The sequence below is a fragment of the Callorhinchus milii genome, unplaced genomic scaffold, assembly GCF_018977255.1.
Source record: "Callorhinchus milii isolate IMCB2004 unplaced genomic scaffold, IMCB_Cmil_1.0 Scaffold31, whole genome shotgun sequence".
Taxonomy (NCBI): Eukaryota; Metazoa; Chordata; class Chondrichthyes; order Chimaeriformes; family Callorhinchidae; genus Callorhinchus; species Callorhinchus milii.
Genome location: NW_024704772.1, coordinates 1,147,471 through 1,206,920, shown reverse-complemented (window position 1 = coordinate 1,206,920; position 59,450 = coordinate 1,147,471). Strand labels below are relative to the sequence as shown.

General features: G+C 49.8%; 5 protein-coding genes across 10 annotated transcripts; 4 read left to right on the top strand and 1 right to left on the bottom strand.

Annotated features, from left to right (window-relative positions):
• Positions 1–7,076: 7,076 nt before the first annotated feature.
• LOC103189421 (retinal rod rhodopsin-sensitive cGMP 3',5'-cyclic phosphodiesterase subunit gamma) lies at positions 7,077–42,872 on the bottom strand. Of its 5 annotated transcripts, none has more exons than XR_006085869.1 (8): positions 42,819–42,872; positions 34,942–35,123; positions 34,429–34,469; positions 34,006–34,132; positions 24,268–24,361; positions 11,878–12,009; positions 10,443–10,694; positions 7,077–7,187 (listed from the first exon to the last, which is right to left on the bottom strand). XR_006085869.1 is itself a non-coding variant. In XM_007909811.2 (4 exons), exons 2-4 carry the CDS (start codon positions 35,067–35,069, stop codon positions 34,056–34,058), a joined length of 246 nt encoding a protein of 81 aa, XP_007908002.1. In that variant the 5' UTR covers positions 35,070–35,123; positions 37,537–37,703; the 3' UTR covers positions 33,885–34,055. The 5 variants fall into 5 exon arrangements, 1 of the variants encoding a protein (XP_007908002.1); XR_006085868.1 differs by lacking the exon at positions 42,819–42,872 and adding an exon at positions 37,537–37,703; XR_006085870.1 differs by lacking the exon at positions 42,819–42,872 and having other exon boundaries at positions 34,942–35,363.
• Positions 7,944–14,291, top strand: LOC103189542. The gene is made up of 8 exons (XM_007909974.2): positions 7,944–8,138; positions 9,536–9,571; positions 10,225–10,512; positions 11,924–12,019; positions 12,308–12,332; positions 12,759–12,805; positions 13,367–13,402; positions 13,662–14,291. The coding sequence occupies exons 1-8, from the start codon at positions 8,087–8,089 to the stop codon at positions 13,688–13,690; spliced, it is 609 nt and encodes a 202-aa protein (XP_007908165.2). The 5' UTR covers positions 7,944–8,086; the 3' UTR covers positions 13,691–14,291.
• Positions 15,663–23,909, top strand: LOC103189549 (WW domain-binding protein 11). The gene is made up of 11 exons (XM_042344967.1): positions 15,663–15,891; positions 17,662–17,693; positions 18,705–18,798; positions 19,255–19,451; positions 19,900–20,033; positions 20,513–20,712; positions 20,983–21,186; positions 21,672–21,770; positions 22,286–22,552; positions 22,850–23,032; positions 23,281–23,909. The coding sequence occupies exons 1-11, from the start codon at positions 15,828–15,830 to the stop codon at positions 23,685–23,687; spliced, it is 1,881 nt and encodes a 626-aa protein (XP_042200901.1). The 5' UTR covers positions 15,663–15,827; the 3' UTR covers positions 23,688–23,909.
• ccdc96 (coiled-coil domain containing 96) lies at positions 26,057–32,544 on the top strand. The gene is made up of 10 exons (XM_042344924.1): positions 26,057–26,351; positions 27,013–27,150; positions 27,815–27,855; positions 28,314–28,479; positions 29,110–29,183; positions 29,434–29,587; positions 30,139–30,332; positions 30,777–30,989; positions 31,610–31,747; positions 32,237–32,544. The coding sequence occupies exons 1-10, from the start codon at positions 26,057–26,059 to the stop codon at positions 32,480–32,482; spliced, it is 1,659 nt and encodes a 552-aa protein (XP_042200858.1). The 3' UTR covers positions 32,483–32,544.
• On the top strand, positions 40,965–48,207 carry LOC103189422 (endoplasmic reticulum resident protein 27). 2 transcript variants are annotated; one of them, XM_042344968.1, is made up of 7 exons: positions 40,965–41,153; positions 42,979–43,070; positions 44,333–44,470; positions 45,141–45,257; positions 45,413–45,538; positions 46,375–46,572; positions 48,073–48,207. In XM_042344968.1, exons 1-7 carry the CDS (start codon positions 40,997–40,999, stop codon positions 48,106–48,108), a joined length of 864 nt encoding a protein of 287 aa, XP_042200902.1. In that variant the 5' UTR covers positions 40,965–40,996; the 3' UTR covers positions 48,109–48,207. The 2 variants fall into 2 exon arrangements, with proteins under 2 accessions (XP_042200902.1, XP_007908004.2); XM_007909813.2 differs by having other exon boundaries at positions 48,070–48,207.
• The last annotated feature ends 11,243 nt before the right edge of the window (positions 48,208–59,450 follow it).

The window sequence follows — 59,450 nt, the reverse complement described above, 5'->3', positions numbered from 1 at the left end:
GTCCCAGTCTCTTCCCGGCTGTGAGCACCTTCTCCTCCTCCTCTCGTTGCCAGGTGTGGGAATGGGGATGACGGCTCCGGTCACCATCCGTGCCCACCGCGGTGACCAGGGCGGCCTACAGCCCGGGTCCTCGTGCAGATCCGCATCCCCAGCAAATACCAGAGGAGCCGCCCCGGCCCACGGACCAGAGCATCACCGTCCAGCACCAGGAGGGCTTCACCGTCTACTCCACGTGAGTGTCACCGCGCTCAGTCGAGATACAGATCAAGGAGCCGGAGCGGACACAATGGGCTGAATGGCCTCCTCCTGTTCCTGTGTTCCTTTATATATATTTCGCCTTCAAAATACACAGTCACTACACTTTACAGTCTGTCCTGTGAGGCTCTTTGAGACGTCTCGATGACGTGATCAGGCGCAGTACCAAATGCAAGGATTATTATTATAGTGTATGGGCGAGGGGCGGGGGTGGGGGGTGGGGGGGGGGTGGGGCAGGGATCTGACGGGTGAGGTGAGACACACAGACGCGGTGGCGTGTTTGAGGCGTGTCGCTGATGTGCCCTTGGCTCCCGCAGGCATTCGGAGGCTACGCTAAAGAAGCGGACTGGTGGAACACGCCGGCAATCTGTGCGCGGCGCTGGGGGGAGCAGGCGGCCTTATCACCGGAACACTTCCTGTGCGCCGGCTACGACCCCCCATGAAGCCTCTGGGAGGAGGAACGAGGTCTGGCTGGTCAGGCAGGAGCCCCGGAGTGACCGCACACACCGTTGAGACCCCCACCTGCCCGGTTTGCAGCGAGGCCGGAGCTGGTGGGGGCGGGTGTTGATTGGTGGTGGGGGTGGTGGGGGTGAGGGTGAGGGTGAGAAGCTGCCGGGGTGGTGGGGGGGGGAGAGGAAGCTGTCTGGCGGGGTGGAGGGGGAGAGAATGGGGAGACGTCAGCAGTGTGGTATGTAACCAGAGGCTCCTCAGCTCCGGGCTCCAGATGGGTGATAAATCAGCCCGAGTCTGGTTAACATCTGTAACAGGTGGAGCCAACCAGGGAGGGGTCAGCGTCCCCCGCGGTCTCGCACTCACACGCAAGATTAACTCTTCACTGGCCAGGAGCATCTCGTTCACATAGGTATGCCTGCTGGAGCCTGATTGTGGGGGGGAGGGAGGGAGGGGGAGAGGGAGTGGGAGAGAAAGAGGGAGGGAGGGAGAGAGGGAGAGAAAGTGACACTTTTTCTATTCGGATTAAAAACGTTTAATGAAAGATGGAAAAAAACAAGCTCACAACTGGTGTTTTCTCTGGTCACCATCGTGGTGGTGACGCACTGCACCTCGGATGGATGGGGTGGGGGTGGGGGGGGTGGGGGGTGGGGGGTGGGAGGAGCGCGTGTGAAACTCGCTCCCACAAACAAGAGGCCCTGAATTCCGCCTAGTCTTAGCCGTTCGACCGTTTCTCTTTCCTACCATTTTAAGATCCGCCGTCTAAGTATAGGTGGAATTTGGCGTGGCACGATCCTCTCCCGTGTGCCTGGGAGGCCCTGGGGCTGGCGCTGGGAGGTGCGATATGCCCCCCGCCCCCTCTGTCTGGGTTGGAGTCTCATTCTCCTGGACAGAATCCTGCCCCCGGCTCTCTGTGGGACCCTCCTCATCACCACCCGCTTCCACCTTCAGGGGTTTGCCGAAGCCCACCGGAGGTCAGGTCACTCTCGAGACCCCCCAACGCTCGTTCAGCAACAACAGGTGTTTTTTCAGGGTCTTCACCTCCCGGAACAAATCATCCAGGGCTTCAGAGAGTGGCCTGATCCTGCGTTGAGAGAGAGAGAGAGAGCGTGGGGAGGGGGAGAGGAAAGGAGATATAGGGAGAGAGAAGGGGGATGGAGGAGAGAGGGAGAGGGAGGGAAATGGACGGAGAGAGAGTGAGAGGGTGCACAGCTCATTCTCTGACTGACAATCCCCCAGACAATCAAATCACTTGCTAGCTTGCTCAGTCACTTCACGGCAGTTTGCGTTCCCGCACAAACACACAGTCACTCCACTGTACAGTCATGTCCCGTGAACCGCTGTGAGATGTCCTCCCGACGTGAAAGGTGCTGTGTCAAATGTCAGGATTATTATTGTAGTGCAGAGAGGGAAACACTGGCTGTTACATTCTCTTAAGTGCATTACACTCCTCCCGTATCTGGAATAGTACACGAGCGTATAGGGGTGCAGAGCGGGTGTGTACCTGGAGTAGTCGGGCAGCACGTCCTGGGGGTGGTTGATGATGGTGTCCCTCATTGTGTTGAAGATCCTGTTCCCCCAGTGGTCGAGGACACGGGAAACACTCCGCACTCCCTGGATATTCACCCGGTCAACTGTGAAAACAGCCATTACTGTCCACGGAGCTCCAAACAGAGCCTAACCCTCGCTCCGTGTCAGAGAGAGAGTGACTCCGCACTCACCTCTCTGCTCCTCGCTCATCCCTTCCTCTCGCTCCCTTCCTCACTCACGGTCAGAGAGAGTGCAGCTGCACTCCTCTCTCTGCCCCTCACTCTTTCCCTCGATCCCTCTCTCGCACCCTCCCTCCCTGGCTCACTCACTCACTCACTCACTCGCTCGCTCGCTCGCTCCCTGGCTCGCTCGCTCGCTCCCTGGCTCGCTCTTAAATGTTAAGACGATAATGACGGTGCAAGAGGCTGAGACTGGATGGGATTTCAGCCGTGACACCAATCGCCCTCCATTACCTCCTTCTCTGTAGTTCCATTTCCAGTTGTCTGTCACCCGTTGCTCTTTACACTGTGCCGTTTCGAGACTTAAAGCAAGTGCCAGAGCCAGAGCCAGAGCCAGAGCCGGCAGAGCAGCACACTTCATCCTCACCCACTGAGCAATCCTGTGTAAGAGACACAATACATTAAAGCCATCCTGTTTGAACGTTCCTGGTGTTGCTCTGGGAACTCCATCCCACAGTCCCTTCACCTCGCGCCCCCTCCCTCCCTCCCTTGGCTCCTTCAAGGGCCTGTCTCAAGACCCTTCTTTTCGACTGCACCTTCAGTCACCCACACCCCCACACCCCCTTACCCCCACCGTCCCTGCCCTTCACCCCCCCCTCCTGATCCCAACCTCCAGCCCGGAGCTGCAGGACTCCACAGACAGTAATACAGTGAATCAGTAAGATTTAAACTAAATTGAGAATCAAGACACCCACACACAGCACACACACAATACAAAATTATATCTGCGTAGCGCCTTTCATGTCGGGAGGACGTCCCAACTCCGTGTCAGAGAGAGAGAGTGACTCCGCACTCCTGTACATACAGACACACACACAGACAGACAGACAGACACACCACAGACACCCACACACAAAAAAATACTTAAGACACAAGTCTCCCAAATGTCCAATTCAGTCAAAGTCCAAATCCCCCGTTAAACCCGATGTTTGATCTGCCAGAGTTTGATTTTTAAACCGGCAAACAATTACTTTCAAATTCAACGTTGGATCACTTTAAGCGAACAGCCTCCCAAGTTAATCGGAATCACTGGAATCGCTTCACTGTTTTAACCCAACTTCAAGCGACTCTTTGGAGACTTTCTTTCCACTTAAAAAGGATAGTAATAACAATATTGATAATAAAAAAACCACCTGTAATTCTGTTTCCCAATCGATCGCGGGCAAAATTTCCCCTCGCTCTCTGTCTGTGATTCTCTCTGTCTCTAACTCAATCTCTGTCTCTCACTGTCGGTCTCTCTCGCGCTCTCACTCTACCTGAGTATCTGACTCTCTTACTGTCTGAACCTCTCTAATTTTCTCTCTCTCTCTCTCTCTCACTCACTCACTGTCTGTGTCTCTCACTGACTCTATCGCAATCTCTGACTCTCTCGGTGTCTCTCTCAATTTGCCTCGGACTCTCTGGCTCTCACTCTCTCTCTCACTGTCAATCTCCTCTCTCTCTGCCACTCCCCCTCTCACTGCCACTCTCCTCTCTGTCACTCCCCCTCTCTTTCTGGCTCTCTCACTCCCTTTTTGTCACTCTCCTCTCCGTCACTCTCTCTCTCTCTCTTTCTCCCTCTGTCACTCTCTCTCTCTCACACTGTCTCTTTCTGTCTCTCTCACTGTCTATATCTATCACTGTCACTCTCCCACTCTCTGCATCACCTCCTTTTTTCATCTACCAATGTTCCAAGAGACGTGGAGAGGTTTTTTTGTTGCTGCTGTTTACCAATGCCATTCTGTGACAATGAAGCCCAGATGGTAACCATGTGCACTCCAGGTTGCTAAACGTGTGATTTGAGCAGACACTTTTACACACTGCAAACCCAGTCCATAAAGGAAACTGTAAACTCTCTCACGGAACGTTATTCAGCTAAACCTTCACCACACGCTTCACTCAACATGTTTGTGGGACACGACTGTTTGTGGGATACTGCTGTGCCCAACTGACTGCCTCATTTCACCCACAGTCACTCCACACACACTCCTCTCTCACAGTAAGTAGGAACCTGGTTGTTAGTTCAGTAAGTCACAACTTCATCCACCAAACACACAGTCACCACACTTTACAGTGTATCCTGTGAAAGGCTTTGAGACGTCTCAACGACCTGATGAGGGGCTATATCAAATGCAATGTACATAATTTTTACTGCTACATAATGTATAAATGAAGTGTATTACTATTACATCCCACTCCGTCAATCACCATTATTATATCCCACTCCGTCAATCCTCTGAGCAGATCAGTGAACTCGGTTCACACTGAGAGGGACAATTTATAATGACGATAATAATGATCCTTACATCTGACCCAGCGCCTTGCACGGCGGGAGGACGTCTCAAAGCGCTTCACAGGATTCACCGTAAAGTGTGACTGAGTGATTGCTGGGTGAGTTTGTGACTTGCTGGACTAACAACCGGGTTCCTACTTACTGCGAGATGTGTGTGGCGAAAGGAAACTTGCCCAACATTTCACCTGCCCGGGAATCGAACCTGCGTCCTGTCACTTGCGAGGCGAGTGTTCTAACCACTGAGCCACAGGACTCTACGAATGTAAAAATGTGGCAGTCGCTGGTGCTTTCGTTGCGACAACACACATTGTCTTAAACATTACCAGATGGGCTGGGAGTCAGATGGAGCCCATCACATCAGACATTACATTCCTGGCTTCGCACTGTATACATGAGTTATACACTGACAGAATGTTTATCACATGTGCCCACAACGGCTTGTGCTGTGCATCAGATGAGAAGCAGATCTGTGTGTGTAACGCAGGCCTGAGGTCAGGACTAGGGGAAACGGGGAGATGGCTTGATCCTGCTTAAGCCAGGGAGCACTTCATTCTGTGTTTCCAACGGAGTTTATAATCCCACCCCCGCCACACACACACCCCTTTGGCTCAGTCACTCTCTTTCTCTCTCTCTCTCCTCTGGATCAGCGGATTGTAGATTTAGACCCTCACTGGCAGTTGAGTTCAGTCTCAGTTCCAATGCATTATCACAAAAAGTATATATAATAATAATTTGGTCACTCAATCCAGGACTGTTTGTGGGACCACTGCTGTTTGTGCAATTGGCTGCCACTTTTCGCCCAGAAAATATATAGTCAATTCACTTTACAATATACTCTGTGAAGCACTTTGAGACGTTTCAAAGACATAATCAAATGCAAGGATTATTCTTATGAGCCTGGCTCAGTTGGTAGCACTCTCGTCTCTTGAGTCAGAAGGTTTTGGGTTCAAGCCCTCCACTCCCTCCAACCTGTTTTGTAGGCCAGACCAATCCTGGAGGCAATTTGGACACAGCTGGAAGCATTGTATGATCAAAGGGCAGCTGTGAGGCACATTGGGCTGGATAGGGAAGAAGAGAGCTTCAATCCACTTAATGTATATTTGTGCTGCGGTTTCTAAGGCCAGTTTTCAGCCTTGGCAATGCTTGACAGAGGTCCCAAGGAAAACCAGACCATCGCAGGATTCACTGTCAAGTGTCTATTTTGTAGGGGAAAACGACAGCCAATATCTCATTCAAAGGCCTGACTGGCCTCCTCCTGTTCCTATATTCTCAGAGGCTTGAGTGCAACCGTCTGAGGCACAGGCTAATAATAATAATAATACTAGTAAAAATCCTTGCATTTGATACAGCGTCTTTTCGAGACGTCTCAAAGCGCCTCAGAGAATACAGTGCAAATGAATTGACTGTACATTTAGTGGGCGAAACGCGGCAGCCAAAGGCTGAGACAAATAGGGAGCTACAGAATGCAATGCCATTTCCACTATGTCATTCCCCGACCAGTGGTCACGCTCAGCTCTCTCTGCCACCTCAGCCACAAGATTGAGGAAAAGGTAAAACAGAGCAAGTTCCCCCGTTTTATCAAAGGGTCCATTAGGGCCCATCCGTCAGCACACGCAAGGTCTCACAATTTTCCACCCTGTCGTTGTGCAACGCAGACATACACACACCTAATATTTAATAAAACAACTGCGAGAATCCGCACAGCAGTGTCTCTGACAACGTAGACTACCCCCCCACCACCCCCACACACCGTCACATAACCACCCCACCACACCCACCAACCCCCCTGCAATCCCTACACCCCCACACATACACACAGGCAGACACTGCCTGGACGGATGGGGCAAAGCGTCCCGGGATGCAATAATTATCACCGGTGACGAACATCACATCACAAGTTTGACCACACACTACACCCCCACCCCCTCCTCCGGCCTCCCCTATAATAAACCATCCTGACACCGTTCCCCCTGCTGCCCATTCTCCCCATCCCGTCCCCCGCAATTCAGCGGTTTGGTGATGAAATTCCTGGGGATGTGTGTCACTTCCTGGAGTTGCAAAATACTGATCACCCATCCTGGTCAGGTCTAAACCTGGATGTTTCTCATAGGTTTGAGCTCAACCACTGGCTCGGGTTCTGGCTCTATCACCTTTGAGTCAGAAGGTTGTAGGTTCTGAGCCCCAACTTTGGGGGGACTTTGAGCTAACGCTGCAGCGCAGTACTGGAAGGAGAGACAGCAGCATTGCCTTCGGAGGAGACTTTAAAATCAACCTACCCTGTGCGTGGCTGGAGGTTTGCTGAAATACATTGATCGATCATTTTGGGGGCCGCTTTTGGAAAGTTAGACACATTCAGCCGTCAACTCCCCTCACACTCGAAGGACGATGTCGCTGTTTATCATCCTTTCTGCGGTCGGTGAGTGTTGTCTTTCTGAAGTCTCCTGCGGATTACAATAATGTTTGATGCAGCACCTTTCAAATCGGGAGGACGTCCCAGAGAGCTACAGAGGATTCACTGTAAAGTGCAGTGACTGTGTTTTTTGTAGGTGAACACGGCAGCCAATTTGCACACAGTGACAAAGCTGCAAACAGCCATGAATTGAATGAGTGATTTTATTTGGGGGATTGTTGACCCAGACACCAGGAGAGTGAGGAAACTCCCTTCTCTTTTCAAGTAGCGCTGTGGGATCTTTAATGTCCTTAACGACAGAAAATGACATTTCTCTTGTGCCTTTCAAACCCAACAATACAACTCTCCTCCCCAACAATGCTCTGGAGTGTCAGTCTGGATGATGTGGGTTGAAATCCCAATGTGGGGCTTGAACCCACAACCTTCTGACCCAGAAGCTGAGGGACCGTGTGGTTAAAGACACTGAACCTCATCCCCACACACCTCATAATATTTGTCTCACAATTTACACTGATCCTTGTTGATGGTATTTTAATCATTAAAATTTAATCACGAAGCTCTTTGAGATGCCTCGACGACATGATAAGGCGCTATATCAAATGCAAGGATCATTATTATTATTGTTGTTATTATAGATGGAGAAAAGGGTGAATGGAGCTGAGGTACTGATCGGCCATGGTTTCATAGAATGGGGGAGCAGGTGGGTTTGAGAGGCTGGTCCAGCGTAAGGTATAAGGCGATTTCACACCAAGATATTTCCTGCTGATTGTCTGAATTTGCAGTTGGTTGTGAAACGCCTGATTTAAGAGGAAGCAGGGTCCGTTTCCAGAATCACAGAAGGAGCCCGTCATCGGGGGAGAGTAAACAATAGGGTATTTCACAAGAGCAAGGGAACCGCCATCTCACTTTGTCGTGTGCGCCTCAAGTTTCATGCCAGCATCAGACCTGACGATGCTTTTCTTTGCTGTTATTCTGGTAGCCGGTGAGTGAGTGGTTTATATCCTCTTTTATACTGTCGCTGAAAAAAAAATTAGACTGAAACTGAGAGAGACTGAAGGCTTAAAAACTGATGGTGGTCCCTTTATCCTTCAAATTCAGGTCTTTTGAAAGACATGACGAGACACCCACAAGGAATTCTGAGAGCTGAAATTTTTCTTTGGTCATGTAGGTGTCTGTCTGACATATGCGAAAACCCATTTCCATACTTAATAATAATAATATAAAAGAGTCTCCAAACCAGGCTGAGAATTCCACGCGTCCCACCTACACATCGAGACCCCAGAGATAGATTGTTGGAATGGAATGCGCTCTTCTCTCTCTCTCCCTGGAAGGACTCTTCCTAGTTACCTAATTCCGGAGAGTATTAGGCGCAGGTTGGCGAGAGCCAAGGCTGGGGGCGGAGTGGGGGGGGGAGAGCCCAGAGTGTGCATTGGGGGAAACTGCTGGAGTCTAACCAGCTAAAACCACACAGCTTGCCACTGTTTTGAAGGGGAGTATTACAAAGACGTAGAGGAAATTGGGGTAGGACTGGATGGTTGCAGTGGAAGGACTGGCCTGACTGCAAGGGGCTGTTGTTAAATCAAATTTTTTATTGGAAGCAATTTTTTCATGCAAAGGGGAGTGGATATCTGGAACTCTGTACCACCCCCAAAAGGCTGTGGATGCTGGATCCTTTCAAACTGACTGAGGTGGATAGATGTTTGTTAGGTATCTCCCCTGTGTGCAGAGTGCTATATAAATGCAATTTGTGGTTTTGTGTGTAAGAGTATTAAGGGATATGGGGCAAAGGCGGCCAATTGGAGTTGAGGTATAGATCAGAGGTGTTCTCTGTATCTGACATTCATCCTGCCACAGTGTACCTTCTCTCCCACCTACAATAGTAATAATAACTCTTGCATTTGATATAGCGTCTTATCACGTCTTTGAGACATCTCAAAGCTTCACAGAATAATTTGTGAAGTGGATTTTGTGGGCGAAACGCAACAGCCAAATGCTCACAGCAGTGTCCCACAAACAATCGTGGATTGAGTGATCAAATTTTGTTTTTGGAAGGATTATTACTGACCCAGAAAGTGATCTGCCAATTGACTAAGTGAAGCATGTGTATGGAAGGAAACTTGACTAACTTTTCATCCTACCCAGGATAACCCGGGTCCTCTCGCTTGCAAGGCAAGTGCACTAACCACTGGGCTACAGGACTCCACAAGCCCTTCGTTCCCAGTCCCAGCTCTTTTCTCTCTCCCATGGTAAGGCCAGCTTTACTGTCCAAAGCCGCAGAGCCAGGCTGTGGCTCCTGCACAACATGGTTGTGATCTGTAATTGTCTAATTTGTCTGTAATTCTTCTCATTGTAATCGTGATGTTTTATTTTCTCTTCCAGTTCAAATAATGGGTGTAAAACAATTGGCCGCAGAAGGTTAGTGTGTGTGAAACAAACCCAGGAACTGCAATCTTTTAGTGTTGCAACCACAGTAAGGGGTTGGGCAGGGAAATGGGATTAAAAGATCTGACAGAATAGGCTCAGTGACAGCGAGTTGAATGGCCTCTTCCTGTGCCTGTTTGCCAAGGTTCCTTTGAGGCAACAGAGGCCTGATGTTGTACGCCCGGCACTTACAAAACACACAGTCACTACACATGACAGTAAAAGCCTGCGAAGCGCTGTGAGACATTTTGACAAACTGTGCAGAAATTGCAAATTTGGACACGGTGGAAACAGGGCCCTGGGCCAAACAACAACAACAACTTGCATTTGGATAGCGCCCCTCACACAGCGTAGAGTCCGACAATGCTTCAAGTGCGGAATCGCTGGCTGTGAGCCATTTCAATCACAGCCTGAGTGATAACAACTCAAATCTGCTGAAAGAAATGGTCAAAAAGAGCGATGTCTTCAGTCGTGATCTGAGGACAGAAGGTAGTGAAGGAGAGGGGTGGGGGAGTGGGATTCAGGCAGAGAGTTCCAGAGTTACGGAGTGCTGTGGCTGGAAGCACAGCCGCCGATGGTGGAACAGAGGGGATGAGGGAGGTGTTGAGGAGTAAATGCACATGATTTCTTCAATCATCTTGTTTCAGAACAGCCCTCACAGCCCATCCTGTCTACCAGGCCCTCGCCAGACTCTGCAACACCAGGGGACACCGTTCAATTCACCTGCAAAGCTCCCGCACAGACACAACGTGTAATGCAATTTCGTTTATACAAAGACGGGAAGGTGAAGCATAGTGTAGACAGCAAAGAAAAACAACTCGTTTTCACCATCAAACAAATCAACATGTCAGATGAAGGGACTTACCATTGCCTGTACGAGGTTGAAGGATCCATACTGTCTGAATCCAGTGCCAAGGTGGACATCATCCTGAAAGGTCAGTGAGCCCTTGGCTTCTCTTCCACTGCTCTCCATGTTTATGCCCACACTTCTCTCGTTCGCACACTGCTGTCTGCAAATTCAGTTCACAAGACGGCTGGTTGAACCTTTAACATCCGTGTCCCTTTGCTCTGCCTTGTGAGCGCGCTGGTCACCACGAGAGATGGGTTCTGCTGTGGCCTGGAAACAACAGCTGGGGAGATGGTTAGTTATACTGAGGCAGTAATAAGTAATCATAGCTACTTTGCACTCAGGGCTCAGTACCAGAATGTTACACGATCTCACCCTTTAGAAATCGAACAGCTTAGGGAAGTCTGGAGTGTGTTACTGTTACTGCAAACTGTATCATCCACAATTAATCCTGCAAAGTTTTGAGATGTCTCGAAGACGTGATAAGGCGCTATATCAAATGCAAGGATTATTATCATTATTACTGTTACTCCATTTTGTTACTGAATGTTGTTGCCGCTGCTACATACTACACAATTTATACTTGTACAGCGTCTCTCATGTTGGGAGGGCATCCCAAAGCGCTTCAAAGGATTTATGTGGAGTCCCATAGTGTGGTGGTTAGTACGCTCGCCTTGCAAGCGAGAGGACCTGAGTTTGATTCCTGGGCGGGGTGAAACCTTAGGCAAGTTTCTTTTCTCCACACTCCTCTGTCTTGCTCCCCCCTACCTTTCTGACCTCCTAACCCCCTACCACCCTGTTCGCTCCCTCCGCTCAGCGGGCTCCGGCCTGCTTCACGTCCCCCGCCTCGCTCGCCCCACTATCGGCGGGTGGGTCTTCCACCACTCTGCACACACCCTCTCGAACTCCTTCCCGCAGTCCCTCCATCTCGCCCCCTCCCTCGCCATCTTCAAGATCCACCTCAAGACCCTCCTCTTCGACGGTGCTTTCTATCTCCAAGCTTCCCCCACTCCTCCACCCCGACCCTCAGCTCGGGTCCGTAACTCTTGTCTGTCCAGCGCCTTGGGACGTCCTCCCGACGTGAAAGGCGCTTTACAAGTCTGATTTTGTTGTTGTTGTTGTTGTTTACCTAGCAGTAAGTAGGAACCCAGTTGTTAGTTGATTAGAGGATAGCTTTTCTGGGGGTTATAATCCCTCCCGAAAAAATTCTAATTTGGTCACTCAATCCACCATTTGTAGGACACTGCTGTGTGCAATTGGCCGCCGCGTTTCGCCCACAATCATACGGTTAATTCACTTTACAGCATATTCTGTGAAGTACTTTGAGACGTCGAGAAGACATGAAAAGCGCTGTATCAAATGCAAGGATTATTATTATGATGATAAGGCGCAAATTAAATGCAAAGTTTACTGTAAAGTGAAGCGACTGCAGGCAAAACAGGCCAACACTCACTGAGTAATCCCGATCATTAATCTCTCTCTCTCTCTCTCTTCAACAGCTTCTCATGTCCCGCTAGCAGCTGGCATAGCCTCTGCTGGAGTAATACTCCTCCTCCTCCTTATTGGAATGGCGTGGCTGTGCCTGCTGAAGAAAGGTAGGTGAACGGAATAGGCAAGTTGTACAAAAATTCATTAGCCACGTGATGTACGCCCTCATTGATGCTGGGTTGAATCGTTCAGCGTCAGTCGGCAGCAAGGCCAGGGGTAATTAGTGAGAGTTGAAGCATCTTTGTATTCGATCTCGTGGTTTATCACATCATCAAACCATCTCAAAATGCACCGCAGGATTTTGACTGTCAGGGATACTGACTTGATGGGAGGAGGTGGGAGGTGGGCATAAACACATTTAAAGAGTACTTTAAACTATTGTTGTTTCTTTGCAGTTAAAGCAAGCAGACAAGATGGCAGGTAAATATTAGTCTAAATATTCCATTCTGGAGACAGCTCAAAGCGCATCACAGAATAAACTGTAAAGTGAATTGACTGTGTATTTTGTGGCGAAATCTGTATGTTTTCCTCCACTCGGGTTTATTTTATTTATTTAAAACTCCTCAATGACAGCTCGCGTGGGATTGAAATAACTTGTAAAAAAAACTCATATTGGACATTGAGCCTTGTTACCCAGTTAAAACATCTAAAAGTGTTGTGAAGAGTAGTGACTGCGTGTTTTGTGGGCAAACAACCAGTTGATTTGCGCACAGCAAAGCCCCGAAAACAGCTGTGAAGTGAACGACCAATTTTACCTGTGGGGTTGTGGGCCAGGACACCGGGAGACAGAAACTACCTTAGTAAACTAGTGTAATGCTTAATATTAAGACAATTTCTTTCTTGTAGGTCCGACTCTGGAGGACAACAATATAGAACCAACAGTATCCCAATGTGTGAGTTAAATGAAGAATTTTTTCAATTCACATTAACAATCACATGCCCTTCCTCTAGTCTTCATCTTCCTTGCTTGGATATCATAAAATATCGCGGTGCAACCTGGAGAAAGCCCCTTCGGCCCATCTGATCTCATCCCTCCAGAACTCCTTCTCTGCCGTCTCCACCATCCCAGCGTCCAGCTGTGTTTTTAAACAGCCTCAACTACCCTTTCTGGCCAACCCGTTAATTCCCCTCTGCGTAAAGACAACCTTTCTGTTGTCCGTCCTGAAATTTCCCCTCTTGCAGCTTCTTAACCTGCTCTCTTGTTCTGCTGTCTCGTGTGTGTCCCTAAAGTATTGTTCCAGGTTCTCAATCTCGATTAGGATCTTGGCTCCTCGATAAGGTGCCCTCTGAGACTACAGGAAGCAGACCAGACGAGGCTGTGTTACCAAGCTGTGGGAAGAGCAGATTCAACCCAGCAAATGACAAATTTAGGAATCGTTCTGACGTCACACTTTCTTTTCCGATGTGCACTGTGGAAACACCTAACTGCTGCTCTGTTTTTTTGGTTTGTTTAGATGACACACAGGACCGTCCCTCTCCCACCACAGAGGGTATGTATCACTTTACAGCAAAGGTATTTCTGAAAGTATGTCAACAAAGGCTATATCTGGGCTTACTGCAGAGGCTAATATATCACAAGTACTAACTAAAGTCAAAATAAACTCAAGAACTAATGTGTTGTGAAGAAGTCTAAACAGCATAATGGCTGAAAGCGTGGCCACCAATGGACATGCAGGAAGCTGGAGCCAGTCCAGTGGATGTTAATTATTTTGTTTATTTTGCTAATGATCTTGTTTTCATACATTTCAGGAATCGAATACTTTAATGCCAGATGCTGACGGTGGTATGACTTATGCGATCGTCGGTTCGCACAGTGTGATCGCACAGCCAGGCCAAACAGCACCCCAGTATGAACCTACTCTACTCTGAACGTCGCTGTGACAGATTAGTCTGAGCGTCGTGGCTCAGTGACATCATGAACACTGAAGCCAGCTTAAGCATTTTACAAACACCATCCCACACCTTACAATATTTAAGGCTTAAATACCCTCCAGTGTCGCTGTGTTTTTTTTCTCCCTATGAGCTAAGGACAGAGGTGTATACCTATAACGACCACATTGAAACGGTGAGGCACTGTCCGTGTGTGACTGTCTGGAATGGTGGATGCCACCATATTCCACTTGTTGATCCCAAATCTTTTCATAAAGGTCAAAACAAAACAAGCACAAGTGACGTTTGCATATACCTGTGTGTCAGGGTGGGATCAGTGGCCTCTACGAGGGACAAAGAGAGAATTTGAGACGGGGGGAGGGGGGGGGGGAAGACCAGAGACTTACATAGGAACATAAGAAATGCTCGACGAACAAAAAAGGCCGAGTGACTGCGGATACTTTTAACAAATGTGGAAACAAAGACAACAACTCGCGCTTATGTAGCGCCCTCCGCGCAGCGTAGGGTCTCAGAGCGCTTAACAGTGGCAGCGCCTGACTCCGAGGGGAGGTGGGAGGTGGTCGAAAGACCTGTGTGAAGCTATTAAGGGGTTAGTAGGATATGGTTCAAGCTGCAAGTGGCTTATGTTCCAACTCTGAGAACTGGATACAGCGCCTTATCACATCTCAAAGCTCTTCGCGGGGCTTTACTATCAAGTGTAGTGACTGTTGAGTTTCGTGGGTGAAGCGAAGGGCTGAAAAGTCTAGGGTGCTGTTGGCTTCCCAATGGAGGCCGTCTGCTGTGGGGGTGAGATGCTGGGATTGTGTATGAATTATTGCCGCTGAGAGAAGAGCGGACCATGAGAAACCCCCCCCCGCCCCAGCCCACACCTCACAACTTCCTCACCCGCCCCCCCCCACACACACACAACCCCCCCCACAACTTCCTCACACGCCCCCCCCCACACAACACCCCACCTCACAACTTCCTCACAACCCCCCCCCACACACACAGCTGAAAACCTCTGCCCAGTTCCGCACATCTCACAAACTCCCTCAAACCCCCCCCACAGCCCCGAAACCTCCTCCCCAACCCCACACCCTAAACCCAACCAACTCCCAAACACCACCCCCACACCCAACCCCCCACACACACAACTCCCCCCCACACACAACCCCCCACACACACACAACCCCCCCCCACACACAACCCCCCCCACACACACACACACCCCCACACACACACACACAACCCCCCCACACACAACCCCCCCCACACACACAACCGCCCCCCACACACAACCCCCCCCACACACAACCCCCCCCCCACACACAACCCCCCCCACACACAACCCCCCCCACATACACAACCCCCCCACACACAACCCCCCCCCACACACAACCCCCCACACACAACCCCCCCCACACACACACACCCCCACACACACAACCCCCCCACACAACCCCCCCACACACAACCCCCCACACACAACCCCCCCCCCACACACAACCCCCCCCCACACACACAACCCCCCCCCACACACACAACCCCCCCCACACACACAACCCCCCCCCACACACACACCCCCCACACACACAACCCACCACACACACACCCCCCCACACACAACCCCCCCCACACACACAACCCCCCCCACACACAACCCCCCCCCACACACACAACCCCCACACACACAACCCCCTCACACACACAACCCCCACACACACAACCCCCACACACACAACCCCCACACACACAACCCCCCCACCACACACAACCCCCCCCCCACACAACCCCCCCACACGCACACCCCCCCACACACACAACCCCACACCCCCCCCTACACAGACACAACTGCCATTGGAAGGAGCGGAAGTGGAGCAGCGGAAGTGGGGGGTCAGAGGTCGTTGCTAAGGGCTGAAGATGGCGGCGCTGAAGTGAGAGACTCGGAGACAGAGACACAGAGAGAGAGAGACTCGGCCCCGAGTCTGAGCCCGAGCCTGTGTTTGGGAGCCCGGGGGCGGGAGGGCGGGAGGCGGCCACAGGATGGGGCGGCGATCCACCAGCTCCACCAAGAGCGGGAAGTTCATGAACCCGACAGACCAGGCCCGTGAGTGACCGCGCGGCCGCCCTGACCCCCCTCTACCCCCCCTCACCCCCTCTACCCCCAACCGAACCCCCCTCACCCCCTCCACCCCCCCTCACCCCCTCTACCCCCAACCGAACCCCCCTCACCCCCTCCACCCCCCCTCACCCCCTCTACCCCCAACCGAACCCCCCTCACCCCCCTCACCCCCTCTACCCCCCTCACCCCCTCCACCCCCCTCACCCCCTCCACCCCCCCTCACCCCCTCCACCCCCCCCTCACCCCCTCTACCCCCCTCACCCCCTCTACCCCCCTCACCCCCTCCACCCCCCCTCACCCCCTCCACCCCCCCTCACCCCCTCTACCCCCCTCACCCCCTCTACCCCCCCTCACCCCCTCCACCCCCCCTCACCCCCTCCACCCCCCCTCACCCCCTCTACCCCCCATGAGATACACACATAGACAATGCACCCCCTACCCACCCCCTTGCAATACACACCACATAACCCCCCCCACCTCACAGCCCCATATACACACACAGACATCGTCACCGACCCCCCCCCCACAACCAACACCGATATACGCACAGACACCCCAATACACACCCCATAACCCCCCCTCCCGCCCCCCAAACACGGACAGACACAAGCAACCCCCCCCCCCCCCCCCCATACACTGCCTCACACACAGACAGCCATCTCCAAAAACACAGGCACATGGATACCCCCATTACACCCCTCCACAGAGTTCCCCCACTCCCCACAGAGATATCTCCAGAGACACACAGCCCTATCCCTCCACATCCCCAAACATAGACGCCCCCCCCCCTCCATTCCACACCCACACACAGTCCCCCATCCCCTGCCCTCCTTTGGTTGAAATCAATTTTAAAACTTTATTTCCTTTATAAAGTTGCATCGTTTCCAGTCCTCGGCTCTCGTTACACTGAGCAGATAAACTGGGGGGGGGGAAGCCATCAGAGGTCACTGCTGACGACAGTCACTGGTTCAGATAGAATGTTACCGTCTGGGACACGGGGACGTGGGTTCAAGCCCCGCGTCAGGGCAGAGATCACAGGCCAAGAAAATGTGATGCATTTAGTTTTACAATAAGCATTTGAGGTGTGGGAAACCAGTGAGGGTTAGTACAGAAGTTGCTGTTTTAGCTGCTTCAACTCCGGCAGCACCTGAACACGGATTCTGGGACTCCTCCGAGCCTCAGGTCTCACCAACCTGTGCCTGACAGTCCTCAGAATTAAGTAAACAGAATACATCCCTCTCATCCTGGGATGTGTGTGGAGCCCTGTGGGTAGAGCACTCGCCTCGCAAGCGAGAGGACCTCTGTTTACCCAGCAGTTAGTAGGAACCTGTTTTCACTTTTCCGGGGGTAATAACCCCTGCAAAATAAAATTTAAAAATCAATAGTAATTTGGGATTCAATGCACGACTGGTTGTGGGACGCTGCTGAGAGCAATTGGCTGCCGCTTTTCGCCTACAAAATATATAGTCAATTCACTTTACAGTATATTCTGTGAAACGCTTTGAGATGTCTCAAAGACGTGATAAGGCGCTGCATCAAATGCAAGGATTATTATTATTGTAGGGAAAGTGTGTGTGCCATTCCAGACCCGATTATACTGTCCATGTGCAGATGGCGTACATAGGTGGAACTCTGACCAAAATGAGGATGCTTGTATTCTCAGTAGACTTTCCTAAAGGTGTGAGTGCAGCTTTGTGCCATTGAGGGTTTTGAGGTCCAAGTTTCTGAGCTTGATATTGATTTCTTTTACAACAGGAAAGGAGGCCAGGAAACGGGAGCTGAAGAAGGTGAGGACAGTCGCAGCATGCTCCGTGGTGTAAAGAGTGACTTTGTGTGCACGGCGTTTCCGGCGCTTTCTTGTGCAGGGTCTCTGATAGTCCTGCGAGTTGTTAAAGATGTGCATGATATGTGGGCATGGCTCAGGAACTCTTTTAAATCAGAACCAGAGCGATGTGTGTAGACTTGGCTCCGACCAGTAGAGGTTTGCTATAGATTTGTTCCAGCAGACTGCTGTCTCGGAGTCTGCCACTTCTCCAGACCTAAAGCCAGAACTGCTGGAAGGATTCCGTAATGAGCACCAGAGACCAAGGTGATATATAGGCCACCGTTCAGACAGGCGGAGATGTGCTTGCACAGACTGCCAGCACCAAAGAGGAGAGAATAATTGCAGAACCAGTCAGCTTAGTTCAGTAACTCCGGTTGTAAACTGTTTGAGATGCCTTCTGATGGGAAAGCGCTGTATAGATTGTATGGTTCAGAAGATGAGAGATCGACTGAGTGCTGAGAGGAGGGGAGAAGCCAAATACAAACTTATTTAACACCTCATTTGTCGTGGGGACAACTTTTCCAAGTAGTTTTGTTTTGCATCTAAACTAAAGAATATTTTCTTTCTTCACACCTTCCTCCATCCACTCGCTGTGTCAGATGTGATGGGGTGTCATATCATGCACTTCACCACAAGTGACCCGAAACTCCTGAGCCTTGCACATATCTCATGTACATCTTTTAACAACTCCACATAGAAATACTGTGCAGCAGAGATGAATCCGGAGGGTTTTAATATCATCCGGCCTTTTATTTGGTGGTTTGTTGGGGCTGATTCTCTGATGTTAAACAAAAACTGCCTACAGACAGTAGACAGTGTGACCAGCCTGGTTGCAAACGAGTGACTTTGGCAGCCGCACAGATACGGACGATGCAATGCGATGGGTGAGGGTCTCTAACACCGGGACGTCCTGGGAAGGGAGGGCTCGGGCGGAAGCGGCTGCTGAGTTGTTCTGTCTCCCACCGTTTTCCAGAACAAGAAGCAGCGAATGATGGTGCGGGCCGCGGTGCTGAAGATGAAGGATCCCAAACAGATCATCAAAGACATGGAGAAGCTGGATGAGATGGGTAATGAGTGGGAATTTTCCCGGACAAACCTTCGTAGCGGCTTTCTAAAGAGACACATCAGAAGCTTGTAACCCCCAGAGGGATACACATGACCATGATCTGACTGTCCCAGAGTTGGTGTTGTCCATCTTGTGATGTATACAGAAAGTCTGAGTGCCCCCACCCTTTGGAACTCCATCCCACGGTCCCTTTGCCTCGCTCCCTCCCTTGCTTTCTTCAAGGCCATCTCAAGTCCCTCTTTAACTGCACCTTCGGTCACCCTCCTACCCCTTACTCTCCCTGTCCCCCACCCCTCCTGATCCCAACCCCCCAGCTCGGGTCCAAATCCCTGACTGTCCATCGCTTTGGGATGTGGAAGGGCACTGTAAATGTAATGCGTTGTTGTTGAGTGCTTCCAGTGCTCTTCACCGTGCCTTTGATCCTAGTTATGAGCTTGTGTTTACTGTCCTCGCACAGAGTTTAATCCCGTGCAGCAGCCCCAGCTGAACGAGAAGGTGCTGAAGGACAAGCGGAAAAAACTGCGCGAGACGTTTGAGCGGATCCTGCGGCTGTACGAGAAGGAAAACCCGGATTTCTACAAGGAGTTGAGGAAACTCGAGACGGAATACGAGCAGAAACGATCCCAACTCTGCCAGTTTTTTGACGCTGTCAAGGTGAGCAGTCAATCGTGTCGGTCCTGCTTCATTTAACTCCTCCCCGAAGGTGGTGAGTTTTGGTCATGGAATCCTGTAGCTCAGTGGTTAGATCACTCACCTTGCAAGTGAGAGGACCTGGGTTCAATTCCCAGGCAAGTTTCCTTACTCCACACACACGTCTCTGTTTACAGAGGAATAAGTAGGAACCCGGTTGTTAGTCGATTGGCTTTTCTGAGGGTAAAAATCCCTTCCAAAAAAATGTGTGGTCACTCAATCCACGACTGTTTGTGGGATCCTGCTGTGCGCAATCAGCTGCCGCGTTTCACCCATAAAAATATACAGTCAATTCACTTCACGGTATATTCTGTGAAGCGCTTTGAGACGTCTCGAAGACGTGATAAGATGCTATATCACATGCAAGTTTTTGTCAGTGTAGTAGTAACTTTCCCTCCTGTCCTGTGTGTAGAACGCCCAGCACGTGGAGGTGGAGAGCATTCCTCTGCCTGACATGCCTCACGCACCATCCAACATCATGATCCAGGACATCCCTCTCCCAGGAGCTCAGCCTCCGTCTATACTGAAGAAGACTTCAGCGTACGGGTGAGCAGCGGCCGTTTGAGATGGATTTTGTGTGGTTGAGGTGTGCTTGTTGGTTCTGTGGCTGTCGTGGGTCTTTTGGGGTTGGGTTCCGCTCGGTTTCGGTGCTTATTTTGTCGACCATATCAATCTGTCCGCTCCCTCCGGTCAGCAGGATCCGGCCTGCTCCACGTCCCCCGCCTGCCCCGCCACACCCTCGGTGGTCCTTCAGTTTCTCTGCTCCCACTCTTTGGAACTCCATCCCACATTTCCTTGGCCTCGCTCCCTCCCTCGCCTCCTTCAGCCACCCTCCTATCCCCATCCCCCCTCACTGCCCTCCTGATCCCAACCACCAGCTCGGGTTCAAACTTGTGCAGCAAACTTGGGACGTCCTCCCGACGTGAAAGGCACCGCGTACATGTAATTTGTTGTTTGTTGTTGCTGTCGACAAGCCATAGAGTTTTTAATATATATTCCTAATGATTGTTATCTTTCTCTTGCAGCCCCGCCTCAAAACCGGTCATGCTCATGCCCCCCCCTTTCCATGGAGTCCCACGGTTACCCCCCGGCAAGAAGCCGCCCGGCCCACCCCCTGGGCCCCCCCCACCCCAGGTGTTGGCCATGTATGCCCGGCGCCTGGGACCCCCGCCCGGCATGTGTCTGAGGGGCCTGGACGAAGACAACGTTTACGATCCTGAAACGGGTAAGAGGGCACGTAAAGAGACAGAGAGACATAACAACATAAGAGTTTGCCCCCTGCTAGGATAAAACGCTCTCTCTCTCTCTATGCCCCCTCTATGCCAAGCTGACTCTCTCTCTATGCCTCCTCCATCCAGCCTAATGGTCTATCTCTCTATGCCAGGCTAACCCTCTCTCTTTCCATATCAGGCTGATGCTCTCTCTCTCTCTGTGCCAGATTAACACCCTCGCTCTCTATGCCAGGCTGATAACCCCCACCTTTCTCTGCCCACAGCTATCCAGGACATGCAGCAGGACGAGGAGGAGGAGCTGAGTGGGGACGAGGATTATCCTGAGGACATGGAGCAGGGCGGGGAGGAGGAGCGGGACGATGACAGTGAGGACGGGAAGGACAGAGACAGCGAGGATGACGACGAGGATGATTTCCGACACCGCGATGAAGATGATGACAGCATCAGGAAGGAAGATGATAAGCCAGGTGTGTGGTACAGACACTGTACACTTGTCCCAGGGTAAGGGCAGCTTTACAGCCAGTACAGTAGTTTGCAGTGAAACACCAACATTGTTTGCTATCAGGGCACAGCATGGATGGAGTAATGTGGAATCATGTCCACAGCTGCCCTGACCTTATAAGCAACATAGTCCCGTGTGAACGACTGTCAGCAACGCAAGTTGGACGCAAATCACACCCTCAACACTCCCCATATTCTGTCTCAGCAGCCAGAACTCGCGTCTGTAGCTCAGAAGGTTATGGATTCAAATACTGTGAGCGCCGTTAGTGGGTGGAGTAATTAGATAAATTCTTCCTGACCTGCAAAACAAAGCGTTCTCCCAGCTGAGAGGTGACAGGAGAGCGTGGTCGAGGTGTGTTCGTCTTTGCTGGTGGCTTGTTGCCTGTGGTTTGTTGCCTGTGTCGGTTTGCCTGATGCCTGTGTTGTGATCGATATTGTGGTCCTTCCCCAGGGCGGATAGTGCGGTTCGCAGACATGCAGGACAAGTACAGGAAGAAGAAAAACCTCAAGGAGATAACGCCACTGCAAGCCATGATGCTCCGGATGGCGGGTGAGTGATGGATGCTGTGAGACTTCACACGGTATAGAACTGGTGACAAGTGACCGAGGGGATCTGAAGGACATTGGCTAAGGTGTCGGCCTGTGGCTCAGTCGGTCAGAGGATTGTTGGGACTTTGAACTCACAGCCCAGACTGATGCTCCAATACAGCGCAAGCACCAAGTTCCTGTCTGTACTGTTCGGGGGACATTAAAAGATCCCATTAAAAGGCGCTGTTGGTAAAGAGAAGGCAGTTCTCTCCTGCTTCCTGTCTGCACAACACAATCCCACCGATACAATCACTCATTCCCTCTGCAGCTGTTTGTGGGGATGCGGCTGTGTGCAAACTCCCTGCCCAGCTCGCCCACAAAATACACAGTCACTACACATTCCAATAAATCCTTTGAAGCACTGTGAGATGTCTCGATGACGTGGTAAAGCACTGTATTAAATGCAAGGATAATTATTCTTATTATTAAGGACATCCTGTGTTAGGGAATAACACAAACCGACTTGTCTCCCTACAGGACAGGAGATCCCTGAGGAGGAGGAGGATGAGGAGGAAGATGGCAATCAAGAGGGGGATGATGGAAAGATGGACGGGGACGAAATGAAACGGCGGGGGGAGGAGTCGCGGCCGGATGGCATCCTGATGCCCCCGCCAACCCAGATGCCACCTCGGGGCCCGATGCAAGTACCACCGATGTCCGGCCCCCCACCACTGGGACCCCCACCCGCTCCTCCACTGAGACCTCCAGGACCCCCGTCCGGTCTGCCCCCCGGACCACCACCAGGTTAGCAACTCCGAACAGAATACTGTGTAGGTTCCACCATCAGACCCAGATCCTTCCCCCCCACCCCCCCATACACACACCATAACATTAATTTATACAGTGCCCTTCACGCGTGATATCTTCTGTGACGTGTATCCTGTGAAGCTCTTTGAGACGTCTCGAAGACAGGATACGGCGCTGTATCAAATGTGAGGATTATTATTCTGTCGCCTGTGGTGTTGGTTGTATTATGTGATGTTTGCTTCTCTCTAAACTGATGTAACTGTGTGTGTGTGTGTGTGTGTGTGTGTGTTACAGGTGCTCCTCCCTTCATCCGGCCACCAGGAATGCCTGGGATCAGGGGGCCAATGCCCCGGCTCCTCCCTCCCGGCCCCCCACCTGGCCGCCCCCCCGGACCCCCACCCGGACCCCCACCAGGCCTTCCCCCAGGCCCCCCACCTCGCGGCCCACCACCCAGGCTCCCACCCCCAGCACCCCCAGGTAAGATCCCAGCTCTGCTATCAGGCTTATTGGTTGTCAGTCTCTTCCTTTATCCTGTCTATCGGTTTCTCTTTCTTTTTCTTTCCTCTCTTCTCTCTGTCTCCATCTCCCGTCGGTCTGTCTGTCTCTATGTGTGTCTCTCTCTCTCTGTGACTGCGTGTGTGTGTGTGTGTCTCTCTCTCTCTCTCCCACCCGATCAGTGTTCTACAATCCCCCTTCTCTGAAATGACCCTTCTCTCTCCCTGTAGGTATCCCCCCACCTCGGCCTGGTATGATGCGGCCGCCACCTCCGTTGGGCCCGGCCCCCCCGGGGCTGTTCCCCCCCGCCCCCATACCAAACCCGGGCGTGCTCAGTGCGCCCCCCAGTCTGATCCAGCGGCCAAAGCTGGACGAGCACGTGGCCACCATCGAGAAGAAAGCCACGGCCACCATCAGCGCCAAGCCCCAGATCACCAACCCCAAAGCCGAGATCACCCGCTTTGTGCCCACCGCCCTGAGGGTCAAGCGGGAGAGCAAGGGACAGGCACCGGTCAAGAAGGGAGAAGAGGAGATGGTCGTCCCCCTGAAACCCGTGTCCAAACCTCCCCCCGTCTCCATCCAAACCAAGGACGATATTTACGAGAGTTTTATGAAGGAGATGGAGGGGCTCTTGTAACCGGCCCACTGCTCGTCTCTGACCTCCCGCTGTGGCTCGGTGTTCTGAGATTTACACACTTGTCCGCTCCTGTGTTTGTCCCGTGTTCCTTTCAAACCCAGTTCTCAGTACACAGTGGACTGACCCGCACTCGGGTGGCAGCACTTGTGCACTGAGCTGGCGTGGACAAAAAGTGTATCTGAGACCAGACCAATCCTTCCCCTCCTTTCCCCCCCCCTCCCCCACCCTCCCTCCCCCCCTCCTGCTGCACTCTCTCTTCATCTTCGAGTTTCCACAACCTTGGACACGTTCGTTGGGAGTTGCACACTATATAGCCCTCTTTATTTTAAAACAAAGTCGTCATTTTGTGGAGAAAGAGAGAGGGAAAAGTGTTCGGGATTTGAGTAATATTCTGCATCAATCAATAGATCCATTGGCCTCAACAGACTGGATCAGTAACTAGTAAATTTTAGTACCGGTCTTATAATCATTTGAAAACCCGTTATAATGATTTGCATTGTCCATGTTAATAAAATACTGTTGTGCTTTTTACATGCGTTTGTGTCTTGTAATTAATTCCCATGATTGTAAGTTAGTTTACCTTCATTGTTGACCTTTGCCGGGTGAGATGAGAAAATCTTGCGATCAATGTTTGCTGAGGTCTGTTTGTAGCAACGAAACCACATAAATGGATTCTGTAAAAAAAAATTGGAGAAAATTTATGTAATGTAAATGTAAATGAACCCTCACTTCGCTCCAAGTCAAACGTAACTGTCACAGGGCACACACTCCACGTGCCTCTGTTTACCTAATAATAAGTAGGTACCCGGTTGTTAATAATAATAATAATAATAATAATCCTGGCATTTGATAAGAGCGCCTTATCACATCTTTGCGACGTCTCAAAATGTTTCACAGACTATACTGTAAAGTGAATCAACTGTATTTTGTGGGTGAAACGCGGCAGCCCATTGCGCACAGCAGCGTTCCCCACAAACAGCCGTGGATTTGAGTGACCGGATTATTAATTTGGAGGGATTACCCCTGGAAAGCGATCATTTAATTAGTAATAATAAATAATAAATTCAAAGTACCTGCCTGCAGTAAGGTGGGGGCGCGGGGAGGGGTGGGGGGGGGGGTGAGGGGGACTTTAAATACAAAGGTAACCCGACTGCCGTGAGGAGGGGAGGGGGGAGGTTGTCTGCAGAAAGGGGAATGGCCCTTTAACTGGAGTGGTGGAACACGGTGACGGGAGCAGCACAGACTCCATGGTAACGAGGACAACAAGATGGCGAAGAAGAAGAAGGTGAATGTCCCAACTTCTGTCTCACTGTCTGTCTCTGTCTGTCTGTGACACACACGCACTCTACGGGGGGAGAGGGAGGAAATGATGACTGAGGGTCAGACGGGGATAAGTCTTAAAGGGGCTGTGATAGTGGGGGGAGCGGAGGGGGGGGGGGGGGGGGGGGGGAGTCGGAGGGACTCTGGGATGGAGCTCCAGAGCCCGGGTTGGGATGGCTGACAGGCTGCCCCGCCGGTGGTGGGGCGGATGGGGAGGGGGACGTGAAGCAGGACGGTGCGTGGCGGAGGGAGCGGTCAGTGTCATTCTGCCTTTATGTCTTATTAGGTGTCGCAGTCCGGTCTTTCCAAACCCTCCGAGAATCGTGAGTGACCGTCTGCGTCTGTTTTTTTTGGGGGGGGGGGGGGTTGGGGTCAGCCGCAGCCGCGCGGAAACCCATCGCTGATGCCTCAAGAGTCTCCAAACCAGGCTGAGAATTCCCGGCCTCCCACCTACACGCGGAAATCCCAGAGACAGATTGTTGGAATGGAATACGCTCTCTCTCTCCGGAGGAACCCCCCCCCCCCACCACCACCACCCGCTCACCTAATTCCTGAAAGTATTAGGCGCAGGTTGACGAGAGCCGAGGCTTGGGTGGGGGGGAGCCCGGAGTGTGCGTTGGGGGTACCTGCTGGAGTCTAACCGGCTAAAGCCACACCACACAGCTCGGCCATTGAGAGCGCTGTCCGGTAAAAATTCCCGGTGTTCGTCCGGCTCGGACATTCCAGCCGTGAGTTTGTGGCGCCACCCTGTGGCAACCGCGGGCCATTACACCTCACCGGACATTGTTATCAACAACAACTTGCATTTATACAGTGCCCTCACGCAGGGCAGAGGCTCGGAGAGCTTAACGGGGGTGGGGCGGAGACTGACGGCGAGCCGGTGGTAGGGAGGAGGTGACCGTACGCCCGGTCGATGAGAAAGGTCTTCAGTCGTGATCTAAATGAGGGGAAGGAGAGAGTGCCAAAGCTTCGGGCGTGGAGAGGAGGGCGGGAGGGATAAGCAGGAGCTTTGTGCAACTGTAAACTGGCGATAACTGGCGCAGTAAAACATGGCGTGTGGTGTCCAGAAAGGCCTTTGCATCGAGAGGGGAGCACAGCCTGGAGGGGCTTGTTCTCCATGTGGCCCTCTGACCAGTGCCCGAGGGGAGGGGAGATTAACAAAGACATTTTTCTTCACAGCAGACAGCACTGAACCAAATGTGACCCAAGATGCTGATGAGGGAATACCAAAGTCTCCCGAGGAGGCCTCCGAACAGCCGAGGGAGGAAGAGGTGGAGGCGGAAGTGAAGGTGGAGGCGGAAGTGAAGGTGGAGGCGGAGGGAGCAGCTGTGCCGGACGAACAAGGTGATGGGAGGAAGGAGAGGAATGTGTGAATGTAGCAATGTATCTCAGAGAGGAGAGGAAAGTCTGGAAGTGAGGCACAGGGGATTCCTAACTTTCAGACCGTTGGCCATTTTGACTCTGGACTGCACTTCACAAAGGTTCACACAGACAACAAAAACTTGCATTTACACAGTGCCCCTCACGCACGATGCTGAGAGTCAGCCCAGACTGTGAGCTCAAAGTCCCCAAACATGGGGGCTTAAACCCACAAATGTCTGCCCCAGAGGCGAGAGTGCTAGTGACTGAGCCTTGACAATGGTGTGACCAGATGGCAGTGTTTGACCCACACGGTGGCAGAGGTATTCAGGTAGTTGTGAGCCCCACACGAGAGAAAGTAACTGCTCCATTTGTCTGCCTAGCTCCAGTGACAGTTGGATCTCCAGAAACAACCGGAGAGGAACAGGACGGAGTCCAGGCTGAAGGGAAACAGGAGCAACCTGAATCCCCTCAAGAAACTTTGCAAGAATCTGCTCCTCAAGAGGCTCCTCAAGAGGCACCTCAAGAGGCTCCTCAGGATATTGCTGAAGAACCTGCTCAGGATATTGCTCAAGAAACTCCTCAGGATGTTGCTCTAGAACCGCTCAGGGTGAACCTCAAGAAGTCCCTCACGATGTCCCTGAAGATACCGGGACAGAACCTCCCCCAACCGATGCTCAAGAAGTACCCGAAGAAGCGAAGGAGAAGAAGGAAGTCGACGAGATCGACGCAGAAATGAGCAAATTGTCACCCAAGGAGTCGGCCCCTTCAGTCACAATCACAGGTAATAATAATAACAATTTTCCCACCTCTCTTCCAAAAAAAGAACTTCTAGTTTAAGGTCAACTACTTTTCAATATTTCTGCAGGACCTTATCACTCAATGATAATGACCATTGCATTTGCTACAGCGCCTTATCACGCTGTCGAGGGGTCGCAAAGCGCTTCACAATATGTAAAGTGATTTGACTGGATATTTTGTGGGAGACACGTGGCAGTCAATTGCGCACAAGCAGCGCCCCCACAAACAGTCATGACCATTTTCGAGTGGGGAGATGTTATAACCCCTGTGGAGTAAGGAAACTTGCCTAAGGTTTTGCTCTGCCTGGGAATCCTCCCCAAGAAAAAACAATGGCCACTTGTTTGAGTGAGTGTATGTGACTGTTTCTGTGTGAGAGCGAGTGTGTAAAAGCCAGTGTGTGTGTCTGTGTGTAGGGTGGGAGTGTGGGGGTTTGGGGGGGAAGTGTCTGGGTACTGAGCTGGAAGGGAAGTGGGGGGAGGAGGATTTTTTGTTCCCCCCAACCCTCCCCCCCACCCCCCCCCACAAACACAAAAAACTGTAGTTTATCTTTTTCTTGTCTCTCTAATCGAATCTAACATTGCAAACATGAAGTTAAGTTGAGGTTTAAAGCTCAGTAACACTGACTTTTTTTCTCTTTCAAACCAAAGGAGCGGTGGAAGAGGCACAGACGGCTGAGACCGGGGATGAAGTGAGTACAGCAGATTGTGACTTTTTGAGTGATTTGTGGAGAGAACTCTTGTGTGTCTCTGACCAACCCAGACTTGACACAGGGAATAATTTGGGGTCTTTATCCCCCACCACACCTGATGACTCTAACTCACGCTGGGGGTATGGACCACTGTTCACTTCTCCCCTCAGCTCCTCTCCCAGGAGACAACATCAATGACACTTAAGAGATGGAGGAGCAGAAAGGTGGGATAGGGAGAGGGGATGAGGAGGGGTCTGTTTTGGTGCTGTGTTTGTCTAGTAGGCGAGTCTCTGTTATCACATGTACCACATATTTGCCTTTGTTACCCCCTTCTCTCTCTCTCTGTTCCTCTCTGCCTCTCTCTGTCTGTCCCCCTATCTGTCTGTTTCCCTCTTGGTCTATGTCTGTGCCCCTCCCTTCCTCTCTCTCTCTCTCTCTCTGTGTTTCTGTCCCATTAGCCTTCTCACACTGACCAGGAAGAGATGCTATCGATGCCAACGTTTGAAACATTTGATGTGGGGAGTATGGAAGCACTCATTCTGATTGGGGAGGACCTGAAGGTGGACGAGATGGAGGGCATCATGGAAGAGATTCCCATGCTGGTTCCAGGAACCCCAGACAAAGGTATCAGTGACGTGATAGTGACATCGAAAGGACTGGGCCATCGAACTCACAGTGGGCACATCTGCAATCATGTATGTGTGGGGGCGTGTAACGTTCAGAACTATGTCAACATATCCCCAGTATTAGATTAATATAACATAATAATAACAATCCGCGCATTTGATATAGCGCTTTTCACGTCTTCTTGACGTCTCAAAGCGCTTCACAGAATATGCTGTAAAGTGAATTGACTGTATATTTGTGGGCGAAACCTTTAATGTTCAGAGTGCGGCCAGTGACACAGGACAGCCCCTCATCCCTCCGTCTTGCCTTCCCCCTCATCGCTCTTTCTCGCCACCCTATTCCTCCTCCTCTTCCTCTATCCCTCCGATTGGCTCCCCTCCCCCGCCTCCCATGTTCCTTTCCAGCACACTCTCTATCTGTCATTAAATTCCACCTTAAAATCCCTTGGTGTTCGACCAGCCTAGGGTCACCCCACCACCACCACCTCCCTGCAGCGCTCCAAGGCGCTGTCTCTCATGTTGGGACAGACTATGTAAGTAAACCCACGCGGTTGCTCTCGTCAGGAACAGCAGGTCGCTGGGGAGATGATGGTACAATGTCTGTAAAACTATTGTTATGTTGCTTTAGGAAGCCTAGTCGATATGGTTGAGGATGAGGCAGCTAAAGAAATCCGTCACGCCAACCTGCTCGCGGAATATCAGGTAATTATTATCATTCTTTAAAATCTTCCTTCGTCTAAACGTGCCTGAGATATTCCCAGCGCTCCCTCCGCTCCTTCCCAGCGCACTGCTGCTTTTCCTGCTGCGGCACAAAACACACAGCCACAGCACGTCACAGCACGCGTTGCAAACGCTTTGCTTGAGACGTCCTCCTGCCGTGAAAGGCGCTGCGTCAAACAGGAGTACTTGTTACAGTGGACAAGCTTGACAACGCTGGTGTTCTGCGATTCAGGTGTTAGTTGAAGAGAGGGAAAAGTTGAGAAACCAAAATAACAAACTGCAGAGCAAGCTGAGCGAATATTACCGCAGGAGGAAGGGTGACGAAACCCGGATTGACTTAGAGAAAGTTCTCTCAGACCAGCAGGAGCGCTACATGAAATATATGAGTAAGTGTGGACCCCTGAGATCGCAACTGCTTATCACCTCCACCACAACAACAACTTGCGTTTATACAGCGCCCTTCATGCGGGGTAGCGCCCCGGAATGCTTCGTCGGGGTGTCTCAAAGCGCGTCTTGTACATCTTACTGTCTCACTTCTGGAGCCCCGCAGCGCAGCGGTTAGAGCATTCGTCTCGCCAGTGAGAGGATCCGGGTTCCATTCCTGGACGGATCTGGGCACAACCTTCAGGCAAGTTTCCTTACGCCTGTTTACCCAGCGGCAAGTAGGAATCCAGTTGTTAGTTGACTGGTGGATCACTTTCCATGGATAATAATCTATCCAGAAAAAAAATCTGGTCACTCAATCCACGACTGTTTGAGGGACACCGCTGTGCGCAATTGGCTGCCGCGTTTCACCAACAAAATATACAGTCAATTTACTTTACAGTGTAACCTGTGAAGCGCTTTGAGTCATCTCAGCGACGTGATAAGGCGCTGTATCAAATGCAAGGATTATTATTACTGTTGTTATTACTATCTGTGTGTTGCCTATTGCCAGGCTCGCTGGGGGATATCCAGAAAAAGTTTCAAGCTGAGTCTGAAGATTACCAGACACAGATTAAGGAACTGAAGACAGATTGCCTGCAGAAACAGGAGTTAGCCAATCAGGCCTGGCAGGCCTTCATGTCCAAGAAGAAGTTAGTGATTGTGCATTCAATCCACAAACAGCTGGGAAAGAAGAACACCCTCGGGGTAACGTGCATGTTGCTAATTGATACCCTCCCTTTTTTTTCGCAACTGGAATTTTTTTCTCCCATCCACTTCTCTACCTTTCTGCGGGTCCCCCTGACCCCTTCCGCTCCACCATTGTCAGTTGTGCCATCAGCCACCACGCCCCGAAACTCCCTGCCTCATTCCCACAGCACCCGAGAACAACAGTTTGCACTTATATAGTCCCCTCCACGCAGGGTAGTGTATCAGAGCGCTTAGGGTTAGGAATCTCACCCCGTCTCAATCTCTCCAGCTGCACGTCAACCTGGACTGTATGAGTTCCAAGTCCCGATGTGGGGGCTGGCGGAGTGGGGGGGGGGGGGGTTTGGGGGGAGCTTGAACCCACAACCTTCTGACTTGGAGGCGAGAGGGTGAGCGACGGGGCCCCACGGGCTGTGGCTTGAGTCTCTGATTGTGTCTGTGCAGGAACTGGACACGCTTCAGAGAATCGAGGAGCGGAAGGAACACGAGTTGCGGCTGGTACGGTTGAAGACCATCAAGCTGAAGAACAAGGTCAAGGCCTACGAGGATTTGCTGAAGACCAAGGAGGAGTTGGCAGACGGACTGAACCTCATCGACTTTGAGCAGCAGAAAATCGAGAACAAGACGTGCAGCGCGAAGATCGAGGAGCGCAACGAGGTCTGACTGATGGCGATCTAAACTCACACAGCGACTGACGTTCATGTCGGGAGGACGTCTCAAAGCGCTTCCCTCAGCTCACTGGTAGCCCGAGCTTTTGAGGTGGGGGGGTGGGGGCGGAAGGGGGGGCGGGGGCGGTTACGGGTAGAGGAAGGAAGGAGAGTGAAAATGCTGTTGAAAAGATCTTGAAGGCTGTGAGATCACAAGAGGATGGGATAAATGGGACAAGAAACTTGTCCCGAATTTCTTTCTCTCTCTCTCACAGTGACCCTGGCCGACAATCCCCCCCCCCCGGATACAATCCGTCACTGCTGTTCGTGGGCAAATTGGCAGCAGCGTTCGCCCACAAAATACACAGTCACTGCATTTCACAGTGAATCTGTGAGACTTGAAAGGCGCCACGTCAAATACAAGTGTTATCTTTCAATCTCATGCCTCCCAATCGATGGTGGAAGGTTTGTGCTGCAGTACCATTGACTTGAGAGAAGGTGGCGACAGGGCACTGTGTGTAAATAATAATAATAATCCTTGCTCTTGATATAGCGCCTTATCGCGTCTTCGAGACGTCTCAAAGCGCTTCACAGGATCCACCGCTGACCTCCCGCTCGCTGCTGTTTCAGGAGATGCAGAAGCTGATAAGTAAGGTCACTGACACGGTTCTGATCATCACCCACCTGAAGGAGAAGCTGGAGTGGGTGCAGGGCGAGAATGCTGCCATGAAAGCTCAGCTCATGGACATCGAAAGCATCGTTGCCCAGGTACGGGAGGTGTGGGGGGGGAGGGGTGGGGGGGGGGGTGTTAGGTATCAGCTTGTGGATGTTGCTCTTGCCTCTGAGACTGAAAGATCAAGCCCCCCCACACTGGTTCTGTGAACCCACTAGTCTAGGCTGACTGACGCATTGTCTTCGTCGGAGGCACCGTCCTTCAGCCTCTCTGCCCCCACCCTCTGAAACTCCATCCCACAGTCCCTCCGACTTGCCCCCTCCCTCCCTTGCCTCCTTCACAGCCCGGATCAAGACCCTCCTCTTTGATTGCGCCTTCGGTCAGCCTCCTAACCCCCCACCCTCCCTGCCCTGCCCTCCACAACCTCCTGATCCCAACCCCCAGCTCGGGTCCGAATCCCTGACAGTGCAACGAATGTTGGACGCCCTCCTGCTGTGAAAGGCGCCGTGTAACTGTAACGTGCTGTTATTTATGGTTGCGTTATCGTCGTCGTCCTTGTTGTTTGTTGTTGTTGAATCGCACAGAAACGTGACGTGTTGACCAAGATCAAACATGTGAAGGACGGGCTGCGGGCCGACAATATCAAGCTGAAGCAGAAGTGTGGGCTGCTGTGTAACAGGGTGCTACTGCGCGACTTTGAGAACAATGTGGACATTGTGGAGGAGCTGTGCTACAGCCTGGAGGCACTGAAGCGCAAACACGCACAGCTGACGCTGGACTGTGGTGCCATCAAGAAGAAGATCAACTGGGTGAAGATGGGGCACGTGTGAGATCACCCTCCCAACACCACCCTCCCTCCCTGTCCCTCTCTCTCTCTCTCTCTCTCCATCTCCCTCTCACTCTCTCCCTCCCTCTCTACATCCCTCCATCGCCCTCCCTTTCTCCCTCCCTCCTTCTGCCTCCATCCACAAAGTTAATCCTTAGTTTATTACTGTAACTGTTCCAATAAATTTCCTATCTGACAGCCTGAGAGTCTATCTCTGTGGCAGAACAACGCAGGGAACGAACTGGGCACTTTGCAGAGCACATTAATAATAAAATAAGCCTTGCATTTGATACAGTGCTTTATCTCGTGGTTTTGACGTCTCAAAGCGCTTCACAGGATACTCTATAAAGTGGTGCGACTGTGTATTCTGTGGGCAAAACACGGCAGCCGATTACGCACAAAATAATAATAATAATGATAGCAGTAACGTGTCTTATCACCAAGTAAACAATAACTCGATGGGAGTCACAGATCATCTCGATTTTTAATACTCGCTAATCCCATGAGCACAGGATTAGCCAGAGAGCGCGACCGGAGACAAGAGCTGTTACTGCTAACAAGCCGGGAGGCGGGGAAATATACAACTAGTCTCAATGAGACCAACAGCTACATTTCTCTAGTGCACCGACCAGGCAGACCGGTCACAACACAGCAGTAGCCGGCCTGGTACTCGGTGGTTTGTGTCTGCGGCGATCTCACTGAGAACAAGCAATCCGTAGAGAGAAGGTGATTTGATGAAGAGATTTCTTGCAAGGATTCGAGGAGGCAGATAGACCACAACAACGAATGACATTTACACAGTTAAATAAAACAACAATAACACATGACAGTTACACAGCGTCTCTCACGTCGGGAGAACGTCCCAAGGCGCTGGACAGACGGGGATTTGGACCTGAGCTGGGGGTTGGGATCAGGAGGGGCGGAGGGTAGGGGTAGGAGGGTGACCGAAGGAACAGTTGTACAGGAGGGTCTTGAGACGGGCTTTGAAGGAGGCGAGGGAGGGAGCGAGGATGGTGAAAGGGAAGAGTTTAAAATGTGATACGCAGGTTTCAAAAATAATAAGTTTTTGTCTTGCACGGAGACACAAATGGGGGAGTGAGAGCAGAAGAGATTGAAGAGGGAAAGAGGGACGATGAGGTCCGAAAAGCGACGTGAAGAGAGTGTGAGAGAGAGAGAGAAAGCGAGGAGGCATACGTTAAGAAAAACGTAAACAGCAACAGTCAGAGAGGAATAAAAACAATCGAGACAAGGAAGGAAGATGTAAACCAGGATAATGAGAAGTAAAAGTAATTTGTAGTGATGGGGGGAAAAGGGACAAAGATAAAAGACCGCAAACAACCACAAATAAAACATTCTTTAAGGATGTTAAATGTGAAAGGATGTTACAATATTTAGTTTCTAGAATTAAGTTAACAGTGGAGAGGCTCCTGTCTTGTTGAAAGCTGATACACTATCACTGTGACCCAGTGGTGACTGAAACGTAACAGCACAAGTGGTTTTACCAGTAATCGAGCCCTAGTCGCTTACACTATGGTAGATGCCAGTTGCTGAGATACAGGCCTGTGTCTCGGGCTGTCTCAGACTATTCCGTACTGAGCCAGTTCATGTAGTTCCAGGTGGTTGAATGCCTCCCAGGGGCAGATAACAGTGATATCTGCACAGCAAAAAAGAGATGGAGAATTAGGTTTACAGTGCCCGCTCTGCTTCCAAACTTTTATCAGCCATCAGCTACTTTGTAGAACTCTCAGGAGAGAAGTTAAACCTCTCTCCCTCCCTCCCTCCTTCTCTCCCTCCCTCCCTCCTTCCCTCTTTCCCTCCCTCCTTCCCTCTCTCCCGTGCTCACTCGCTCAATCACCCACTCACTCACTTCATAGCTGTTGGCAACAGTCAGTTTGCTGTCAAACAGACAGTCAGTTCTTCACTTGAGAGCTGTGAATATCTGTTACCTACCTGTGCCAAGCCCCTCCATTCCAGGAATATCATCTCCAAACCTGGGGGGTGGGGAGGGAGGGGGTAACATAAGAGTGAATTAGTTTACAGGGTGACCACAACCATAATACAATCAGAATATAACCGAGTCAGAAATATAACTATGCCCCCTCTCTCGTCACTCTCCACTACCAGTGGCAATAGCTATATACTTCACACACATAAATCATCTCAGCCACTCAAATAAATATATAAATAAAAAAGCACTCGCTCGCTTCACCCGAGTTGTTTTCAGGGACGACGCTGTGCGAAAATGAGCTTCCGCGTTCCCCCACAAAACGCAAGGTCACTGCACTTTCCAGTAAAATCCTGTGAAGCGCTTTGAGACAACTCGGTGACGTGATAAGCCACTGTGTCCAAATGCAAGGATCATTACTGTTATAATGATGTCACGACAACTTCTATTTCCCCAGAGCCTTTCTTGCTGGGTGTAGTGTCTCTAACTGCTGAAAGGGGTGAATCGTGGGTCCTTACCCCTTAACGCCTGCCTTTGGGGGTTTGCTCTTGAACTGACGTGTGGCCCTTTGCTTGAACTTTGGGGGTCCCTTCCTGGGTGAGGTGGCCCCACCAGATACTTTGGTTGGTGTGAGTGTTGTGTTCATCTTGACCCTGGAGAGGTGGTCAGGTCAGGGCTGGGAATCTTCCACCAGAAGCCACTGAAAGAGGAACATTCATAGTTACAAACAGCTAATCAACACATCTACCAATACGGTTGTGACCGTGCACAGAATTGGTCTGCCTTGTCTGCCTACGAAACCCGCAGTCATTACACTCCAGCGCTTTGGGAGAGGTGGGGGGCCGCATTGTCAGAGACACTGCCCTTTGAATAAGACGTTAAAATGAGCTCCCTGTCTGCGTCCTGATCAGCCAGACATTAAAGATCCTCTCTGAGGGTTTAGGCCACAATCCCCCCAAATAAAATCGGTCACTCACTTCACGGCTGTTGGTAGGGACGTCGCTGTGAACAATTAAGCTGCAGTGTTTGCCCACAAAGCACAGTCAGTACACTTTATAGTATATCCTGTGAAGTGCTTTGAGATGTCCTCCCGAGAGGGAAAGGCTCTGCATGAAATGTAAGGATTATTATTATTTATGTGAACTGAATCACTGTGAGTCCTGTGCTTAACTCTGCTTCACTGGACTCCCTATGTACAACTTAAATCACATGTGTAAGTGGGATACATGGAAGTTCCAATCCTGTTTAGATAGTTAAGCAAGGGATAGGGTTTCTGTGTATGTCAGACACACGGCTGATTACGGTGATGGGTTTTTGCATGTGTCAGACACCAGGCTGACCAAAACAAACATGTACAACAGTGCTTAAAGATCAGGACATACAAATCTGTCTCAAGTAAGCAGCTTCCCTGTAAGCTGACAGGGAACATCTGGGAAAGGACTAATACTGTAACGAGATTTTCTCTGCTAAAGCCTGCCATCTATTAAATTACAATTAAACCCGCACATGGACAACAGTCCAAGGGATATACTTTGTACATCTCAGATTGATGTCCTCACTGGGTTACAGGATTCACGTCTGGAACGTGTAGTTATTGTGTCCCACTTGCTTGAAATCTGTTCATTTCCCTCCACCCCTCCTGATCCCAACCTCCAGATTGGGTGCAAATCTTTGACTGTCCAGCATCTTGGGACGTCCTCCCGGCGTGAAAGGCGCCGTGTAAATGTCATTTGTTTTTGAAGTTCAGTTTAGTACTCTGCAGTTTAGTTCACAACACGACGCAGCACAGTACAAATGAACATTTACTTAGCGCTTTTCACATCGGGAGGATGTCGCCCAAGGAGCTCATCAGAGTTGCTTCATTTAGTGTCCTTTCTAAAATCAACTGCGGTAAATCGGATTGAATTAATCTGACGCAGTTCTCTCTGAGCTCCCTTCAGCTCCCCTCTGGGCTGCCTCAGAGTCACAGGTTTATCCTATCTCTTCCCGACTTCCTGATTATCCTGAACGCCAGCAGAAAATCCACAACTACTGGCCTGGCCACGGGACAAAAGCCACAAGAATTCTTTCATTTGGTGAACAGGAAATGTAACCAAGAGGACTAAATGTCTCCGGAAGCTTTGCGGCTGAACGGTCACTGTCATCTCTCATTCTGTTCAGAAAATAATACTTGTTTTTAATTTAAAATTCACCCACAAAATACCACAGTGTATCCTGTGAAGAGCTTTGAGACGTCTCGGAGATGTGATGAGGCGCTGTATCAAATGCCACAGGGATAGGGATAGGCATAGGGATCGTTATTATAATGGATGATTCCTGTATCCCTCCACTCCCCACGTCGAGATGCCCCGAAGCACTTTGAACGCCGGTGGCGGTGACTGTGTAATTGGTGGGCAAACACTTATATAGCGCCCTCCACGCAGGGTAGTGGCTTAGAGCAGCCAATTTGCGCACGTTGACGTCCCCGCAAACAGCGTGAATTGAAGGGATTTACAGTGAGACCCTGTGAAATGGTTTCAGATATCCTCCTGACGTGAAAGGCGCTGTATCAATTGTAAAGATTATTATGATACAAGATCTGCATGAGCCAGTGAGACACTTAGATATACAGTCTACAGGATAGACATTTAGCCCAAAAGATATACAGTCAATTCACTTTACAGTGTATTCTGTGAAGAGCTTTGAGACGCCTCAACGATCTGATAAGGCACTACATCAAAGGCAAGGATTACTATTGTTATTTACTGATAGACTAATAATCTGTCTGTGGCATTCTTTCGGACAAGAGTGCTACAACAGACAAGCCTCAGTATTTGTCTCACACAAACGATCACTCAAACACAATCTACATTTATAGAGCGTCTTTCACGTTGGGAGGATATCTCAAAATGCTGGATTGGCACCTGAGCTGGGGAGGTGGGAGCCAGGAGGGTGGAGATGACCAAAGGTCCTTGACCCAGACCTTGAATCTTATATTTCTTTAGGATTTTTCTCACTGTGGGAGTCATTGTTGTGTGGGTCACAGATACCCAGAACATCACATCATGATTTGGGGAAGAAACCCTGCGACTCTCTGACACAGGACAGTAAATACAGGCATCGGTCTTACTTACAATAAAGTGAGGCAGATCAGACGGACTCCTCTTTCAGGCTGGTTTCGATCAAAGATTTGTCAGATGTCCTGCTCCTTCTTCTTTTATACTCAAAGACAGTTAATCCCATTCAGTCACCTGCTCCCCCCCCCCACCCCCTCCCACGCTCATGTCATTTGAAGTCCAATTGCCTGCGCTGTGATCTTTACACATTTAGCCAGACTTTGCCTTTAACCAGCTTTTAAAGGTCCAATTTAGGGCATTTGCTGCTCAGACAATCCTTGTGCTCTTGGCTCTCTGAATCTTTGAGAGAATTACTCAGCTCCACTTAACCTCCTCGCCTAACCTGAGAAATACATCTGGACAATTTATAAACCCGTGACCGAGATGCCACTGAGGTGGCCGGTTAGCGGGAAGATTATTGAGGTGATAATCACCTTTTGGGTTCAGCCGTGTTTCTGCAATAAACTCCTTCAAGACACTCAGAACAGCTCTCTCTCTCTCTCTCTCTCTCTGTGTCACTCAGTGGGTCAAAAAAGAGCAAAGCATATGTTCATCTCCCTTGATCCAAAGAGTTTTTAGTTCCCATTCAGCCATTTCTAGAACAGATCCAAAGGTATTGTTGTGGGTTTACTTTTTTAATCCTATTTAAAAATGGTGCACATCTCTATACGGTCCATTCCCCCACCCTTGTTAATCACAGTGATGCTGTTCTACAGGTGTTGAAGGCCTTTGCTGCCTTGCTCTTATTCCGCTGTGGTCAAGCATGTTCCCTTCTAACAGGCTGATAAGATCATGGCATTAATTCGGGAATCTCTATAGTGGTGACATCTCTATTCTGGACTTAATCTCAGGTTATGTAAACCAGTCACTCCTTGCTGGACATTTTATCCAGCAGGGCTTGCGATCAGCACGTTGGGGACACGATGCTGAACTCTACCTGTGCCTACATTTCTCCCGGGGCGGGGTTGGTGTTGGGGCTGGGGGTGGGAGGGGGAATCTCAATCTCTACTTCTTTTCCAAACAGTCCTTTCTTCTCTCCCCCAACCCTTCACTGAAATCTGCAGGATCGTTAATGCTCGCCTGAACAGGGCACAGACGGGGGAGCTCAGTTAAAGTCTCGTCCCAAGGATGGCGCCTCTGACAATGTGGCACTTGCCCCAATGCTGCGCTGCAACGTCAGCCTGGACTGTGGGGCTTGAACCCACAACCTTCTGACTCTAAGGACAAGAGAGCTAGCGACTGAGCCAGGCCAGGCTGACACCTGTACCGTTGGCGTACACATGCCTCCTCCTTGTCCCCCGAGTCCTCTGCTCCATCCTCGGCGGCGGTGCCTTCAGCCACTACGCCCCGAGGCTCCGGAACTGCCTTTCTCACTCCCTTCGTCTCGCTCCCTCCCTTCCCATTTGCAGGTCTCTGCTGAAGACCTTTCTTTTCAACCGCACCTTTGGTCACCTTCCCACCCACCCCAACCCCCCCCCCAGCTCGATTCCGGGATCCATTACTGTGAAGCTCTGAGACGCCGTCCGGCATGGAGGGCGTTATATAAATCCAAGTTGTTGTTGTTGTTGATACGGTTGCACATTCTGACAAGCATCAGTGACTCTATCTCCTGATTCTCGGTCCCGGTATATATAACTCGAATGACTCTGTTCTGTGTCTGAGACACGGCCCGTGGACCTCACTGTTCCTAACTGATGGAGAGAGAACTGCACAGCTTAGAGCAGAAGGTTGTGTTCATCAGGATGTTGGTGTGCTCTCCATACGATCGCGGGAGACCTCCCTGTGCCAACAGGATACGGCCATAGATGTGTGGGATAGCTCACCAAGCCAACATAACCTTGGCACAGATAGACTCCTACACATTCAAAGGTTCCAATGCCTCTCCTTCTCCTTCCTCGCCTTCACCCTACTTCCCCTGTCTCGGTCACACACTAATCAGGAATGGGAGATCACAGGCTTGAACCTGCATTCAATGCAAGATACCTCTTGTGCTTTTAGCTGGTTAAACTCCAGCAGTTACCTCACTCCCCCAAGCCTTGGCTCTCGGCAGCAAAGTTCCACACAAACAGCCATGGAGTGAGTGACCAGCTTTAATCCGGGAGATTTGTCAGTCAGGATACCGGGGGAGAGAGAGAAACTCTTTTCTCTTCTGAAACAGTGTCGCAGGGAATCTTTTAATATCCACAAGAACAGCCAGACAGGTGTATGTAAGAGGCTTGAAGAAAGTACAGTATAGGGATAAGGCAGGAGAGTGGGACTGAATGGACACTTGCTCTCAGAGTCAGGCCAGACTTGATGGGTCAATTTTATGATTCTATGAAGGGGTCAGCATTGCAGGAACCATTAGGAAAGCAAACTGAAGGTTGTATCACCATGTTGTCAATTCTGGTTTGTGCACGTTGTATAGATGCCATGCAGACTGATCTGTGAATGAGGGAGAGAGAGAGAGAAAAAGAGAGAGAGTCAAGCAAGCCCTGTGCCTTTGATATTGTGGTGCTGATAAGATCTCACACAGTGACTGCTTTTTTTGTGAAACGGCTCGAGACGACCTGCTAATACCATACAATTGCACAGGGATTAACTCTTGGATCGGTTGATGTTATCAATGAATCTTTTTTTACTGAAACTATTTGCTTCTTTGGAAAAACCTACAACACTCAGTTTGCTCTCTGAGGAAACCTTTCTCACGGCTACTAACCCAACATGAGGTGGGAATATCCATATCTTCATTCATTCAGGCTGCCTCAATGAATGACCTCAAGATCCTAGTTCTATCTTTCAAACCTTCAAGCCGCAGTGCCCTACCACCCCCCGACCCCACCCCACCCTCACTTCTCGTTGGATTCCTGTAGTTCAGTGGTTAGAGCACTCGCCTCACAAGCGAAAGACCTGGATTTGATTCCCGGTAGGGCGAAAAGTTGGTCAAGTTTCCTTACTCCACACGCCTCTGTTTACTTAGCAGTAAGTAGTTAGTGTTAGTATAATACTACTAAGTTGTTAGTATAATACTACTACTACTAATAAATTGGTCATTCAACCCATGCTGTTTGTGGGACACTGCTGTGTGCTATTGGTTGTCGCGGTTCGCCCACAAAATACACAGTCAATCGATTTTCCAGTGTATACCGGGAAGCGCTTTGGGACACCTCAAAGACATGATAAGGTGCTATACCAAATGCACAGATTATTATTATTATTACAAAGAGCCAGGAGGGGGTGGAGCATCGCTTTGAGGTGAGTGTGACGGCCACCTGCCTCATTCTCACAGACTCTCACGGTGACTTGAGGGAAAGGGAGGTCACCTGGTGCCTTCCCGAAGGTCGAAGGTTAGTCAACGTCTTATTCTGGTTCAGCATAGGGGGCGGGTGGGGTGTGACAGCTCCACCTGTGCCAGCAATGCCGTGTCCCAGCTCAGTCACACAGCACTCCCAGCACAGGAGCACACAGGGGCAGCAATCCTCCCAACAAGAGGCTGACAATGCTGAGCTGTCGAGTACTCCTCTACCTCCTGCTCCACCTCACCCTCAGCCTTGTGCAAGCCCAGGAAGAAGTTGAGGTGCAAGACGTGGACGAAAACGGAGAGGTAAACACGAGAATGAAGAACCCACTCTTCGGTAAACCCAAGCACAAGAAAGGTAAGACAGACAGCGAGAGGAAAAGAGACACACACTGTCTACAACGCTAGAGGCAACTGTTACTCTCCAGTAACTTAACGTGAATGAGAATTATTATTATTGATAATAATAATTGTCAGGAGAAATTTGACTGTAAAGCTGTGTGACTGTGTGTTCTGTAGGCGAACACAGCAGTCGATTCTGTGCACAGTACATATCCGCAAACAGTCGTGAAGTGAATGACTGTGATTGAATGACTGACAGAGGGGGGAATCATCAGCCAGGACACACAGGGAGAGAGAAACTCCCTTTTCTTTTCCGATAGGTTTGAGGGATGTTTAATGTCTTTACACCAGGCTGATAACGGTGATGGGTTTCCGTGTGTCAGGCACTCGGCTGATAACGGTGATGGGTTTCCGTGTGTCAGGCACTCGGCTGACCCAGAGAATAAAATAAGGCTGCTTATTGAGAACCAAGATTCAAAATCGCCCTTCATGATCAAAAGGCTTCAGAATCCAAGCCTCGAGTGCTCTGTGTGCACCCTTCTCGAACAATCTTGCCCCCGATCTCCCAGACCTGAAGTTTCGCCAATGATGATGTGTCACGTGTGAGAAGGATTATTGTTTTGAGCTAACAAGCCTGTGAGGCAGGGCAAAAACAATTCTTCCAGCCATTTCCCTGAACCTCACCCCCCCACCCCCTACCCATCCTCCCCTAGGGGTAGGGGTACTGAAGAACAGTAAGGGGGGGGGGGGGCTTGTCGAGAGAGAAACTCCCTTCTCTCTTCCCAATCGCGCCACAGAGATCTTTAACATTGTCCTGTGCAGTGCATTGAATGGGGATTTGGTGGAGTGGCATTCGGTCTGTGTCTGAGGCACAAACAAGGCAGCTGATGGTTTGTGGGAGTAGACATGTCTGGCAGCCCAGGCTTCACCCCTCTAACAATGGAGGCTGATATGATCTTTTCACGGTGAGTGCTACATTTAACCCTTGTGTGATATGAATTTATCACAAGGTCTGATAACATCTCAGCTGGAACTCGCTCCCCACCCCACTCAGCAGGTGAGGCAATGGCTGGAGTATAACCTGGTAAAGCTGCACCGTTTGTCCCGTTTTGAGCTCTGCCTGGCAACCTTCCCACTGCTTGTCCATCGAGGACCACCCTATCCATTGGGGCTTTGGTTTGCAGGGTTAACAGGTGCTAAGTGGCAAAAATCCTTGCCCTTCAAACTCCTGCCGACAAGCCAGGCTGGCCAATCTGTTATCGGCAGTGCCCTGGAGAACTGTGAACTGTCCCGCTCAGGAAATGGACTAGTGAGATCGCCACAGAGGGTTGGCTTAATTTTGTTGCTGGGAAAATCACTTTGGAGCCAGTTCAGCTCCCAGGAGACCCCGTTAACTATTTGCCTGAGAAGTAGCGTCAATAGTTGGTCATTTGATGATCGACAAGCGCAGGTTGAGTTTCCCTAGTGGGCAGCAGCACTCAGCATGAAATAAGCGCTTGAGAGCATCCTCCCACCCATAGCTCAGACACACATCCCTGCCCATAGAGCAATGGTTATAATAATAATAATCCTTACATTTGATACAGCACCTTATGACGTCGTTGAGACGTCTCAAAGCGCTTCACAGGATATACTGTAAAGTCTAGTATTTTAGGTTAGGGCTCGAGCAGAAGCTGCTTACCTCTCTGCAAACCAATCAAGGTGGGTTTCTAGCTCTGGATTCCAGGTAACCGCTTCCAGTGGCCCTGTTATTCTCTCAGTGTATAGTGGAATGTTCAAACAGGGAACGGAATCTGTAAAACAACAAGGAGAGAGATGGTCTTACTCCTATTCTCTTACAGACGATTCCAGGACAGTCAATGTCCTGAAGGATATTGCGACGACAGAAGAGTTTATCAACTCGTCTGATGTGACCATCATGGGATTCATCAAAGTTTGTGGTTTATTTCTCTCTCTAACTTACCTGCTACCTCCACCTGGACATATATAAACACACACACACACACACACACACAAAGCACACATAACAGACACACACAACACATACAATAAGCACACAACACATACACACACATATAGCACCACTTGCTCATGATCACTGTCCATCTGTTTCTTAAACTGGTCCCAGTGTCCTGGCCTCAGCACCCCGCAATTCTGGTAGCCCCCATTCCAGCCAAATGCTAAATACCATAATCAGTGGTCCACAGGGTGTGTGTATGATGTGGTTATAAAGTTACTTGACCAAATCCTTGGTGTTGAGTAATCTGAAATCACGTGAACACCAGGTGAGTGCCCAGCTCACTCTGACCAAACCCAACACCCACTAATTTTGGTAGGTGTTGCATTTTGGTAGAAAGAATGAGGAGAGGCAATATAAGCTGATGGTACAATCTTAAAGGGGGCAAATGAACAGAGACCCGGGGCCCATATCAGCAAATCTCTGAAGGTGGCCGGACAGGTAGATAAAGCTGTCAAAAAAGCATCCGGGATACTTGGCTTTATAAATAGGGGCATAGAATTCAAAAGTCAGGAGGTTATGTTGAATACTTATAAAATGCTGATGAGGACTCAGTTGGAGACTGCGTTCAGTTCTGGGCACCGCACTTTAGGAAAGATGTTAGGGCATTGGAGAGGGTGCAAAAGAAGTTTACCAGGATGGTGCCAGGAATGAGGGACCTTAGCCATGAGGAGAGGTTAGCGAGACTGGGATTATTCTCCCTAGAGCAGAGAAGATTAAGAGGGGATTTAATAGATCATGAGAGGATTTGATAGGTTGAACTAGGAAAAACTGTTTCCATTGGCGGGCGGGTCAGTAACCCGAGGACACCGATTTAAGTCAGTTCTTAAAATAAACAGAGGGGAGGTTAGGAAAAATGTTTTCACGCAGTGAGTTGTTCAGATCTGCAATGCATTACCTGAAAGGGTAGTGGAAGCCGATTCAATAACAACTTTTAAGAGAGAAGTAGATGGGCATTTGGGGAGGACAGGATTGTAGGGCTATGGAGAGACAGCGGGCCGGTGGGATTGAGTTGCTCTTTTCAGAGGTGGCGGAGACACCATGGGCCGAATGGCCTCTTTTTGTGCTGTATGATTCTATAATCGGGAACCGGATCGGTCTCTCTCCCCGTCTGTTTTTCATCCTGATTTCCGCCCCCTCTCCCTCCCCTGTCCCCGCTCTTCCTGTTACTCTGCCAGGATCTGAAATCCAAAGAGGCTGATATCTTCCACGAAGTGGTAAAAAACGTCAGGGCGCTATCCTTCGGGCTCACCCCCAGTGAGGTGGTTTGGAAGAAATACAATGTGACCGAAAGCACCATTTCTATCTTCAAGAAGGTAAGTGACTGTCGGGGCAGGTTTAACTGTGCAGGATCTTGACTGATCTCACACCCAGATCTCAGTTAGATCAGGCACTGGGTGTAATGGTCGCCGATCTCTAAAGGAAGCTAATCCAGCCTAACATGCCTGAAATAGTACAGGAAAATTTTATATCAGGAGGACGTCTCAAAGCGCTTCACAAAACACGAGCAGCTTGTCATTTCAAGTACTGTCTGGCAAGCTCCACACTGCTTGTCCAGCTGGGACCACACTAACAGTTAGGACTTGAACTCATAAGAGAGAGCTTCAGGTAAGGAAGACCCTTCGGCCCATTGGATCCCTTCTTTCAGAACGGTCAATTTCCCTAGTAATACAGTCAAGAGGCTGTGTAAATAAGTCCAACACCTGTGCCTCAACCACCCCTCCTGGTAAGCTCGTTCCAGGTGTTTTATTGCCCTCCCAGTAAAGCCTCTCCTACAACTGCTCCCCACACACCTCAACAACAACTCATACTTTTATAGCACCCTCCACCCAGCATCTCAAAGCTTAACAGTGGCGGAGCCTGACTCCAAGCTGGGGGGAGGGTGAAGATGACCTTGGGTAAGCTCAGTCGAAAAGGAAGGTTGAATCTCTTGCACTCTATGAGTCTACTCGTGTGCAAACCCACTTGCTCCGCTCTGCCTTGCAGTATGACGAAAAACGTGCTGACTATGAACTGGGAGTGATCACTGGGATGACGGCGGCCAAAGTGGTTGAGTTTGTGAACGTCAATGAAATGCGCCTGGTGACTGAGTACAACGACCATGTAAGTGCCAGTTTTTCATGGAAAAACAACCCCTACCCCCGCCCCCCTCCACCCCTAACCCTAACCTCTCCTTACCCCGTCACCTCTCCCTCTATCCACGTCAAGCTCCCCCATGGCTAAGCCGGCCGATATCATTACCTTGTTTTCTGCCGCAGAACGCCATTCAGATATTTGGCTCCCACATTCCCGTCCACATTCTGCTGATAGTGAATAAATCGGCGCCCGAGTACCCCACACTGCTGGAGATCTTCACAACTGTTGCTCGCGACTACAGGGGAACGGTGAGTTCTTCAACGTAGATCCACACAGACTATTACAGCACAGACACAGGCTGTTCAAACCATCCAGTCCTTGCCTACACCCACCCCACATGAGTCTTCACCCCACTCCTTACTCCCTCCTTTCTATACCTTTCTATTCGATTCCCTTCTCCCTCTTGTGTCTATCTTGCTTCCTCTTAAGTGGATCTACGCTGCTATCTGCTTGAACTCAACCGCTTTGGGCAGCGAGTTCCACATTCTCCACGTGAAGTAGTTCCTCTTAAATTCTCCCCCTCCCCACTTCTCCCTATACGCTGTCTTATACTTATGCCCCCCCCCCTCCCCCAAAGGTGTAAAATTCTACCCAGTGTTAGCCTTTTTATCTTCAAATTTCATATCACACGGAACTATGGGAAAGCAAGAATAATAATTATTATTATTATAATTATTATTATTGTGGTATTTTGACCCACGGTGTGGTGGGTAGCTCGCACCATAACATCTCTATCAGAAACAATAGAAAAGTGATCTCCCACCCGGGAGGTGAGAGGCGATCTTGCTTTTAAGCGTTCAGTGAGAGAGAGAGAGACAGACAGACAGAACGGGGTTCAAAATGGAGACAGACCAGGTCAGATAATAATAATAATCCTTACATTTGATACAGTGCCTTTCACGTGAGGCGCACGTCTCAAAGTGCTTCGCAGGATTTACTGTAAAGTGCAGTAACTGTGTGTTTTACATGCCAGCTACTCTGGTACCTAGTGTCACAGTGCAGCAAGCAATGACATTATGGGTTTGCGTTGTCACCTCTTACTACCTGTTTGCCCCCCTCCGCGCCCCTCTCCCCCTCCCCTCAGATGATCTTCATCCACGTCGACACGGACATGAAGTCGAACATTCGGGTGATGGCGTTTTTCAGCCTGAAGCACGAGAACCTCCCGTCCGTCTGTCTGTATAACACACTGACCGACGACGTGGTGATCATGAGAGCTGGTGAGATCAGCGCCTTCAGGATCAGAGGATTCTGCAATGAGTACATCGGTGTCAAGCCCAGAGTAAGTGGTTTCACTTCTCCCCCCACATGTACTGTCCCCTTCACCCTCTCTCCCTGACGTTTAGCGGCTCCTCCTGTCTGTCGCTGGCTGAAAGCACCAGGAAAACCCTGGGCTGGCAGCAGGGAGCAGCAACAAAGTGGGCAGTGAATGGAGTTCATCTGCAATGCAAGACGAGCAGCTGGTGTAACACAGCTACAGTTCGGAATGCGCCTCAGTACAACAGGGCAGCCTGGTAGATGGTTCGGCGTGGGCTTATACATGGGACTTCATTTATAGTCTCTCTTCCTTTCGCGGCTCAAAGTGCAAGAGAGAGAGAGAGAGAGAGAACTGGAGAGCAAATTGGAGGATGTGGGGTTTGGCCATGGTAACAAGAGAATCGCCCGCCTCGTTTCAGATTAAGTTACGGTAACTTTACCGGGAACAGGCAGGCGGGGGCTTGGTCTAATGTTCCCCCAACCCTCCCCATCCAACACTGCCATGGGAGTGTCAGCCAGGCTGTGATCTCAGGTCCCAAAGTAGAGGCGGAGGGGAGAGTATTATCGACTGAGCCAGGCTGTTGTTAGGCTGTCTGTGGGTGCATCAGGATAACAATAATAATAATAATCCTTACACTTGAGATACGTCATCACGTCTTCAAGACGTCTCAAAGCGCTTCACAGGATATGCTGTGAAGTGTCCCAAAAACATTTGTGGTCTGAGTGACCAAACTATCATCGCTATTCCTTTTATTTTGCAAGGAATATTGCCACCAACGATAAGTCAAAGTGAAGTGTTCTGCTTCCCAGACAGATCTGCTTCCCAGCGGGATCGGGAACCGCTCACCACAGGCTGTATAGAATGATCCGTGTTTTCTTTCACATAAAAAAACGTTCTTCAGACTTTCCGCACAAGCCTGAAAAACAATTTCATTATCGGTGATTCGAGCCCAGAAAGAGAGAGAGTCTTATGATTCATGTTGTTTTTCACTTGTTGCCAGATCTAATTTTAGGGATTAAAATGATAGGACTAAAACAGGACATTCAGTGCAGACTGCATCCCAAGCCAGGATCTCCTGCCGCTCAGCCTCACACAGCGCAGCTCAGCTCCACTGCACGTCAGGTCTGGTCAACCTCAGCTCCCCCGGCTTTGCCCACCTCGATGCAGCGCCTTTCACGTCAAGCACATGTCTGATTGTGCTTCACAGGATTTACTGCAAAATCCATGAACAACTGTGCTGTGGGACCTAGAGTCTGTCGCCCTTCAAACCTAGCAAACCATTTAAATCACAGAGGGAGGCCATTCAGCCCCTCCAGTGTGGGGGAATACCAGCACTGACACGATAGGGGGGGGGGGGAGTAAGCTCTGCTCTATGGTACAAACAGTCTACATGTTGTGTTTCACCTGGTGAGGTATCGATGATCAGCCATCGTTGACCCCCTGGGTCTGTGAGTCCCTTTATTTGCCAGTTTTGCTGAGGATCAGAGCGAAGGTAATCTTATCTTCTTCATTTCTTTTCAGCAGCAGATGCCCATACGGAGAGCACCTGAAGAGCTCTGAGACGTAATTCCATTGAAGATTTTTTCAGGATGTGTGTCTTCTTTCACTCTATAACACATCCGCTGCCTTATAAATGTGCCTCAAATAAACTACCAAAACAACACATATATTTTTTGCCGTCACAATGTTGCACTGAATCCTTTGCAGTCAAGGGTTGGTGAGATTGAGGGCATGTGGGAGACACTGGGATTTTCTGTGTTAGTTTGGGATGGCGCAGGCTAAGACGCTGCTCCCCAGATCGCCAACTCAAGTGGGTGCTAGGAGCAGGGCTCCAGGGCAATTCACATCAATCCTATTGACATGGGAAGACAGTACCAAGCAAGTGATATAAAGCCAGCACTAACAAGCACTGGAGAGAGAGCCTGCACGCTTATCATCACACTTCCCTCATAAACACCGAGGTGTGCATGTGTGTGAGAGTAGCAATAATAATAATCCTTGCATTTGATATCGTGCCTTATCAAGTGGCTGAAACTTCTCAAAGCGCTTCATAGAATATATTATAAAGTTGATTGGTAAACAGACGCGTGCGGAATAAGGAAAGTTGCCTAAGGTTTTGGCCCATCTGGGAATCAGACCCGGGTCCTCTCGCTTATGAGGCGAGTGCGCTAAGCTCTACGCTCCAGGATTTCAGAGTTAGCAAATGTGTGTTTTGGTGTGCGTGTGTGTTGTGTGTGAGCAATACATTTTCAACAAGAACGCAAAGGGCTTTAGCAGACCACCTGGTCCTGTGAGAGAGATTGTACCGTAACCCATCTTACAAGTTATTCTCCTTAAGACCAAGAAGTGCATGATCACTTTCCTCCCATGTTGCCTCCTGTACCAATTAGTGCCCAGCCAAGTGGAGAATTCTTGATAAGAGCGAGGCATTTTATTTGGAAAACTGAAGCTGCACTTTGAAAGGAATTCACCTTGTAATGGCTTTCCATTGGGCTTCGGAGCCCAATTAGTTTCGTGTGTTTCAGGCTTTAAGTGGAGACAGAATTGTAGTGTTCAGCAAAATGTTCCACTTCAGACAACTTACTGCAGCTTTATTCCAGCTTCGCTTCAGACTCCATACCGATCCCAGACGGGAGCTTGGGATTTAGGATTGCTTTGTAAATTTCACCTCTTGGACTTATCGGACAATCTAACAACACAAATCACAATACATTTTATACAGCGTCTTTCTTGTCGGGAGGACGTCCTCAAGTGCTTAAGAGTGCTGTCTGAGGGCACTCGAGCTGGGGATGGAGTGGGAACCAACAGTGCGGTGGTGGGTGGAAAGATGACCAAAAGGGAGGTCAAAAAGGTAGGTTTTGAGATAGACCTTATAATAAATACTAATAATCCTTGCATTTGATACAGCGCCTTATCACGTCTTCGAGACGTCTCAAAGTGCTTCACAGAATATTCTATAAAGCGTAGACTGTGCATTTTTGTGGGCGAAATTTGTAATGCTTGAACAAGGTGAGGGAAGGAGGGAGTGAGGGACAGCAGAGCACAAAGACTAAAACCCCAACCCCCTGAACCCCAAACCCCCAACTTCACAGGCTCCCAGCTCTCTATCCTTCCTCATGCCTTCCTCTGTAAATGGCATATAAGGAGACACACAGGACAGCACACAATGTGTTGGGCTGGGATTCTGATCCCTGCGTGCCAGCCGTCGCTCAGCACCTCTTTCATGATCTCTCGGGCCCTGTTGGAAACATTAATCGCCCTGGCATTTGCTAAAACATCCAAAGGAGCAAGAGAACTCAAGGAGCTTCATAGGGAATTGCTGTTAAGTGCAGGGACTGTGTATTGTTCAGGAAAACTGCAGCAAATTTGCCCACAGCAGCCTCTCACAATGAAGTCACAAAGTGAGTGTCTGATTTTATCGAAGACACTGGAGGAGTTTCTCTTTCACCTGACTTGGACCTTAAATGATTCCTGTGGCACAAATGGAAATAGAGAAGGGAGTTTCTCTCTCCCCGGTGGCGCTTTGCTAACAATTCCCCCTCCCACCCACCCACCCGATAAATCGGTTGTCACATTCGCCCACAAAACACACAGTCACTACAGTAAAGTCCCGTAGAGCAATTTGGGACGTCTGAATGAGGTGCTAAGGCGCTGTATCAAGCGCAAGGATGGGCTGAATGGCCTGTCTCCGCATCAAAAAGTTCTTGAGTGTAAGAAAGGGGCACGTCTTACTCACTAAGTGGTTTGAGTGTCTGGAATATTTGAACGGGGGCTGAGTACAGATCGAAGGAAACAACCTGTACCTGAAAACTTAGCTCTGCTGTGATGAAGTGCTAAGACTCCTCGGCTGAACCAAAGCTGTTTCTTATCATGAATCAATTAGGATTCCACAGAAGCTTGTGGAATTACTCTTCGTGGGGAACCTGACCCTTTCCCCTTTCTCAGCTCGGTTTTTGAGCACCACACTGTAAATCTCGACGTGTGTGACCACTTCAGGAGCGGAATATCTGTGGCTCAAAGCAATAGCAGGCGAGGCTTTGATGAAATGAATTAGCTTAATGTGTGTGCAGCCACATGATCTGCAGACTTTTGTACACGTCAGGCAAACGCCTTCCTCCAACAAAGTGCTGATCAAGCCTTGAGATCAAGGACTCAGATCAGTGATACATTTTCAACCTGGCAAGTCTCAAGGTGCCTTCGATCCCACCCGCCCCGCCCCAGCCCCTCAACACACACGTCCCAAAGCGCTTCACGAGATTTATTGTAAAGTACAATGACTGTTCGTTTTGTGGCCAAACGCAGCAGCCAATATGCGCACAGCAACTTCCCCCAAACAGCCATGAGACAAATGAATGACCAATTACTTCTGGGGGATTGTTGGCCAGGAAACTGGGATGCAGAAAGTCCTCTCTCTTTTTGAATAGTGCCATGGCATCCTTAATGTCCACCTGAACAAGGACAGACAAGGGGCATTTTCAGGACAGAAGGAGATATCAGTGACTATGATACCAGCATTGACTGCTGTGGTGGAAAAGCCAGGCACCAATTTAACAGGGCGAAGCCTCAAAGGTGCACAAGCCACGAGTTGGTGACTTGTTCCTGTGTTTGGATGGAAACAAAGGCATGGCAGGGAGCTGGTTTACAGCCGGGGAACATTTCGCTCAGTTTACATGTGAAGCCAGCAAGCACATAGGTTCTCAGCGGGCTCCCGATCTAACGAACGTTTCACCTGGAGCTGATCAAACACCACGTGTTCCCGTAAAGCGTACGGGAGAGGGAAGAGGACATCCTTGCTTGATAATCAGCCTTTTTCCCCCCACTTTCTCCCCTCCCAACCCGGATTCCAGGAGCGCTCCACAGCCTGCTCATCCCCAGGGCCTGGAGGAGCCACAGCTTCCCCCAGCGGATTGCCAGACAGACAGCCTGAGGCTAACCTTGCTCTCGATTCCAGCGAACACCTTGTGTCCCTGCCCCAACACGGACTCCATTGACCTCCCAGTCAGTGGACAGTTAAAAATAACAATAATCCTTGCATTTGATATAGCGCCTTATCACATCTTATTATTAGTTCTGTTTGACCCTCAGCTGTGCTACGAAAGCTACATTCAATAGACTTATCACTAGACCATTCTCCTCATCTCTAAAACATATAAGAGGGTACTCTTCACCATTCACTTACCCTCCGACCCCCATCACCCCCTCCTCCCCGTCATTCTCCATCACACCCTCGAGACATTCACTTTACGTCAGGTGAGAGAGGAACAAGTGGATGTTATTATTATCACGAACAACTCCCCACATTGTGAGAGTTGTAATAAATGATCAAAAACCCATTGATTTTGCCAGTTTATGTACTAGGAGCATGGCAGGACTGTACATAACTCACATTCGCTGTACATGTTATTATATATTATTCGGTGTTGCTTCCGTGCCGGTGAAACCTCTTGGGTACAACCACATTCCCGCAATACCAGGCAGTAATTAACACCCGGGAGGGGAATCCTCTGGGTACATTCTCTAGGGTTTGTGGAGCTTAGAGAGCTGCCTTCACCCCATTGCCGATTACTTGCACAGTATGTCAATTAGTAAAGCAAAATTTTTACAGCACAATTATTATGCCACAATCACTTTGAGAGCATGTCGCAGCGCAGGCATGTCTCTGCTCACTTATCATTCCCTCCCTCCTTCACCAAAGCCCAGTTAAACCCCTCAAAAGGTACATATCTTGTTCTGTCTTTGAATGTTCATCTCTAACACTGCGGATGCTGCAGGTACCTCTTACACCAACATTTACACAGTCGGGAGGACATTCCAAGGCACTGGACAGCCAAGGATTTGCACCCGAGCTGGGGATTAGGATCAGGAGGGGTGGAGGGCAAGGTAAGTGGTGTGGTGAAAAGATGGCCAAAAGCGCAGTCGAAGAGGAAGGTCTTGAGACGGGCCTTGAAGGAGGGAATGGAGGGGGCGAGGCAGAAGGGCAACGGGATGGAGTTTACAGCTTAGTAAACTGCATCAATTACTAATGTCACCCAACTGGCCCCACCAGAGGAACTCAGCTCCCCTGGGAGACACTCCCTTCTCTATTCACATGGTTTCACCAACAGGAAAGAAAAGACAGATGATACCTCTTTGAAATCTCTTAACCGAAGCACAGACTTTCCCCCTCACCAGACTCACTGTCCCCTTTTGGGATCTTATGACAAGTGGTTGAGACCAGAACCACAGCAATAACTCGCATCTACATAGCACCCGTCAAACACGCAGGCGACGCAGCGTCTCAGCACCACCGCTAAACTCCACCGGGTACAGAGTGCGCAGACTGGGCAGGTCAGCTCAGTCGGGGGGGGAGATGCCAGCTACAACCTGTAACAATTCAAGCCAGGCGAGTCGGGAGAACACTTAATGTGGTAAACCACATAGGCTCACTGCGAGCGGAAATCTCCTCGTGTTGTCATCTGCGAAGGTGTAGGGCTTGGCATAGCGGAAACATTCACTTATCATCCGTGCACATGTCTGTGTTACATTAAAGTTAGCAATCCAGAGAGAGAAAACACCATGAGCAGTAGGGAGGCCTGTGTTTATAATCACTGGAGGCAGGGAAATAACATTAATTAACTGAAAGAGGGCACCTTTTACAGCACTTCACCTCATCAGAATGTACCCGAGCTGATGCCTACAGTCGACGTCAAGTGTAGTGACTGCTTTTCCCAAATCTATTTTGTACGCAGCCACACACACCCCCACGGTGGGAGAACACAAGGGTCTTACAGAGCAGAGCTGGAACCGTTAAGCTGCCTTAGTGCTGCCTCGTACAGTTGGTCCATAGGAGAAGATTGTCTCACACACGCACACTTGCATCCACACACATCCACACACATCCACATCCCCACACACCCACAATGAAGGGTGATTTGAATGAGACTGTGGACGGCCTCAAACCAATCCCTGACAATGTAAAAATGGGATTCCAAAGATCAAAATGTTTACAATGTATTTTTTCTCCCTCTGCTTACTTTCCTTTCCTCCACACTTCCTACCCTGAAGCCACATGTTTCTTTCGACTCCTCCGCATATATGCGGGCGGGGAGAGTGTCATATTCAATAAATGTCAATGAGTGTCCGGCGGGGGGTGGGGAGGGGATATTTGAGGGGGAAAAGAGGTTCTTTCCCCTCGTATCCTGGCCATCAATCCCACCCTCCCCGCCCCCCCAACAATAAAATCGCTCATTCACTTCACGGCTGTTTGCAGGAACATCACAGTGCACAAACATTTGCCTACAAAACACAGTTACTGCAGTTTACTGGGAAATCCTGCGAAGGGCTTTGAGAGTTCTTGGTAAGATTTTGCATCGATTGGCAGATCGCTTTCCCAGGGGTAATAATCCCTTAAAAAATTAAAATAATAATAGTTTGGCCATTCAATCCATGACTCTTTGTGGGACACTGATGCCGTGCTTTGCCCACAAAATACACAGTCACTCCACTTTACGGTATTTCCTGTGAAGCGCTTTGAGATGTTTCGAAGACGTGATATCAAATGCAAGGATTATCACTATTATCGTTATTAATTGACAAAATCCCACAGAAATACAGAAAAATAGTCAGCTTTAAATTAGAAGCCTTTTTTTTTGAGGAGCTGTGGGAAAAGGAGTCGAGATTGAGACCAGGACTTGATGTCTTTTCTACAACACTGTGATGGAATTTGTGGTGAGTGCAACCCTCATTGTTTCCATGTACAGTCCACCTTCCGATTATTTTCCCTGATAGGCTTTCCGAATGGGAAGGTTGGAGCGTTTTTCGGAGCGGAAAGAGGGCGTCAGTGTAAACACAGGTTGGAACGGAACAGAAAGAAAGAGTGACGATCCTTCTTTCTCATGGTCCCGCCGCGAGTCAGCTTGGTAGGTAGGTAGGTAGGTAGGTAGGGCGCTGCGTGGAAAGGAATCGTTATTCTTTGAACACGCTGGTCACACTCTTCAAACAAACTGTTCCACCAATAAAGATGTTTTCATCCGCAGCACATGTAAGGTGCAGCACCTCCCACAGTGATATAAGGTCACTCTGTCCCTTTATCTCACGATCTTAAACAAGCACTAACAACCCCTAGTCACACAGTCAAACATGTGTCAATATCTCTGGTGCCCAGAGCTTGAGGGAGTCTAATGTGTAGACACACGCACTGCTCAAGTCACAGGTTACACTCTGATTGGCAACTGGAATAAAACTGCCTTTGATTTTTGGTTGTGAACTGGCAAATGTGCCTCACTCCCCTCTCCCTCCCCCCCCCCCCCATTCTGGATTATGAAATGAAAAATAGCCTTTGCAATTGATACGACGCCTTTCACGTCAGGAGGCCGCCTTAATGGATATTAGTGTGAATAAGCTTTGCATTTGGTATAGAGCCTTATTACGTCTTCGAGACGTCTCAAAGCACTTCACAGAATAAACTGTAAAGTGAGTTGACTGTATATTTTGTGGGTGAAACGCGGCAGCCGATTGCGCGCAGCATCAATGTACACGTAGGCAGGGCACAGATGGGGGAGCTCAGTTGAACGTCTCATCCGAAGGACGGCACTATCGACAACGCCGCGCTCCCCCCTCCACCCAAACACTGAATTTGGACAGTGAGCTCAAAGCCTTGATGTGCGGGTTTGAACCCACAACCTTCTGCCTCAGAGGGGAGAGCGTGACCAATCTAGTTAATGCTCTGGTTTGATGTGGTGCCTTTTCCTACCCTCTTGGGCTGACACATATGCAAGCAGCACGCCTTCTGTAATTACATGCTCCTCACAGTGCACCCGTCTGTTGATTGGGACACCGCGGTGGAGAATTCCCCATTAAACAGTTGCCCTTATTAAGCAAAAAACCTCTACATCTGCAGTGAATTAATCTCACCCGAAGGACGGCACCTCCAACAACACAGCCCTCATTGTGTGTCAGCCTGGCATCGTAGGAAGCTAGCTCTCTCTCTCTCTAAGAATGAGGAGCAACTAAACCAGATAAACTAGGGCTCAAAAAGAGACAGGGTCCTTCCTCATCGAGGCAGATAATCATACATAGAGCTCTGTCCATAGATGCCTACTTACAACACAATACAATTTACATTTACACACAGCAGCTTTCACATCGGGAAGATGTCTCAAAGCTCCACGTTGGGTCATCATTCCCCACCCTCTCCCCCACACCCGACGAGCCAGGGGTGGGGAAGAATGACTGAAATCGGGGTCAAAGAGGTGCTTTCTGAGACGTGCTGAGACCGACCGGGGAGTGGAGTGGGGGAACTACTGGAGCGGGGTCAGAATGGCTGATGGTGGGATGGATTGGCCCGGGCGGGAGGGAGATGAACATAAAGCAGGCTGGTGCTCACTGAGTTGAAGGGGCGGCTGAGTAGACTGTGGTACGGAACCCCGATCAGTGGAATTCTGAGCGTGAAGTAAAGCAGGTTCCCCCCACCCCCCCACTGCAGCAGTGAACCTGGCCAGCGGTGGAGTTACACTCTGTACTTTGTGCTTGAGGGTTGGGGGGGGTCCCAAGTTCCTGCTGCTTGGAATGCAATGCTTGGGATTTTCCAAGCTTCGTTGCCCTGAATCCACGCTGGATTGACTTCAGTCACACTCCTGTGATGGCCCCCTGCCCCCCCCCCCTCCCCCAAATGAAGGGAGAGAAAGGATGGATCGTTTTGGGGGTCTGGTTCGTCCCACCCTTTGATCGAGGACCAGAACAAGGCAGACTGGAATGTAAGTACAGTGTGGAGCCAAGTCTGTCCTTTATCCAATCATTCCTATAAGTCAGCAATCGCTCCCCCCCCCCTCCCCACACTGTGTGGAATGCTTCACCTCCCATTACACAGGCTCCCAACAGCAGTCTGTCACCTTGGCGGCCACTACAATGAGCAGTAGCTTAAGCTGCTCAGCACCAACCAGACCCCAGGAGACAGGCAGCCCACAGTCACAGGGTCTCTGTTTGGCAGTGAATTGCTTTACAAAGCCCAGAGAAGCCAAATACCATCCTAAACATTTTGCATCTATATAGATATTACAGCTATTTTTATATAGAATACTGGAAAATGTACCTTAATCTATCAAGGTATACTGCTTGATATGCTTTCTGCACCTCCCTCGACCTCTCCTCTCCACTATTAGAGACCATGCTTTCAACTATTGCACCCCAAACCTCTGTCAATCCCTGCCTGGATCCTCTGTCTTACCCCCTTTTTGCCTGTCTTCAGATCGCAACGGAAGATTTTCACTGCCCCTTTCTCCCCTCGGAGTCAAACTACGCCACTGTTAAACGCTCCAAGACACTATCCCGTGTGAAGGGTGTTATACCAATGTAAGTTGTATTTAGTCATGATATATAGACAGTATTGTCCATATATCACAATATACAGGACTAAACCCTAAATGTCACGTTACACTCTTTACCAGTGCAACTTACATTTATATAGCATCTTTGATGTCAGGGGGACACATCAAAGCATTTAACTGACTGGGAGTCCAACTGAGCCGGGCAGGAGGAACGAGCCGATTAGCTGAGGCGAGGGGAAAAGTGAGGAAAGATGGTCAAAGTACAATGGATAGTTCTTAAAATGGTTCTATAATATGGGGCGAAACCTGAGGCAAGCTTCCTTACTCCACACACCTCTGTTTACACTACAGTAAATAGGAACCTGGTTGTTAGTCGATTGGCAGATCGCTTTCCCGGGGGTAATCCCCCCAAAAAATAATTTGGACACTCAATCCATAACCATTTGAGAGACACTGCTATGAGCAATTGTCTGCCACATTTTGTCCACAAAATGTACAGTCGATTCACTTTACAGTATATTCTCTGAAGCGCTTTGAGACGCCTCGAAGGTGTGATAAGGCACTGTATCAAATGCAAGGATTATTATTATTAAAACATGTAAAATATAAATCTGTATTACAATTTGCTCACATCTCATTCTCAATATGGTCGTGTCTGAAATCTGTCACATTTGACTATGGCTCTCCTCAACTCAAGGCACCTTGAGTTGCCTGTTGCCTGTTTTCCCCAAGGCAACCATTCCATCTCCAAACAATTATATTCTTACACCTTCTCTTTTCCTCAATAAAGCTCAAACTACATTAATGAGGTTTGGCTCCCGAGATCCATTTATGACAGAACTTTTATGTTTCCAGAACCTCTTGCCAAAAAAAACAGCTTCTCTCCCGCCTTCCACCTCCCCATCACCACACCTTCCATCCCAACTCCACCCGCCCCGGGGTGGGGCTGTGCTAATTAGCTTCGACATGTAAATAAAACCCTGTTATAACTCTCTCCATTCCAAGCTCACTCTCTCTCACACACAGTTTGCTGATACAGAGACACAGTCTGACCAAGAGCTCAAGCAAGATGAGGACCCTGATTGTTCTAAGCCTCTGTGCCCTGGCAGTTGTCTGCCTTGCAGGTAGGACATTGTTCTTATAGTTTCTTGACTTTAACTTTCAAAGTGGACTGGATAAAGAGCTAAAAAGAGTCAACTACAGGGGTATGCAGTAGGGAAAAGGCAGGTAAACGGACTGAACGGATTGCTCTTGAGGGAGCCAGCACCGACACGATGGGCCGAATGGCCTTCTTCTGTGCTGTAAGCGTCTATGTTTCTATGTTTCTATGTAAAGTATTACTTTAAACCCATATGGGTGACGTTAGGTCTTAATTTGCGAGATAAAGCAGGATTTAACACTGCCTTTACTGAGGACTGGTTAAACATTGTCTTCGTTGCTGGTGTCTCCAGTCCTGAGACAGCCCAGGGCCTCACTGCCTCAGGCAGGTCAGTTACAAAATGGCTTTATTCACGGAAATTTCACAATTCCTACAAACTAAATGGTTATTTCTCTAAGACTGGGGTAGTGAATGCTGTGAGGGGTGTACTGTGGACTCTGATACTATGGACTCTGTTACTCTGACTGTGTGATTGCACCCTGTTCTCATCAGGCTCCAAACCCCATTTGGATTTACCTGAACTGAGGAATGGGCAGAATTAGTCTGCTGTTGCCCTGTGTTAATATACAGTCAATTCACTTTACAGCATAATCCTGTGAAGCACTTTGAGACGTCTCGAAGACGTGATGAGACGCTGCATCAAATGCAAGAATTATTATTATTAATAAAGTCCCTGGTTTGTTACACCTCATGATCACTATCCCCACTCTAACCCCAGCATACTCTGTACTTCCCTAACTTTCTCTCTTTGTCTCCTTCCAGCACCTCAGGAATCCAGTCAGGCCAACGAAGGTTTGTACACCACATCTTCACAAACGAGACACTTCTCTGCTTGCTCCCCCCCACTCCCAATACTTCCTACTTGTCCTCTCTCCTGCGCTTTCCCCAATCAAGGCAGTATCCTGCATTCTGGGCCCTTCACCTGGGCTTTCCGATTGTATTTTGTAGACGAACGCGGCAGCCAACTTGGGACTTAGCAATATCTTCACAACAATAACTTGATTTATACAGCGCCCTTTCACACGTGGTAGCGGTTCGAAGCCGGTTGTGTGACGCTGAGCAATGAGGGGGTGGGGGGGGTGTAGGGAAAGATAGGGGAGGTGACCGCAGAGGGAAACGTCTTCAGCCGTGAAGTGAATGAGCAATTTTATGGTCAATCACTCCCCTCCGTCCACTCTAACCCTCTCTCCCTATAATATACACTGTAGGTTTGTGAGCACCACATTGTCCTTGCAAACCACAAAGTAATTCTCCTCTTGTGAATGACGCCACTGTTATTCAGAGGTGCTGCTATCACACTGGCTTCCCTCAGTCAGTCAGTCAGTCAGCCTGGGTGCTCGGTGTCCTGCCGGCTGTTTTTATTTTATTGAGATCATAGTGTATTTTATATAAAAAATTACAGCTGGTTAAAAAGCCCGAGGGAAACTCTGGTCTTTAAT

Bases quoted from the DNA above. Each gene is read 5' to 3' on its own strand.
- ccdc96 (XM_042344924.1), top strand. From the start codon at position 26,057: ATGGCGTGTGGTGTCCAGAAAGGCCTTTGCATCGAGAGGGGAGCACAG. The intron at 29,184-29,433 runs GTAATTATTATC...TCTGCGATTCAG, and splicing joins ACCTGCTCGCGGAATATCAG to GTGTTAGTTGAAGAGAGGGA. The intron at 30,990-31,609 runs GTCTGACTGATG...CTGCTGTTTCAG, and splicing joins AGATCGAGGAGCGCAACGAG to GAGATGCAGAAGCTGATAAG.
- LOC103189421 (XM_007909811.2), bottom strand. From the start codon at position 35,069: ATGAACACAACACTCACACCAACCAAAGTATCTGGTGGGGCCACCTCA. The intron at 34,470-34,941 runs GTAAGGACCCAC...CCCACCCCCCAG, and splicing joins CCAAAGGCAGGCGTTAAGGG to GTTTGGAGATGATATTCCTG. The intron at 34,133-34,428 runs GTAGGTAACAGA...TTTGCTGTGCAG, and splicing joins AATGGAGGGGCTTGGCACAG to ATATCACTGTTATCTGCCCC.
- LOC103189422 (XM_007909813.2), top strand. From the start codon at position 40,997: ATGCTGAGCTGTCGAGTACTCCTCTACCTCCTGCTCCACCTCACCCTC. The intron at 41,154-42,978 runs GTAAGACAGACA...ATTCTCTTACAG, and splicing joins TAAACCCAAGCACAAGAAAG to ACGATTCCAGGACAGTCAAT. The intron at 43,071-44,332 runs GTTTGTGGTTTA...TTACTCTGCCAG, and splicing joins CCATCATGGGATTCATCAAA to GATCTGAAATCCAAAGAGGC.
- LOC103189542 (XM_007909974.2), top strand. From the start codon at position 8,087: ATGCCAGCATCAGACCTGACGATGCTTTTCTTTGCTGTTATTCTGGTA. The intron at 8,139-9,535 runs GTGAGTGAGTGG...TTTCTCTTCCAG, and splicing joins TGCTGTTATTCTGGTAGCCG to TTCAAATAATGGGTGTAAAA. The intron at 12,333-12,758 runs GTAAATATTAGT...TCTTTCTTGTAG, and splicing joins GCAAGCAGACAAGATGGCAG to GTCCGACTCTGGAGGACAAC.
- LOC103189549 (XM_042344967.1), top strand. From the start codon at position 15,828: ATGGGGCGGCGATCCACCAGCTCCACCAAGAGCGGGAAGTTCATGAAC. The intron at 18,799-19,254 runs GTAATGAGTGGG...GTCCTCGCACAG, and splicing joins GGAGAAGCTGGATGAGATGG to AGTTTAATCCCGTGCAGCAG. The intron at 21,771-22,285 runs GTGAGTGATGGA...GTCTCCCTACAG, and splicing joins CATGATGCTCCGGATGGCGG to GACAGGAGATCCCTGAGGAG.